This window comes from Primulina eburnea, chromosome 5 (assembly GCF_022965805.1).
Source record: "Primulina eburnea isolate SZY01 chromosome 5, ASM2296580v1, whole genome shotgun sequence".
In the NCBI taxonomy this organism is placed as follows: Eukaryota; Viridiplantae; Streptophyta; class Magnoliopsida; order Lamiales; family Gesneriaceae; genus Primulina; species Primulina eburnea.
The window spans coordinates 27,073,070-27,142,088 of record NC_133105.1 but is presented as its reverse complement, the minus strand read 5'-3'; the positions used below and the strand labels follow the sequence as shown (position 1 = coordinate 27,142,088).

Here is a 69,019-nt window from a genome sequence, read left to right as displayed (position 1 = left end):
CAGTTGGCTTATCAGTTAGTAGAGTTTCATCAAAAACAACATGGATTGATTCCTCAACATTTAAAGTATTTTTGTTGAAGATTCTATAAGCTTTACTCACTGAAGAATAACCAAGAAATATTCCTTCTGCAGATTTAGCATCAAAAGCTTTTAAATGAGTTTTACCATTGACAAGTATAAAACATCTGCAGCCGAATATTTTAAAATATGAAACTACACTTTTTCTTCCATGCCAGATCTCATAAGGTGTTTTCATATGATTCTTATTAATCATTGATCTGTTTTGAGTGTAACATGCAGTGTTCACTGCCTCTGCCCAAAACCTTTGAGAGATACTAGAATCAGCAAGCATTGTTCTAGAAGCCTCTTTGAGGGTCCGATTTCTCCTTTCAGCTACACCATTTTGCTGAGGAGTTCTAGCTGCTGAGAGCTCATGCTTGATTCCGGTATTCTCTAAATAATTTGAAAGAATTTGATTGATAAATTCAGTTCCTCGATCGGATCTGATTCTGTCAATTCCAACTGATTTTTCATTTAATAATCTTTTGAAAAGCTTAATCAGTTGAGTAGCAGTTTGGTCTTTGGACTTGAGAAATATAACCCAAGAGAATCTTGAAAAGTCATCTACAACCATCAAGGTGTATTTTCATTCCCCCTAAGCTCATGACTGGTATTGGACCAAATAGATCCATATGTAACAGCTCTAAGCATCGCGAAGAAGATTTACGACCCTTATTCTTAAACGAAGATTTGATTTGTTTACCAAACTGACATGCTGAGCAAATTTTATTTTTGGTAAAATCCATTTTGGGCAATCCAGTAACAAGATCGTGGTTACTCAAATATGCAATAGACTTGAAGTTCAGGTGGTTTAATCTCTTATGCCACAACCAGTTTTTAGAGGATTTTGAAGCAATAAAACATACTGGTGCATAAGGTTGATAATTCCAGCTGACTTTGTAAGTGTTTCCACACCTTTTGCCAGTTAGGATGATCTCTTCAGTTGAGCTTTTGACTGAACAAGAATGTTTGTCAAACTGAACTGAGAATCCATTATCGCATAATTGACTGATACTGATCAGATTATACTTGAGATTCTCAACTAATAAAACGTCATTAATGATGAAGTTACCATGGATAAGCTTACCCTTACCCACAGTTTTACCTTTAGAATTATCACCAAAACTGATGTTTGGTCCAGTGTACTTAACCAGTTGAGATAATAAGTCTGAATCTCCTCTCATGTGGCGTGAACATCCATTATCCAAGTACCATATAGATTCAATGCTTTTACCTGTTACCTGCAATCACACACAAGATAAGATTCTGGTACCCTTTTCTATTTGGGTCCAAAGTTGATTAGTCCTTTAAGAATCCAGACTTGGATCAGTCTAACTGACCGTCCAGCTGCTGTATTCCAGATGGTCTTTCCTGATCTGTGTGTGCTTGGTGTATGGTGTGCAGAAGATACAACATGTGATTTGCCCTTTTTCAACTGATTGTTCAGCCAGTATCTTTTTTGAACTGGCTTCATGTTATAGTAATTTGAGTAGCCATTTGAGTAATTTTTGCTGAAAATTTTTGGTGGCTGACTTCGCGAGTCAGTCACAACTTTTGGGCTATAACCAATACAACATATTTTGCCCTTGTTCATACTTTCAGTTGGCTGTTCAACCAGTACTTGGCTCAACTTGTTCTTGTACCATAACTGATTTGACAAAATGAATGTATTTCCTTTTATCCATATTCAGTTTTGGTCGAGTATCTTTGGGAGACATTTCATCTTGGTTACTGAACCCTAAACCAGTTTTATCAGTATCTGATTTCTGTGAGTTCTGTATATCAGTCAATGCAACAAATGATTTGTTCCAAGCCTGAATAAGCTCAGTTTGCTTTGAATTTTCAAGCATTAACTTTTGAATCATTAACTGATCCTTGCTTCTTTCAGTATTGAGTTCAGCAATCTCCTTTTTCAGACTCAACATGTCAACTGATTCATCAGTTGTAGTCTTATTATCAATAGGATCATTTTGCTTTGTTCTGGCCTTTTCAAATGATAAGGCAAGTTTATGATACTCACTGACCATATCATGCAATGTTGAAATAAGTTCTTCTCTTGTAAAATCAGTGGAGCTAAAGTCAAATACCTGTTGACTGCTAGACTCCAGTTCTGTGTCACCAGCCATCAGACATTTCACTTCCTCTTCATTATCACTAGAACTGCATGAAGTTTCTGGTTCTGACCCCTCGCTATCAGTGTCTGCCCATTTTGATTTGCTCTCTTCAGCCAAGAGCACTTCATGTTTCTTTCTGGAGAACTTCTTATCATCTTTGGATCTCTTTTTGTGCTCATATGGTTTCTTTCTTCTTTCAGTTGAGCCTTGACTGTCTTTCTTTGGTTTGGTACAGTCAGCAATGAAGTGACCTGGTTTGCCACAGTTGTAGCAAGCGTTTGATTCTTCCTTGGAATTGCTTCTTTGATATTTATTTCGAAAGTTTCCTTGATTTTTCCTTATAAATCTTTTAAACTTTTTGATGAACAATGACATGGCATCATTGCTTAGTTGATCAGCGGCTTTTTCAACTGAACCAGTTGGTTCTGTTCTAACAGCAGCTAAGGCAGTCATGGCTGCTAGAGTAGAAGATTCTCCTTCTCGAGTTTGCAGCTCAAACTTGTAGGCTTTCAAATCAGGAAATAGATCATGAAGCTCAACTTTGTTCAGATCCTTGGATTCCCTCATTTCCATGGTCTTCACGTCCCACTCCTTGGGAAGGCCTCTGATTATCTTCAATGCAACTTCTTTGTTTGTGTATACTTTTCCAAGTGCATTTAATTCATTGATGATGCAGCTGGTTCTTTCATCATAATCATGCATCGTTTCACCAACTCTCATTTTGATATTGTCAAACTTCTGAACAACAACAGAAAGTTTGTTTTTTTTTTGTTTGTTCGTTCCCTTCGCAAAGCTGGATCAGCTTCTCCCAAATCTCTTTGGTTGTCTTGCACATTTTGATTTTGCTGAAAGTTACTTTATCCAACGTCTTGTATAGTATGTCCTTTGCCACATTATCCAAGTTGGCTTTTCTTTTATCCTCTGTGGTCCATTCTTCTCTGGGCTTTTCTATACGATGAGGTGCCCCATCATTAATGGCAACATCTGTGTTGGATTTCAAAATCTTCATGGGTCCGTCAGTTATAACATACCACATATCATCATCTTGTGCAGCTAGGTGAGCCTGCATCCTGATCTTCCAATCATCAAAGTCTTCTATAGAGAACATATGAATCTTGTTGAATGAAGACATAATGAACAATTTGAGTATAGATATTCTGAGACGAGATACAACTGCTCTGATACCACTTGAAAGGATCGGTTAAACAAATAAAGAGTGTTTAGAAGGGGGGGGGGAGGTTGAATAAACACTCCTCAAATTTAAATATTCTTCGACAATATGAGTTCAGTTTTGTTACAAACTGATACTAGGTATCCCGTTGGTCAATGACAATCAGTTAACTGAATGAAATAATTGCGGAAAAATAAACTGACCGAAAGATAGAGTATCTAACTGAAAAGTAATGACTGAAGTAAAGATAACACAATTTGTTTCTGGATGTTCGTAGACTTGAATATCACGAAGGTGCATCTTCTTTTCGGTAGCTCATCACATAAGAACTCCAAAGTTAAGCGTGCTTGACTTGGGCAAATTTTGGGATGGGTGACCTCCTGGGAAGTTTTCCAGGGTGCGTGTGAGTGAGGACATAAGCACGCTGGAAAGACTCGTCTTGATACAGTGAGGACAGTCGTCGAATCTGGGGCGTTACAGGATATCCACTAAAGGACTTTGATCAAATACAAGATACTGTACTGACCCACTTCAGTTTGGACTTATCACTTTGCCACAACTGAAACTCTTAGTATTTAACACTTTTACAGATGGTAACTGATCTTAGCACAACTTAGAAAAACTATCAAAGATTACAAAGTGCTATTTAAGCTCGAGAATGTAGCCTTGAATGCTACTGATATAACTAGTAAATGTGAGCTTTTTGCTTCTGAATGTGAGTAGATATTTTAGCAGCGTAACATAAAGTAGAATGTAATAGCTGAAATCAGTCGTGTTATCTTCGGCTGCTACCTTCGATCATTTATAGGCTTCTCTCTCAATGGTAACATTGAAGGATATTTGAATATTCTAACCGTTGATTTCCATGTCGATATACTCTGAAAGTCGTACACTGCTCATTGTGAAATGCGGCGTTCCACTACTAGTTGCAGGTAGTTGTACTATTTGTCGGTTGTCGTTTTCAAATGATGACGTGTACAGCTGAGAGATCAGCTGGTAAAGAGTCAGTTGACGAGAATGACTGAAGAGATGTTCAGCTGAAAGAGCAGCTTGCAGTTATATTTCAGTTGCGACGATCAGTTAGCTGGATTCAGTTGCTTAGTTCAGTTGGTTTATCTTTTTTCAAACACCGGAATTAAGTTTCCAACATATTGCCTATCAGTTGATCCTTCAGCTGTACACATCAAGAAAGGACGTTCAACCGACAATAGTACAAAAGCAGACTGCAACAGATAGTGGGAACGCCGCAATTCAGTTGCAGTGTACGAATGTCAGTAGAATGTTGACATGGCAATCCAACGGATAAAAAGATTCAAATATTAAATGTTATCGTTGAAGAAAAGTCTATATAGAGCAGAGAAGAGCAGCTGAGAAACTAGAGATAACACATCAAAATTTTGAACATCTAAATTCATCTATTCTCTGAAAATACGCTGTTACTCTGCTGAAATAAAGCTCACGCTTATCACATATATTCGAAGCAATCAAGGCTACACTTTCGAGATTTCAAGCACATTGTTATCATTGTAAAACTCGATCTTGTAAGAGATCAATTGTGCTAAATTCAGTTGTATAATGTGAAGCAATTTGTAAACTAAGAATTTCAGTTTTGGCAGTGTTAAGTCCAAACTGAAGTGGGTATGTACAAACCTTTGTATCGATCAAAGTCTTTTAGTGAATATCCTATTCTTGTGATAGAAGGGGTGATATAGGAGTGTTTGAAATCTCCAAACATCCGTAAAATCTCATGTTCTTATTTTAGTTTTTATTCTATTTATTAGTCAGTTTTATTCCGCACTTAATTGTTAACTGATTGATATTGACTGACAAGATTCCGAGTATGAGTTTATCACTAAACTGAACTCAAATTTCGAAAAACTTATATAAGTGGTGAGTATTTATTCAACTACCCCTTCTTAACACTTCTTTAACATAATATTAGATCCTATCAAGTGGTATCAGAGCAAGTTAATTCTTGTCCCAGAATATTCTTATCCTCAAAACTGATAAACATGTCTTCTTTCAATAAAATCCCAATGTTTTCTAGAGAATATTTTGATGACTGGAAAATCAGAATGCAGGCTCATCTAGCTGCACAGGACGATGATATGTGGTACGTCATTACTGATGGACCCATAAAGATTTAAAAGCCAAAACAGGTGTAGCCATAACTGATGGGGCACCACATCGTATAGAAAAGCCCAGAGAAGAATGGACAGCTGAAGACAAGAAGAAAGCCAACATTGACAATGTGGCGAAGGATATCTTATACAAAACAATGGATAAATTCACTTTCAACAAAATCAAAATGTGCAAAACCGCTAAGGAAATTTGGGAGAAACTGATCCAGCTATGTGAAGGAAACGAGCAAACCAAATAGAACAAGCTATCAGTTGCTGTTCAGAAATTTGACAACATCAAAATGAAGGTTTGTGAATTCATGCATGAATATGATGAAAGAGTCTGTGGCATTATCAATGAGCTAAATGCACTTGGAAAAGTGTAGAGCTCAAATTCAGTACACGTATAATCCATGCATTTATTTAATTGTTAAATTATTTATTCAAATTTAAATGGATTTTTAGCAATACCTGATTTATCCAAATGCATTATTTTAAATTAATTATGCTTTGTGATGCACGTTAAAATATTTCTCAAGTTTCATGTTTCAGGCGATTATTCGATGCGGGATCGAGGAAAAGAGACCGGTGACGATGTTGGCAATTTTTAAATGTGGTATTTTATTTTTAAGTTAAGGATGAGGTATTTTAAATAATTTATTAAGTCTTAGCATTTTAAAACCTAAATTATTTATTAGTTATTTTATAATTTATAAACTTTTAAAGTTATGACACTTGTGCGAGTTATTTTAAATTTAGAGATCTTATTTTTAATTAAGGGAGGGTTAGTATTTTTAATTAGCTGTTATTTATTAATTAAGCAAAATTTATTCCCCCTAATTAAACCTAGACTCATTCACACACACTTCTACACACAGACATCTACACGTAAAACACACACACAATTTCTACACTCTATTTCAAATTTTGAGAGAAAAATATTAGGGTTCTTAGAGCAAGATAGCATCCTCCCCTTCCTCTGATTTTCAGCAAGGTTTCGGTGAGTTTCCTTCAAATAAAATCGTGCCACGTTCGTCTCGGATCAACCCTCGCTTCCTTCCCGCATCGGTGTCGTCGTTTCGGTAACGTTAAAGATTTAAAGCATGTATAATCTGTTATTCCTGCGTCGATCTAGTCATATTATGTGTTGTGATATTTTTGATGCGTAAAATCTCATGTGTGATGTACAAAGTTTGAGCAGGAAATTGTTTGATCAATCTATGCAATGTTTTTAGATCTCAGAATTTCGTTTTTACTGTATTTTGAATTACTGCGATTTTTCGGTCGAGATTTTGGGAAAACTTTCAACATATGACACGTAGAATTTTTTGATACCTTCGATTTTATATTAAATTAAAAATATTTGGACAAAATTTGAGTGAGTTACGACAGTTTTCGTGGGACTGCTCAAACTGCGTTTTTCTGAAAAATATGTTATTGATGAATTCTTGAAGTGTTTGAGTTTCAGGCTTCGTTGGACATCGCTAGGCCATCACTACTGCATTTAGACATGATGTGGGAGGTGTTCAGGTACCGTTTTAGGTTTCGTTTTGAGTCAGGGATGGCTTGGGAAGTAATAGAAACCTTAAGAAGAATAATGGTGTCGAAATCTCGGATTTTGTGTCGTTGTGTTGTTGCATTCGATATTGGGGTTGTTTGGATTGTTGGTACGGGTTGGAGTCAATACCGTAGCGTCCTAGGATGGGTATCGTGGTATCGATTCATAGTCTAGTCGGTTTAATTGGTATAAATAGGTAGTGCAAGAATTTTCACGAAGGTTTGTTCTTTCGAGGCTACACGGACCCTGGCACGGGGTCCGTGCCTCTATTTCTTCCGAAGTGTCATTTTCCAGTGCCTACACGGACTCTTAGACAGACCCTAGCACGGGATTCGTGCCCCTTCTTTTCCTCGAGTGAATTTTTACAGAACCTACACTGACCTAGAGCCGGACCTGGGCACGGGGTCCATGTACCTCCTGTTGGGAATAGTTTAGGCTTCACTTTGGGATTTGTTTTGGGGTTCTATGCCATGGTTTAATATGATGATTAAACGAAGTCAAGTCCCGAGTGATTTAGAATGTCATAAGCTATTTATTTAATTCGGTGGTGAGCACGTTTACCTACTTCTAAGCTATGAAAGATAAGTGTTTGACCTCATGTTAGTATGTGCAGTAGTGGCCCCAAGCGAGATCCAACGAATCCCTCAATGCCAAGTAAGTATGTTTGACGTGCAAAAGAAAATACTTTTAAGTTTTTGAGGTATGCTAAATGTCTTTTGACCAAATTATGAATGTGTTTGGAAGTCGGTGAACGTGGCCGAGGACCTCTCCACCCCGTTAAAGTATGAACGGGTTTAGATCAGGATTGGAAAGCGGTAAAGTATGACCAGGGATCAATCCACCCGTTAAAGAATGAACGGGGATCTCATGTATGTGGTAGTGGACTTTCCCTGCCAGCTCAGTACTGTGGTTCAGTCTGATCAGGAACTTTATGTATGGGTCACTTGCTTTGAAACATATCTCTACGCAAAATGATGAAGTTTATGTATGTACAAGTATGCAAACATGTTTAAGAAATACTTTACTTGATGGCATGTCTATGTTAGGTATGTATGTTCAAGCTTTTAATAATGCAAGTTCAAGTTTCAAGTATGTACACTCTATTTTAAAGTTGCATGTGGTTTTATTACGTATTACTTGTTACTTCCAGTTTATACATGTTGAGTTTTTAGATTCACTAGACTTGATCGATGCTGGTGGGGATGAATTTGAGGAGATGAGGGGTGAGGACCAGTGAGCTGGCTTGGACTGAGCGGGAGGCTAAACCAGAGGACCACCTTTTTTTAAGTTTTTATGAAATGTTCAAAATACTTTGATTTCACGTTTTTGTTTACGAGGTTTAAACAAGTATTTTTCTTTAGCAACTTTACTTGACATCTTTTGTTGCAAGTACTTTGGAGGAATAGTATATTTTCATTGAAATTTGAAGGTTGATTACTCATTTAAGAAATTTTTATTTTCCCGCAAATTTTAAGTAGTTTAAAAGTACGGTACATTACAGTTGGTATCGGAGCGGTGTTCTTGTAAAGGGTTATGCCTACTGCCATTTGCGAGAAGCTCACGAAGCCACACCTCAAGTCTGTAAGTTTTAAAGTTTTGAATTATGTTATGTATTAAGAAATAAGTCATGATTTCAGCATGTCCATGTTGTTAGTTCAAATTACGTGCACCTTATGCTATTGATACTATGTTCATGCATGTTGGGTTTACATTTTAGGTAAATTGTTGGAACAATATGCCTCCTAGACGTATGATTAACCGAGAAGCAAGGGATGATGACAGAGAGGCTCGAGTTGAGGGAGGAAACGCTCCTCCTCCTCCACCACCAGATTTGCAGGCACAGATGCTTGCAGGTATGACTTAGCTCTTCGCACAGTTTGCGGGGAACCATGGTGCAGTGGACACAGGGGCGAGGCCCAAACCAGAGGTTGTGTACGAAAGGTTTAGGAGGATGGATCCTAAGGCGTTCTCGGGGACTACTGACCCGATGATAGCTGAAGGATGGATTAAATCCACCGAGGTGATTTTCGCTTTCATGGAGCTGCAGGATGCAGACAGAGTTAGATGTGCCACCTTTTGGTTGACAAGTTATGGTGGGAGAGCGCGTTCGTGTCGGTGAATCTGCAGACTCTGTCATGGGATGGCTTTAAGGAGGTCTTTTACTCCAAGTACTTCATTGAGGAAGTACGATCCAGACTAACCAAGGAGTTCATGTCGCTGCGACAGGGAGTCAGCAGTATGGCAGACTTCGTCATGAAGTTTGAGAAGGGGTGTCACTTTGTACCCCTGATTGCAAATGATGCCCGGGAGAAGCTGATGCATTTGATGGATGGGTTGCGGCCGATCTTGCGTCGTGATGTGAGATTTTCTAGTCCTACTACCTATGCCGTTGTCGTATCTAGAGCCTTGGCGGTAGAGCAGGACCAAAAGGATATCGAGAGTGATAGGCAGAGCAAGAGGCCCTATCATGCACCTCAGCAGCAGTAGCAGCGAACCCAGTTTAAGAGGTCTTTCCAGGGGCAGCAGGGGAAGAGGCCATTCAGGGACCGCCGAAAGGCAAGGGTCCTATTCCTCAATAAAAGGATCCTCAGAGACCCGTTGAGTACCCAGTGTGCCCGAAGTGCAACCGCCAGCATCTGGGACAATGTTTATATGGATCGAGAAAGTGCTTTAAATGCAGAGCCATCGATCATATGTTGAAGGAATACCCACAGTGGAGGCAGCCGACCCAGGGTAGAGTGTTCACCATGCAGGGAGAGGAGGCGAACCCAGGTTCGACCCTGTTGACTGGTAACTAATTTAATTTAGCACCGCATTATTCTTCCTATGCATGTTTTGAATTTTATTTGGGTTTATTAGTGGGCTAGTTAATATTTTGGGTGACTTGGGATATAAATTTCTACTATATTTGAGGTTAAGGTTAGATTTTTGGGATATAAGTTTTGTGTGTTGTGCTAACGTCTCTCAGGAAATATTTTCATAAAGACAGTAGCCACGAAGGCCTTGATAGACTCAGAGGCCACTCACTCTTTCATTTCGGATAAATTCGCTAATCATCTACACGTCAAGTCCATTGGACTTGACGTGAGCTATTCAGTGACAGTTCCATCAGGGGAAGAGTTATTAGCTACTAGCGTGGTCAGAGACATTGACCTTGAACTACAGAGCCACCTAGTGTATGCCGATCTGATTATTTTGCCCATGCCAGAATTTGATATTATCTTGGGAATGGACTGGCTGAAGAAGAACAAAGTTCTTATTGACTTTCAGAAAAGGTCAGTGTTAGTAAGACCTTTGGGCATGGGGCAGTTTTTGTAGAGCCCAAATTCGTACACGTAAAACCCATGCATTATTTATTTGTTAAATCAGTTATTTAATTTAAAATGATTTTCTTAACCATGCATAATTTATTTAAATGTATTATTTTAAATTAGTCATGTTTATTGTGATGCACGTTAAAATGTTTTCTCGAGTTTCATGTTCCAGACGATTATTCGAAGCGAGATCGAAGATTAGAGACCTGCGACGATTTTGGAGATTTTAATGCGGTATTTTATTTTAAGCAAAGGATGGGGCATTTCAAATAATTTATTTAGTTTAGTAATTTTAAAGCCTAATTTATTTATTTAGTGATTTTAGAATTTTAAAACCTTTAAAGATATGACACTTGTGTATTTTATTTTAAATTAGGAGATTTATTAAAAGTAATAGTATGTTAGTATTTTATTAGCATTTTGATTAACATTTTATGTGGCATTTATTTAGCCTTTGATTTACCTTGCTAATTATGTAATTAAGCTAAATTATTCCCCTAATTACCCCCAAAACTCACGCACACACACATTTACACACACCCCACTACACGTTTAACACACACACACTCTTCACTTCATATCATTTTTCAAAAGTTTTTCTTTAAGAAAATTCTAGTGTTCCTAGAACTAGAAGCTGCCGCCCCTCCTCTCCATTCTCCCAACAATTTTCGTGAGTTTTATTGCAAGAAAGTAGTGCCACGATCGTCCCGGATCAAGCCTCGCACCGTTTCCGCTTTGATATCGCCGGTTCGGTAACGTTAAAGATATAAAAGCACGTATAATCTCTCTTTTCAGCGTCGATCATGTCATAGTATGTGTTGCATTGTTTTTATGCGTAAAATCCATGGGTGATGTGTAGTAGTTTGAGCAGCAAATTCATCAATGCGTCTTGCAATAGTTTTTAGATCTAAAATCCTGTTTTTCACTGTATTTTGGATTACTGCGATTTTTAAGTCGAGAATCTAAGAAAACTTTCAACGTGAAAAATGTAGAAATTTTCGATACCTTCGATTTGATATAAAATTCGAGTGATTTGGATAACAATTGATTGAGTTACGGTGTTTTTCGTGGTACAGCTCAAACTGCATTTTCAGTAAATTATGATATTGATGCGTTCTTGGAGTTTATTTATTGCAGGCTTTGTTGGGGATTGACGGGTGATCGTTGCTGAATCTAAGTATGTTTAGCGTGGCGTTGGAATGATTTTTGGGTTGTCGTTTCGTGTTTGTAGGCACTTCTATGCATTAAAAGTTCTATGATGGGTTTGTTCGTCAATTGTCGTGTTTACGGTTTGTTGCATCGTTTTGGATGCGTAGTCGTATTGGAGTATTTTTAAAGGTTTGATTCGGTGCTATAGTGTCCTATGAGGTGTCTCGGGGTGTCGATTCTTAGTCCATTTGGGTTGGTTGGAAGAAAGAAATGTCATGTTAAGTTTTCACGCAGGTTTCGTCATACAGTGGCTAGCCGGACCCCTACACGGACCCTGATACGGGGTCCGTGCCATTGTTTCCTCCTTAGTGCCAAGAAACCGAGTGTACACGGACCCGGACCCGGACCCGGGGTTCGTGCCCTTCCTTTTCTTCACGACACATTTTACAGTATGTATACGGACCTGTACACGGACCCAGGCACGGGGTCCGTGTACTGCTTATTTTGGGAAATATATTGATGTATGCTTTGAGGTTTGATGTCTTGGTTTATTGCACTGATTTACATGGTCGAGCCATGGGAATTTTAGCATGTCCTAAGTAAGCGATTGAGCTTAGGTATAGGCATGATGATTACGTCTAAGTCACGCAAGTTAAACTTGTGAGCTCATGTTAGCATGTTGCAGCAACGGCTCCAAACGAGATCCAACGAATCCCTCAGCGCCAAGTAAGTATGATGACGTGCAAAAGAAAACATTTTAAAGTTTTGAGGTATGCTGATTGCTTTGTGACCAAATGTATGAATGGGTTTGGAAGTCGGTGAACGTGGCCGAGGACCTCTCCGTCCCGTTAAACTTATGATCGGGTTCAGATCGGGATTGAAAAGCGTTAAACTTATGAACAGGGACCAATCCACCTGTTAAACTTATGAACATGGATCTTATGTATGTGGCAGTGGATACGTCCCTGTCAGCCCAGTATTGTGGTGTGTCTGATCAGGCCTTATTATGTTATGGATCACTTACTTTGAAACATGCCTCTACGCAAAATTATGCTTTATACGCTCAAGTTTATGTTAGGAGAATGTTTAAGAAAAGCTCATGTTGATGGCGCGTCTAAGCTAAGCTCACGATGTTCAAGTTTCAGGTATGTTAAATTCAAGTTCAAGTATGTATGAATAATTTTTAAAGTTGCATGCGGTTTTATTATGTAGTACTCGCTATCTCCCAGTTTATGCGTGTTGAGTCTTTAGGCTCACTAGACTTGATCGATGCAGGTGAGTATGTTGATGAGGAGACAGGAGGTGGCGACCAAGGAGCAGGCTTGGACTGAGCGGGAGGTTAACCCAAGGACCGCAATGTTTATGTTTTTATGCAAATGTTAATTTACTCTGATTTAATGTTTTGAGGGAAACACATTGAGCATACCTTTTGTGAGCAAATTTTATTGAAGTCATTTTGAGCAACCATGTCTTATGGGGGACTTGGTTGAGATATTTTATGGCAAACTTTGAAGGTTATGTTATGCTTAAGAAAATTTTAAATTTTTCCGCAAATTTTGAACGGTAAAAGTACGGTACGTTACAGTTGGTATTAGAGCGGTGTTCTTGTAAAGGGTTACGCCTACCGCCAGCCGCAAGAAGCTCACAAAGTCACACCTCAAGTCTGTAAGTTTTAAAATTTCAAAAATTTATGCTATGTAGTATGCATTAAGCCATGATTTCAGCATGTTCATGTTTAAGTTCAAATTTCGTGCACCATATGTCATTTATATCCTATTCATGCATGTTGGGTTTACGTGTTGGATAATTCATTGGAACAGTATGCCTCCTAGACGTATGATTAACCGAGAAGCTAGGGAGGAGGACAGAGAGCCTCGAGATGAGGGAAGAGCCAATCCTCGACCACCACCTCCAGATATGCAGGCGCAAATGCTTGCTGGTATTACGCAATTCTTCGCACAGTTTGCGAGGAACCAGGCTGCTATAGGCCCCGAGGAGAGGCCTAGACCAGAGGCAGTATATGAGAGGTTCAGGAGGATGAGTCCAAAGGGGGTGTTACTTCGTACCCTTCATTGCGAATGATGCCCAAGCAAAGCCGAGGCATTTCATGGATGGACTGCGGCCGATCTTGCGCCTTGATGTGAGGGTAGCTGGCCTTACTACTTATGCACTCGCCGTATCTAGAGCACTGGCGACAGAGCAAGACCAGCGAGATATTGAGGCTGACAGGCAGGGCAAGAGGCCCTATCAGGCTCCGCAGTACCAGCAGCATCAGCATCAGCGACCCCAGCATAGGAGGCCTCCCCAGGGGCCGCCAGGGAAGAAGCAGTATCATGGACCGCCGCAGGGCAAGGGTCCAATCCAGCAGCAGGGAGTTCCTCAGAAGCCAGAATACCCCGTGTGCCCAAAGTGTAATCGTCAGCATAGGGGCCAGTATTTGTACGGATCAGGAAAATGCTTCAAATGCGGATCCAGTGACCACATTGTGAAGGAGTGCCCGCAGTGGAAGCAGCCAACCCAGGACAGGGTATTCGCCATGCACGCACAGGAGGCGGATCCAGACACCACTTTACTGACTGGTAAACTTTTCTACCTAAACTCAGTATTATTTTGCCAGGCACGTGGAAATTTTGCTTGTGATTGTTAGTGTGCTAGTAATATTTTGGGTGACTTGGTTATTGAGTTCTATTATGCTTTAGGTTACTGTTTGTATGTTGAGGATATAAGTTTTGTGTTGTGCTAACGCATCTCAAGAAACATTTTTTATTAAGAGATTATCCACAACTGCACTGATAGACTCAGGAGCCACTCACTCTTTCATATCGGAGACTTTTGCTAATCATTTGGAACTCAAGTCCATTGGCCTAGACGTGAACTTTTCAGTGACAGTCCCATCAGGGGAAGAGCTGTTAGCTACCAGTGTGGTAAGAGATATCGATCTAGAACTGCATGGCCACCTAGTATATGCAGATTTAATCCTACTGCCGATGCCAAAATTCGACATCATATTGGGAATGGACTGGCTGACTAAGAACAGAGTTCTTATCGACTTTCAGAAGAGATCAGTGTTAGTCAGACCATTGGGCATGGAGCAGTTTCTTTTTGAGCCAGCCAGATGGAGGAGTTTCTCGCGCGTGATCTCTAGCATGCAGGCACGGAGACTTATTTCGAAGGGGTGTCAGGCCTTCTTGGCCAGCATTGTCTCAGCACCGGACGTGCCCAATTCTTCTATATCAGGGGTGCCATTAGTCAGAGATTTCCCAGACGTCTTTCCAGACGACGTTGCAGGCCTTCCACCAGATAGAGAGGTGGAGTTTGCAATCGATCTCATGCCAGGCACGGTGCCAATCTCTAAGGCACCGTACAGATTAGCTCCAGCAGAGATGTTAGAACTTAAGCAGCAGATTCAGGAGCTCTTAGACAAGGAGTTTATCCGCTCGAGTTTCTCACCGTGGGGCGCACCAGTGCTCTTTGTGAAAAAGAAAGACGGAAGCATGAGATTGTGCATCGATTACCGTGAGCTGAACAAGGTAACGATCAAGAATAAATACCCGTTGCCTAGAATCGAAGACTTGTTTGATCAGTTGCAGGGAGCTACCGTGTTCTCCAAGATAGATCTTCGATCAGGGTATCATCAGCTGAAAGTGAAGGATGCAGATGTCCACAAGACAGCTTTCAGGACCAGATATGAGTATTACGAGTTCTTGGTGATGCCATTTGGATTGACAAATGCTCCAGCAATTTTCATGGATCTCATGAACCGAGTATTTCAGCCGTTCCTCGATCAATTCGTCATAGTATTCATCGACGACATCCTTATATACTCGAAGAGCCATGAGGAGCACGGCCAGCACTTGAGGACAATTTTACAGATTTTGCAGAGTCGCAAGTTACTTGCGAAGTTCAGTAAGTGCGAGTTTTGGTTGCAGAGAGTAGCGTTTTTGGGGCATATAGTATCTAGCAGTGGAATCGAGGTGGATCCAGCGAAAGTAGCAGCTATCAAGGAATGGGTTGTGCCAAAGAATGCATCTGAAATCGCAGCTTTTTGGGTTTAGCGGGTTACTACCGAAAGTTTATTCAGGGGTTTTCGTCCATAGCAGTGCCGCTCACTTCACTAACCAAGAAAAATGCCAAATTTGTGTGGAGTGATGAATGTCAGAAGAGCTTCGATACGTTGAAGCAAGCTCTTATTTCTGCGTCGGTGCTAGCCATGCCATCAGGGCAAGGAGACTTTGTGTTATATACCGATGCATCTAAGCTCGGGTTAGGCGCGGTATTGATGCAGCAGGGTCGGGTCATATCTTATGCTTCCAGGCAGTTGAAAGTGCACGAGAAGAACTTCCCGACGCATGATCTTGAGTTAGCCGCCGTTGTCTTCGCACTGAAAATTTGGAGACACTACTTATACGGCGAGAAATGTCAGATTTTCACCGATCATAAGAGACTCAAATATTTCTTCACGTAGAAAGAGCTGAATATGAGACAGAGACGGTGGTTAGAGCTGGTGAAGGATTACGACTACGAAATTAGCTACCATCCGGGAAAGGCTAATTTTGTCGTAGACGCATTGAGCAGGAAGGTGGCAGTTATAGCGCAGTTGTCAGTGCAGAGACCTCTTCAGTCTGAGATTCAGAAGTTTGGTCTAGTGATTTATCGTGAGGGCAGAGCTCCTAGGCTGTCTAATCTGACAGTCAAATCTGATTTGCTAGATCGTATCCGGGCAGGACAGTCTTCAGATGAGCAGCTACAGAAATGGAGACTGAAGGATGAGGCCAAGGGCAGTGTTCTTTATACAGTGTCAGATGGGATTGTGAGATACAGTGGTAGAATGTGGGTGCCTAGTGGTGAATCGATCAGACAGGATATTTTGACAGAGGCACGCGCATCTCCGTATTCTATCCATCAAGGAGGTACCAAGATGTATAAGGTGAAAGGGGATCGATTAAGGTGCCCGAATACGCAACGGAAGTTTCAAAATTTATTTTAAAGAAGAAAAACGAGCACCTCAATATACTAGTGTGTAGCAAATACAAAAACACCAAAATGTCATACATAGGGTGTTTATAGAAATGTGCCTATCAATCTTAAAAGATTGATGATGGCTCCAACTAAGGTGTAAACACCTTAGCTCTTGAATGGCAAGACAATCTTCAAGCTTCCCTTTGAGCCCACCTTGCTCAAATATTAAGCCCACCACCAACTAACTAGAACCACTCTAATTTTGCACTAGAAAAATTAGAGCATTTTTCATTGAGAAGTGTAGGCTTTCCTCAACAATTGAAGAAGCAAAAATGGAGAGAAAATTGCTCAAAATTTCGTCCATCATCGTTGTAAGAGAGAGGGAGGAGTGTTTTTCTTGGTTGTAGAAAAAGTTTAGTCAAAAAGGTGCATGCCAAGCCTTGGTTATACAAAAAGTTGTCTCCCAACCTTTCACCTCCCATGCATGCATTTCTATTTGGGCTTGTAATAATTACAAGGCCCATGGAATTTTATTTAAATGTCTCAAACACATTTGAGTCCATTTAAAGTTTACTTGATTTTACTAAAGTCCACTAGTTTAATAATTATTTCTAATTGGGCTCTACAAGACCCAATGTTGTTTAATTAATCCAACACTTGAATTAATTTAATTATTTGGACTCTACTAGTTACACTAGTGTTTAATTAATTCAACACTTGAATTGATTTAATTTTTAATCCATAATAATGTATATGAAAATCACAATTTTCAAATACATTACTCGTTTGGCCAACTTTTAATTTAGGAACACTTCCTCAAATTAAAAGTTATATTCTTCTTATAGAAGTCATACTTCTATTTTTATTTACGCTTATAAACTCCTTTATAAGCCGTTCAACACATTGAACTATTTTAACTTCTCAACGGGATCTAGAAAGCTAGTACTTGTGTGGTCCTCAATGGTTCATTGATACAACTAGCCGTGGGTTCAAATCTCCTTGTGATTCGGACTAAACATGTCCTTATATGAGCATACCCCAATTGCTCCATTCTTACTTATCAACTCCTTGATAACAAGAACGTCAGAACTCAAGTCTGATAGTACCCAACCAATCATGTTAAACGCCTAGCAGCATCGCTTACATGATTCCTTAGGTATCAAATGATAGTGCCTGCAAGAACCATTCAATTATGGTTAGCGTACAGTACGGTCCCTTCAACTCATATATCCCGACCGATTCGACAACCATTGGTATATCGAGAGTTGTCAACGAATCGATACTATGTGTCATGTTGTAGTTGCATCGCTCTACCAGGAGCACCTATCTGCATGTTCGGACATCACAACGTCCCCTACCAATGAAACATGGGACTCACATAGCAGATACTAGTCCCGAACTCGAGCGGCCTATATCCTTCTTAGCGGCGGCTGAATCGACTAGGAACTGTTTAGAATATACAGTATTCCAAATATGAGTTTCATGATACTCATCATATGAGCATCTCATATTCTTTCTACTATTTGTATATTCAAGGGCTTTATCTATGCAACTAGCATAGGTATACAGATAAAGATGTGCCAAAACAATAATTTCAAATATCATTAAAATAAAGATTGCTTATACATAGAGTTTCATTGTGAAAACTTGGCCAACACTTGGCTCGACGGGCACCTATTCTAACAATCTCCCACTTGCACTAGAGCCAACTACCCAAATGCTTCAAACCCATTGATTCACGATGCATCTCGAATAATGGTCTAGGTAAAGGCTTAGCTAGTGGATCAACAACATAATCTGCGGAGCCGACTTTGTCAATCGACACTTCTCTTCTTTCCACAATCTCTCAGAGGATGTGGTACTTTCTCAATACGTGTTTGGATTTCTGATGAGACCTTGGCTCCTTTGCTTGAGCTATAGCTTCCGTGTTGTCATACAACAACGGGTCAGGAGCAACTCCATTATGAATGACGCACAACTTTTGGACGAAATTCCTTATCCAAACAGCATCCTCTGCTGCATCTGATGCAGCAATGTATTCGGCCTCTGTGCTGGAATCTGCAGTACTGTTTTGCTTGGAACTCTTTCAAGAGACATCAGCACCATTGAGCATGAATACAAATCCAGAGGTTGACTTCGAGTCCTCGATATCGCTTTGGAAGTTAGAGTCGGTATAGCGTTCCAATTTCAGTTCTCCACCCCCATGGACCAAGAACAACTTATTGGTCCTTCTCAAATACTTGAGGATGTCTTTAACAGCTTTCAATGTGGAAGACCAGGGTTCGATTGATATCTACTCACTACACTTAGTGCAAAAGCTACGTCAGGACGTGTAGATATCATCCCATACATGATGCTACCAATCGTAGATGCATATGGAATGCTTGTCATCGCCGCTATCTTTGCATCAGTCTTGGGAGACAGACTTGGATAGGACACGCCATGACACATTGGTAGATGTCTTCTATTGGACTCATCCATCGAGAACGGCTTCACGATGGTATCAATGTATGTGGACTGGGTGAGACCAAGCAATCTTCTCGATCCATCTCTATAGATCTGTATTCCCAATACAAAAGATGCTTCACCCAAGTCCTGCATCGAGAACTTACTCGCTAACCATATCTTAGTTGATTGCAACATTCCTACATCATTCCCAATGAGTAGAATGTCATCAACATACAACACCAGGAATGTCACAAGACTCCCAATGACCTTCTTATACACACAGGGTTCCTCAGGATTCTTAGCAAAACCAAACTCTTTGATTGTACTATCGAATCTAAGGTTCCAACTCCTAGATGCCTTCTTTAGACCATAAATAAATCTCTGAAGTTTGCATACCATATGCACACTTTTGACAGATGTAAACTCTTCAGGTTGAGACATGTAAATCTCTTCCTTAATATCCCCATTAAGAAAGGCTGTCTTGATATACATCTGCCATATCTCATAGTCATACCATGCAGCTATGGCTAGCAATATCCTTATAGACTTGAACATTACAACTGGTGAAAAGGTTTCCTCAAAGTCAACTCCTTGTCTTTGAGTATATCCTTTTGCCACCAATCGCGCCTTGAAGGTCAATACCTTCCCATCCGCCCCAAGTTTCCTCTTGTAAATCCATTTACACCCTATGGGAACAATTCCCTCAGGTGGATCCACGAGATTCCACACTTGGTTCGAATGCATGGAATTCATCTCAGATTCCATCGCTTCAAGCCACTTGGATGAATCGGCATCAGATAACGCTTCCTTGAAGGTCCTTGGATCACATCCATGGTTAGGCTCATCATGTCCCTCTTCAAGAAGCAGACCATACTTCATAGGTGGTCTCGAGACTCTCTCGGATCTTCTAGGAGCTTGTATCTTCTCTCTTGGCTCTTCGGGTGTGGGTTCTATAATTGTGGGTGTCTCTCGAACCTCTTCGAGTTCTATCATCTCTCCTTTTCTATCCAATAGAAATTCCTTTTCCAAAAAGGTTGCATTCCTAGAAACAAACACCTTTGTTTCTTGGGGATGATAGAAGTAGTATCCAACCGAATTCTTTGGATATCCAACAAAGTAACATAAAATGGATCGACTATCCAATTTATCTCCCACTACCTGCTTCACATAAGCAGGGCACCCCCATATTCTAAGATAAGAATATTTGAGTGGCTTACCCATCCATATCACATATGGTGTCTTGTCAACTGCCTTTGAATGGACATTGTTCAACAACAGTGCCGCTGTCTCAAGCGCATATCCCCAAAAGGATGGCGGCAACTCCGTGAACCCCATCATAGACCGAACCATGTCCATCAAAGTCCGGTTACGATGCTCCGAAACACCATTCAACTGTGGTGTAGCAGGCGGAGTCCACTGCGAGAGAATCCCATTCTCCCTAAGATACTCTTGGAACTCAACACTCAAGTACTCACCACCTCGATCCAATCGAAGTGTCTTGATGCTTCGTCCCAACTGTTTCTCTACTTCACTTCTGAATTCTTTGAACCTTTCAAAGGCTCCAGACTTGTATTTCATCAAATACACATACCCATACCTCGAAAAGTCGTCGATAAAGGTGATGAAGTTGGCATGTCCATGCTTAGTAGTGATGCTAAGCGGACCGCACACATTGGTATGGATCAAATCCAATAACCCTTTGGCTCGCTCCACATGGCCCTTAAAGGGAATTTTGGTCATCTTTCCTTTTAGACGGGATTCACAAGTCGTGAGAGCATTAATATCAGACATATCAAACATGCCCACTCCCACTAGCTGGTTCATCCTTCTTAGGGAAATATGTCCTAATCGAGCATGCAACAATTGTGCCGAATTTTGAGTATCTTGTTTTCGCTTGTTTGTTGTTGTTATAGCTTGGACATTGTTTAGTGGAATATCTTTCAATTTTAAGTTATAGAGATCGTTTTCAAGTTCTCCAGTACCAATTAAGCATTCATTCTTGTTAATGTTGCAAACACTTTTGCTAAATAAACAAGAATATCCATTTTTATCAAGCATAGAAATGGAAACAATGTTTTTCATCAAATCAGGTACAAACAAAACATCTCTTAAAATCAACTTAAAATCATTGTTCAAAATAAGTAAACATCTCCTACGGCCTTGGCAGCAACTCTTGCGCCATTGCCCATCCTCAATAAGGTCTCACCTCCCTAAGCCTCCTACTTTTTCCCATCCCCTGTAACTCATTACCGAGATGTGAGTCACAACCGGTATCCAATACCCAAGAAGAAGAGTTAATTGAAATGTTTACTTCAATATAGAACATACCGTTTCCAGAACTCTTCTGGCAAGATATTCCCTGCAATTACGCCTCCAATGTCCGGGCTTCTTGCAGTGATGACAAATATCAACAGTCTTGTCAGCCTTCACGGGTATGGCTGACACAACGGGACTCGGAGATTGCTTCTTCAAGGGCACGTTCTTCTTGGGACGCTGGAAAGAACGTTTCTTTCCCTTTCCAGGTGGACCAGTATTTGTACCAGATGAAGAATCCACATAAAGAACCGACTTCTCATCATTCATAGAAGCCTACATATAACACTTGGCTTTCAAGTCATGGTCACACCATTCCTTGTAAGTCTGCAATTCCTCATGAGTGCAGTAAGTCGGAGCCTCAACATGGGGCGACTCAGTAAGTGTATATGCTATCCTTTCCGAATTCAAGACGATTTTCAGGTTTCGTAGCCAAGTAAGGTAATTAGGTCCAGTTAATATGTGTTTTTTCGAGTATTGCAAATAGCGGATTGCGAATCGAAGACATTGTCAATTTGTACTGAAAAGTAAGAACAAATAAATGTTGATAACTATTTTAAAATATTTAGTAAGATATGAAGTTTGGACTTTTACTTCATAAATATTTGCTCCCACTGTTTTGACACCTTTCACTACCCTCTAGTGAAAACGGGAAACTCCTTTCCTCAGTAGGTACGCAAGGCCCAATTAGCGAATTATGATCCCGAATAATCTCAGCCAATCACAATTCCTAAAAGGTAGTTTCCAATTGCATCACAATACAACCCTATACGTAAACTTTTGTCTCACGTTTGATTAGGACCCAATAATATGACGTCGTTCATCTTTACGTGTCAAGCCTTACCCATCGATGTTGAACCTTAATGGACGGTCGCCATGAGTTCCCCCAATAATATGAGCCGAAATCATGGGAGTTCCATGTAGTTCACATCACCATGTCAATGGATGTCACATCTTTCCGGCACCCAGGGCCCCCCAATAATATGAGCCGAGCCCCGAGCACGGGTAGCGTTCATCATGCACCCATTGTCGATGGAAGACATGGAAATTATAAACAGATTTATAATTCTCCTTTTCGGGCTTGATATTAATTTTGAATCTTATTCAAAATGAGGGTTTTTAATTTTGAAAGGTCTCATCATTAATTTTATTTAAAAGCTCGCCATGTTTGATCGTATGTTTGCCGGATTCATGCAAATTTGTTTTTATCATAATAATAACGCACATACTAATTATTTATAACATATCATGCATATATTATAAACAGTAAACAAAACAAGGATGATCAATCGCCCCAAAACTAATGGCCCGTGTGAGCTAAACACGGGCCTAGGTCCAATCTTAGGGAAATGCATGGGATGAAAATGCAACTATTACATTAGCTTCCAATATTTACATGTCTTCAATCTTCATAATCATCATGGCCACCATCTTCCAATCTTGATCTTCCACTATACTAATATTTACAAATAAATATCCATGGCAAATAGAGATACATCTCATGGGGTGGGAACGGGCCATAAACCAAGCCCACTTTAAATTTGATAATTATTACAATCATTCAACACAAAATATCCTAGCATACACCTAGAAAATTGGGCTTGGGCTTTTGATCATCCTTCATGCATAATATCACATATCATACACAATCAATTAATTATCACAATAATTAATTGATCCAATATTATATATCTTGATCCAATCACTAACCGCCACGATTATAAACTAAATTAACAAAGTATACAAACACCTTTGTCTACTTTCTAATTAATTTTTTTATAACCGAATTTCTTGTAAATCACCATTTACTATAAATAATTAAAGTCCAACTTCAATTATTTATTTCATGAGAAAATATTTGCAACTTTTATAAATTTAAACTTAAGGGCCCAAAAAAAAATCATTTTTCACCAAAAACATTTTGGCCCATTTAAATTTCACAAATATGTTCGCCATCCAATGACCCAACAACTCAAGGCCCATGACACTTTAATATTTCAAAACAACTTGTGAAAACCCTAGTCGTCATTGCCGTCGCCGGAGCTCCGTCGCCGGATTCTGGCCAACATGCAAAATTTATTTATTTTTATTTTCGAAGAGGGGCTGTTCGGGCAGCCCCTTGGGCTGCCTTGCTGCCCAAAATCCTCTCCATTTCGGCCTTGAATTCGTTGCAACAAATCATCTCATGCGGTTAGAAATCGACCTCAATATAATATTATGTATAAGCTACACAAAATAGTATCCTTAGCTCATGATATCACTTGAAAGGGGATCGATTAAGGTGCCCGAATACGCAATGGAAGTTTCAAAATTTATTTTAAAGAAGAAAAACGAGCACCTCAATATACTAGTGTGTAGCAAATACAAAAACACCAAAATGTCATACATAGGGTGTTTATAGAAATGTACCTATCAATCTTAAAAGATTGATGATGGCTCCAACTAAGCTGTAAACACCTTAGCTCTTGAATGGCAAGACAATCTTCAAGCTTCCCTTTGAGCCCACCTTGCTCAAATATTAAGCCCACCACCAACTAGCTAGAACCACTCTAATTTTGCACTAGAAAAATTAGAGCATTTTTCATTGAGAAGTGTAGGCTTTCCTCAACAATTGAAGAAGCAAAAATGGAGAGAAAATTGCTCAAAATTTCGTCCATCATCGTTGTAGGAGAGAGGGAGGAGTGTTTTTCTTGGTTGTAGAAAAAGTTTAGTCAAAAAGGTGCATGCCAAGCCTTGGTTATACAAAAAGTTGTCTCCCAACCTTTCACCTCCCATGCATGCATTTCTATTTGGGCTTGTAAAAATTACAAGGCCCATGGACTTTTATTTAAATGTCTCAAACACATTTGAGTCCATTTAAAGTTTACTTGATTTTACTAAAGTCCACTAGTTTAATAATTATTTCTAATTGGGCTCTACAAGACCCAATGTTGTTTAATTAATCCAACACTTGAATTAATTTAATTATTTGGACTCTACTAGTTACACTAGTGTTTAATTAATTCAACACTTGAATTGATTTAATTTTTAGTCCATAATAATGTATATGAAAATCACAATTTTCAAATACATTACTCGTTTGGCCAACTTTTAATTTAGGAACACTTCCTCAAATTAAAAGTTATATTCTTCTTATAGAAGTCATACTTCTATTTTTATTTACGCTTATAAACTCCTTTATAAGCCGTTCAACACATTGAACTATTTTAACTTCTCAACGGGATCTAGAAAGCTAGTACTTGTGTGGCCCTCAATGGTTCATTGATACAACTAGCCGTGGGTTCAAATCTCCTTGTGATTCGGACTAAACATGTCCTTATATGAGCATACCCCAATTGCTCCATTCTTACTTATCAACTCCTTGATAACAAGAACGTCAGAACTCAAGTCTGATAGTACCCAACCAATCATGTTAAACGCCTAGCAGCATCGCTTACATGATTCCTTAGGTATCAAATGATAATGCCTGCAAGAACCATTCAATTATGGTTAGCGTACAGTACGGTTCCTTCAACTCATATATCCCGACCGATTCGACAACCATTGGTATATCGAGAGTTGTCAATGAATCGATACTATGTTTCATGTTGTAGTTGCATCGCTGGTGTAATCTATGAAACCCTTTTCATAATTACCACCATACTCTGATCAGAGATTTCAACCTACATACACATGAGAACACATAGGATATCCATACCCGAAGGTAAGCGATGAATCCCTGACTACAATGCATCGACTCCTATATGTTTCGACAGAACACCCAACCTTGCCACCTGATGACCCCATGAGAGTCGGTAAACAAGTCAAAGTGTAATTCTAGCACATAGAGTCTCAATGTTGTCCCGGGTCATAAGGACTAATGGTATACAACCATAAACTAGGACTTTTCCACTCGATAAGTGAGAACCACTTGGAAATTCCTTTATAGAGGGTTGTTCAGTGCACTCTACCAGGAGCACCTATCTGCATGTTCGGACATCACAACGTCCCCTACCAATGAAACATGGTACTCACATCGCAGATACTAGTCTCGAACTCGAGCGGCCTATATCCTTCTTAGCGGCGGCTGAATCGACTAGGAACTGTTTAGAATATATAGTATTCCAAATATGAGTTTCATGATACTCATCATATGAGCATCTCATATTCTTTCTACTATTTGTATATTCAAGGGCTTTATCTATGCAACTAGCATGGGTATACAGATAAAGATGTGCCAAAACATTAATTTCAAATATCAATAAAATAAAGATTGCTTATACATAGAGTTTCATTGTGAAAACTCGGCCAACACTTGGCTCGACGGGCACCTACTCTAACATAAGGATCTCCAGATTTTGTATTGGTGGCTAGGGATGAAGAGAGACATCCGATTTGTGTCAGAATGCCTCACTTGTCAGCAGGTGAAGGCAGAGCATCATAGGCCAGTCGGGATGCTTAAGCCACTCTTGATCCCAGAGTGGAAATGGGAGATAGTCCGTCTGCATCAGGGAGATAGTCCGTCTGCATGGATTCCCAGTTTCAATTGTGTCCGACAGGGACCCGAGATTCACATCATCCTTCTGGAAGAGCTTACATGCAGCCATGGGGACAAAGCTGCTTTTCAGTACAGCTTTTCACCCGCAGACAGATGGCCAGTCTGAGCGAGTGATTCAGATTTTAGAGGACTTGTTGCGAGCGTGTATGATTGATTTTCAAGGAACTTGAGAGTCTAGACTACCTCTAGTGGAGTTCACATACAACAACAGCTTCCAATCATCAATAGGTATGGCTCCTTACGAGGCCTTATATGGAAGAAAGTGCAGATCACCAGTTCATTGGGACGAGGTCGGAGAAAGAGCGGAACTTGGACCAGAAATAGTTCAGCAGACAGCAGACGTGGTGGTCAAGATTCGTGATAGAATGAAGACCGCCCAGAGTCGTCAGAAGAGTTATGCTGATAAGAGGAGGAGAGATCTCGAATTTACCGTTGCTGATCACATTTTTGTCAAGATAGCACCTATGAAGGGGGTGATGAGATTCGGGAAAAGAGGCAAGTTGAGTCCGAGGTTCATTGGACCGTTTGAAATTTTGGACAGAGTTGGGACACTAGCCTATCGTGTTGCCCTTCTGCCAAATCTGGCCGGGGTACACAATGTGTTCCATGTCTCGATGCTGAGGAAATATCTGGCTAATCCTTCGCACATTCTGAGTTATGAGCCGTTGCAGCTGGCTCCAGACTTGTCTTATGAGGAAAAACCAGTCCAAATCCTAGACACGCAAGAGCGTAGGCTCCGGAAAAAAGTGACTAAGCTAGTCAAAGTTCGGTGGCTAAACCAATCAGTGGAAGAGGCCACTTGGGAGTCAGAGGCAGATATGAGACTTCGCTACCCGGAGTTGTTCGGTAAGACTTGATTTCGAGGACGAAATTTTTATTAGTGGGGGAGGAACTGTAGAGCCCAAATTCGTACACGTAAAACCCATACATTATTTATTTGTTAAATCAGTTATTTAATTTAAAATGATTTTCTTAACCATGCATAATTTATTTAAATGTATTATCTTAAATTAGTCATGTTTATTGTGATGCACGTTAAAATGTTTTCTCGAGTTTCATGTTCCAGACGATTATTCTAAGCGGGATCGAAGATTAGAGACCAGCGACGATTTTGGAGATTTTAATGCGGTATTTTTTTTAAGCTAAGGATGGGGCATTTCAAATAATTTATTTAGTTTAGTAATTTTAAATCCTAATTTATTTATTTAGTGATTTTAGAATTCTAAAACCTTTAAAGATATGACACTTGTGTATTTTATTTTAAATTTGGAGATTTTATTAAAAGTAATAGTATGTTAGTATTTTATTAGCATTTTGATTAACATTTTATGTGGCATTTATTTAGCCTTTGATTTACCTTGCTAATTATGTAATTAAGCTAAATTATTCCCCTAATTACCCCCAAAACTCACGCACACACACATTTACACACACCCCACTACACGTTTAACACACACACACTCTTCACTTCATATCATTTTTCAAAAGTTTTTCTTTAAGCAAATTCTAGGGTTCCTAGAACTAGAAGTTGCCGCCCCTCCTCTCCATTCTCCCAACAATTTTCGTGAGTTTTATTGCAAGAAATTAGTGCCACGATTGTCCCGGATCAAGCCTCGCACCGTTTCCGCTTCGATATCGCCGGTTCGGTAACGTTAAAGATTTAAAGGCACGTATAATCTCTCTTTTCAGCGTCGATCATGTCATAGTATGTGTTGCGTTGTTTTTATGCGTAAAATCCATGGGTGATGTGTAGTAGTTTGAGCAGGAAATTCATCGATGCGTCTTGCAATAGTTTTTAGATCTAAAATCCAGTTTTTCACTGTATTTTGGATTACTGCGATTTTTAAGTCGAGAATCTGAGAAAATTTCCACATGAAAAATGTATAACTTTTCGATACCTTCGATTTGATATAAAATTTGTGTGATTTGGATAAAAATTAAGTGAGTTACAGTGTTTTTCGTGGGATTGCTCAAACTGCGTTTTCAGTAAATTATGATATTGATGCGTTCTTGGAGTTTATTTGTTGCAGGCTTCATTGGGGACCGACGGGTGATCGTTGCTGCATCTAAGTATGTTTAGCGTGGCGTTGGAATGATTTTTGGGTTGTTGTTTCGTGTTGGTAGGCACTTCTATGCATTAAAAGTTCTATGATGGGTTTGTTCGTCAATTGTCGTGTTCACGGTTTGTTGCATCATTTGGGATGCGTAGTCGTATTGGAGAATTTTTAAAGGTTTGATTTGGTGCTATAGTGTCCTAGGAGGTGTCTCGGGGTGTCGATTCTTAGTCCATTTGGGTTGGTTGGAAGAAAGAAATGTCATGTTACGTTTTCACGCAGGTTTCGTCATACAGTGGCTAGCCTGACCCCTACACGGACCCTGATACGGGGTCCGTGCCTTTGTTTCCTCCTTAGTGCCAAGAAACCGAGTGTACATGGACCTTGACACGGACCCGGACCCGGGGTCCGTGCCCTTCCTTTTCTTCACGACACATTTTACAGTATGTATACGGACCCGTACACGGACCCAGGCACGGGGTCCGTGTACTGCTTATTTTGGGAAAAATATTGATGTATGCTTTGAGGTTTGAAGTCTTGGTTTAGTGCACTGATTTACATGGTCGAGTCATGGGAATTTTAGCATGTCCTAAGTAAGCGATTGAGCTTAGGTATAGGCATGATGATTATGTCTAAGTCACGCAAGTTAAACTTGTGAGCTCATGTTAGCATGTTGCAGCAATGGCTCCAAACGAGATCCAACGAATCCCTCAGCGCCAAGTAAGTATGATGACGTGCAAAAGAAAACATTTTAAAGTTTTGAGGTATACTAATTGCTTTGTGACCAAATGTATGAATGGGTTTGGAAGTCGGTGAACGTGGCCGAGGACCTCTCCGCCCCGTTAAACTTATGAACGGGTTCAGATCGGGATTGGAAAGCGTCAAACTTATGAACAGGGACCAATCCACCCGTTAAACTTATGAACGGGGATCTTATGTATGTGGCAGTGGATACGTCCCTGTCAGCCCTAGTATTGTTGTGTGTCTGATGAGGCCTTATTATGTTATGGGTCACTTACTTTGAAACATGCCTCTACGCAAAATTATTCTTTATACGCTCAAGTTTATGTTACGAGAATGTTTAAGAAAAGCTCATGTTGATGGCACGTCTAAGCTAAGCTCACGATGTTCAAGTTTCAAGTATGTTAAATTCAAGTTCAAGTATGTATGTTCTATTTTTAAGTTGCATGCGGTTTTATTATGTAGTACTCGCTATTTCCAAGTTTATGCGTGTTGAGTCTTTAGATTCACTAGACTTGATCGATGCAGGTTAATATGTTGATGAGGAGACAGGAGGTGGCCACCAAGGAGCAGGCTTGGACTGAGCAGGAGGTTAACCCGAGGACCGCAATGTTTATGTTTTTATGCAAATGTTAATTTACTGTGATTTCATGTTTTGAGGGAAACACGTTGAGCATACCTTTTGTGAGCAAATTTTATTGAAGTCATTGTGAGCAACCATGTCTTATGGAGGACTTTGTTGAGATATTTTATGGCAAACTTTGAAGGTTATGTTATGTTTAAGAAAATTTTAAATTTTTCCGCAAATTTGGAACGGTAAAAGTACGGTACGTTACAGTTTCTCTTTGAGCCAGATAGATGGAGGAATTTTCTTGCATGATCTCTTGCATCCAGGTGCGGAGACTTATTTACAAGGGTTGTCAGGCTTTCTTGGCCAGCATTATTTCTGCACCTGACGTACCCACTCTGTCATTATCTGATGTACCAGTAGTCAGATATTTTCTAGACGTCTTTCCAGATGACGTCACAGGCCTTCCACTAGAGAGAGATGTGGACTTTTCCATTGATCTTATGCCAGGCACTGTGCCAATCTCTAAGGCACCGTACCGGTTAGCTCCCGCTGAGATGTTAGAGCTCAAACAAAAAATTTAGGAGCTTCTTGAAAAAGAATTCATTCGCCCTAGTTTCTCACCATCGGGCGCACCAGTACTCTTCGTAAAGAAGAAGGATGGAAGCATGAGGTTGTGTATCGATTACCGAGAGTTGAACAAGGTAGTGATCAAGAATAAATACCCACTACAAAGGATCGAGGACTTGTTCGATCAGTTGCAGGGAGCTACAGTGTTCTCTAAGATAGATCTTCGATCAGAGTATCATCAGCTGATGGTAAAGGATGCAGATGTTCATAAGACAACCTTCAGAACCAGATATGGGCATTACGAGTTTTTAATGATGCCGTTTTGACTGACGAATGCTCTAGCGATATTTATGGACCTCATGAACCGAGTGTTTCAGCCCTACCTAGATCAGTTCGTCATAGTGTTCATCGATGACATTCTTATAAACTCGAAGAACCATGAAGAGCACAGTCGGCATCTGAGTACAGTTTTGCAGAGTCGCAAGCTGTTTGCGAAATTCAGTAAGTGTAAATTCTAGTTGAAGAAGGTAGAGTTTTTGGGTCATATAATATCTAACAGTTGTATCGAGGTGGATCCAGCTAAGGTAGCAGCAGTTAAGGAATGGGTTGAGCCGAAGAATGCTCAGAGATTCGCAGTTTTCTAGGCCTAGTAGGCTACTACAGGAAATTTATTCAAGGGTTTTCTTCGATAGCAGTGCCACTCACTTCACTGACAAAGAAGAATTCTAAATTCGTGTGGAGTGATGAATGCCAGAAGAGCTTTGATACCTTGAAGCAAGCTCTTATTTCAGCACCAGTGTTAGCCATGCCAACGGGACAAGGCGATTTTGTGCTATACACCGATGCCTCTAAGCTCGGTTTAGGCGCAGTTTTGAAGCAGCATGGTCGGGTGATAGCTTATGCTTCCAGGCAGTTGAAGGTTCATGAGAATAACTACCAGACTCATGATCTTGAGTTAGCCGCTGTCGTCTTTGCGTTGAAGATATGAAGACATTATTTGTACGGCGAGAGATGCCAGATATTCACTGATCACAAGAGTCTCAATTATTTCTTCACTGCAGAAAGAGTTGAATATGAGACAGAAACGGTGGTTAGAGTTAGTGAAAGACTACGATTTTGAAATTAGCTAGCATCCGAGGAAAGCTAATGTTGTAGCAGATGTTTTGAGCAGAAAGGTTGCAGTCGTAGCACATTTATCAGTACAAAGATCCCTTCAGTCAGAGATTCAGAGATTCGGGTTAGAGGTTTATCGTAAGGCAGAGCTCCTAAACTATCTAATCTGACAGTCCAATCTTCTTTGCTAGACCAAATCCGTGCAGGTCAGTCTTCAGATGAGCAATTATAGAAATGGAGACTGAAGGATGAGGCCAAGAGCAGTGTACTCTACACAGTGTCTGATGGTATTATGAGATACATAGGTAGAATGTGGGTGACTAGTGTTGATTCGATCAAAGAGGATATTCTGATAGAGGCACATGCATCTCCATATTCCATTCATCCAAGAGGTACCAAGATGTACAAGGATTTGCAGATTCGGTATTGGTGGCCAGGCATGAAGAGAGACATCCGCCGATTTGTGTCTGAATGTCTCACCTGTCAGCAGGTAAAGGCAGAGCATCAGAGGCCACCAGGGATGCTTAAGCCACTCCCTATCCCCGAGTGGAAATGGGAGAATATCACCATGGACTTCGTTGTTGGTTTGCCGATGTCAGTCAGAGGATTCAATGCCATTTGGGTTATAGTGGATCGACTTACCAAGTCGTCATATTTCTTGTTACTGAAGACGACTTTCTCCATGACGCAGTATGTGGAGCTCTATATCGGAGAGATAGTTCGGTTGCACGGGATCTGTAACGTACCGTATTTTGAACTACTTGAAATTTGCGGAAAAATAAAATTTTCTTAAATATAAAATAAACTTTCAAATTGTGATCATAAATAAACTGTCCAACCAAAATTATTTGCAATAAGATAGATCACATATAAAGTTTGCTCGAGAAAAATACTTGTTTAAACATAATAAACCAAAACGTAAAATCAGAGTAGTTGAAGCATTGCATAAAAACTTAAAAACATGGGCGGTCCTTGGGTCTAGCCTCCCGCTCAGTCCAAGCCAGCTCACTGGTCCTCACCTCTCGTCTCCTCAAATTCATTCTCACCTGCATCGATCAAGTCTAGTGAGTCTAAAGACTCAACACGCATAAATTGAAGATAACAAGTAATACATAATAAAACCACATGCACCTTTAAAATAAGACGAACATACTTGAAACTTGAACGTAATAACATAAACGTACTTGAAACATAAACGTAGTAGCATAAACGTAGACGTGCCATCATCAAAATAATTTTCTTAAACTTACTTGCATCATATATACTTGGGCATACATAACATCATTTTGCGTAGAAATATGTTTCAAAGAAAGTGACCCATACATAAATGCACCTGATCAGACTAAACCACAGTATTGGGCTAACAGGGATGATCTACTGCCACATACATGAGATCCCCGTTCATAATTTAACGGGTGGATTGGTCACTGGTCATACTTTACCGTTTTCCAATCTTGATCTAAACCCGTTCATAATTTAACGGGGTGGATTGGTCCCTGTTCATACTTTACCGCTTTCCAATCCATACATAATTTGGTCACAAGACATTTAGCATACCTCAAAAACTTAAAAGTATTTTCTTCGCATGTCGAACATACTTACTTGGCTTTTAGGGCTTCGTTGGATCTCGCTTGGGGCCACTGCTGCATATACTAACATGAATTCAAACACTTATCTTGCATAACTTAGAAGTATAGTATTGCTCACACCCAAAAATGACAATTTTCCTTATGACAAACTAAATCTCTCGTGACTCGACCTCGTTTAATCATCGTTATAAATCATAACATCAAACCCCAAAACAATCACTAAAAGAAAGAATTTTTTTAATTTTTTTTAAAAAAAGGTATTCAGACCCTGTGTAGGGGTCTGGGTAGGCACTAGAATTTCGAATTTTCAAAGTAAAAAGGGCACGGACTTCGTGTCGGGGTCTGGGTAACCTCTGTAATTGGAAATTCACGAAAATTCACTAACTTATTGATTCATCCTTCCAATCCAAGCCTAAAGACCATGAACGAACACGTCAAGACTCATTCTAAGAAGTTATTACATTGATTCAAACCCGTACAAACAACCCAAACGTCCCTAAGCATCGACAAGCAACTTTAATACAATAATAACCCGTAATTCAACATCGTTTCGCTTCCTACGACTTCTATTACATTCCAAGCCAATCCCGACTCAAACGAACCACCAAATAACTCCTAAATATATCCCATAACATATCTAAATGCAGTAACACAAGCCCGGCGATGCCCAACGAAGCCTGAAACAAATAACTTCAAGAACATGTCAAGAACACATTTTCATAAAAGTCGCAGTTTGAGCAGTCCCACGAAAACGATCATAACTCACTCAATTATATCCAAATATTTCGAATTTTATATCAAATCGAAGGTATTGAAAAGTTCTACGTTTCATACGTTGAAAGTTTTTCTAGAAAGCAACCGAAAAATCTCAGTATTTAAAAGACCAGCAAAAACGACTTTTTGAGATCCCCAAAATGGTTTCAAAAGTGATCCCAACATAATTGCTCAAACTTCTACACATCACATATGGATTTTCTTGCATAAAAACATCGGAACACATAATATGACTCGTTGGAAATATTCAGAGAGGGGCGGCTGCACTCTTGCTCTAAGAACCCTAATATTTTCATCTCAAAATCTGAAATATAGTGTAAGGAATTGTGTGTGTATGTGTAATTAACGTGAATGTGTGTGTGTAAAAAGAGTGTGTGCGTGAGTTTTGTGTAGGTAATTAGGGGAAATTTTGTGCTTAATTGATAATTAACAACTAATTAAAATACTAACCTCTCTCTAACTTTAAATAACATCTCTTAATTTAAAATAAAATGTACAAATGACAAATCTTTAAGAACTTTAAAGTTATAAAATAACCTAATAATTAAATAAACCTTTTAAAATACTTAGAACTAAATAAATCATTTAAAATACCCCAATACTAACTTTAAATAAAATACCTCATTTTAAAATTGCCAAAATCGTCGCCAGTCTCTTTTTCTAGATCCCACATGGAATAATCGCCTAAAACATGAAACTCAAAAAAATATTTAATGTGCATCACATAAACATAAATAATTTAAAATGATATGTTTAAATAAATCGTGCATCTTTAAAATCATTTTAAACTTAATTAAATATTTAAACAATTTAAATAAATACATGAGTTTTACGTGTACTGATTTTGGGCTCTACAGTTTCTCCCGCACTTATATAAATTTCGTCCTCCAATCAAGTCTTACCAAACAACTCCGGGTAGCGATTTCTCATATCAGTCTCGGTCTCCCAAGTGGCCTCTTCCAATGATTGATTCAGCCACCAGACTTTGACCAGTTTAGTCGCAGTTACACGATAGTATAAAATGTCCCGTAATAGAAATGATTAAACCAATTCTAAATAAAGTAAGCATCTTATTAGGAGACACATTATAACATTTATTGACATTGTTTTGGAATATAAATAGTAAATTTTAATAAAATACTTTTATGATTTATACTTAATTTATTTATAATTGCATATTTCATTTTTCTTTAGAAATAATAGGTTGTTGTGTATATTAATAAGAGATTTTGTACATAAAATAACAACTCATTTGGATAAAGATATTGATGAAACAATTATTGTTATCATTCAGATGTGTCAAACACGTGTCATGTCACAAAATTGTTTGTGAATGTGGATTTAGATGAAATTATTGAATTTTAAAAAAAGTATTTCTCATTAATAGATTTACATTTTTTTATATCACATGTTAAAAAATAATAATATATAACTTCTAAAAAATATGTATTAAGGTTGGTGGTCGACATCAATACACTAAACATGATAAGCACCATCTCATTGTCATAAGCTAATACAATCTAAAATGTTGATATATGATACTTATTATTAGTCAAAAAAATTAATAGATGTGTGTTGTATTTAAGAAAGTTTTTTAAAATTAGCGAAAAAATATTTTTTATAATTATATTATTTTTTTCACTTTAAATGTCTATTAATTTTTCTCTGATTTGTAATAATATCATTCTGTGCATCGCACGGGTTAAATACTAGTTTAAATAAATACACGAGTTTTACGTGTACTGATTTTGGGCTCTACAGTTCCTCCCGCACTTATATAAATTTTGTCCTCCAAATCAAGTCTTACCAAACAACTCCGGGTAGCGATTTATCATATCTGTCTCGGTCTCCCAAGTGGCCTCTTCCACTGATTGATTCAGCCACTGGACTTTGACAAGTTTAGTCACCTCGTTCCGAAGTGTCCGTTCCTCTCTGCCTAGGATTTGTACGGGTCTTTCCTCATATGACAGATATGGAGTCAATTGCAACGGCTCGAAGCTCAAAACATGCGAAGGATTAGCTAGGTACTTCCTCAGAATCGAGACATGGAACACATTGTGTACCCCGGCCAGATTCGGTGGAAGGGCAACACGATAGGCTAGTGTCCCAACTCTGTCCAGAATCTCGAACGGTCCAATAAACCTCGGACTAAGCTTGCCTCTCTTCTCAAATCTCATAACACCCTTCATGGGTGCTATCTTTATGAAAACGTGATCACCTACGGTAAACTCTAGATCTTTTCTCCTCTTATCAGCATAGCTATTTTGACGACTCTATGCGGTCTTCATCATGTCTCGGATCTTGACCACCACATCTGCAGTCTGCTGAACTATCTCTGGACCAAGTTCTGCCCTCTCACCAAACTCATCCCAATGAATTGGTGATCTACACTTCCTTCCATATAATGCCACGTAGGGGGCCATACCTATAGATGCTTGAAAACTGTTGTTGTAGGTAAACTCCACTAGAGGTAGCTTTGATTACTAAGTCCCATGGAAGTCTATTATACAGGCTCGCAATAAATCCTCCAGAATCTGAATCACTCGCTCAGACTGGCCATCTGTCTGAGGGTGAAAAGCCGTACTGAATAGCAACTTCGTCCCCATGGTTGCGTGCAAACTCTTCCAAAAGGACGATATAAACCTCGGGTCCCTGTCATACACAATAGAAACCGGGATTCCATGCAATCGTATCTCCCTGATATAGAGCTCCGCATACTGCGTCATGGAGAAAGTCGTCTTCACTGGTAAGAAGTGTGCCGACTTGGTGAGTCGATCCACTATAACCCAAATAGCATTGGATCCTCTGACCGACCTCGGCAAGCCAACTACAAAGTCCATGGTGATATTCTCCCATTTCCACTCGGGGATAGGGAGTGGCTTAAGCATCCCTGCTGGCCTCTGATGTCTCTCTTTCACCAATTCTAACCACTGTCTCTGTCTCATATTCAGTTCTTTCTACGTGAATAAATACTTGAGACTCTTGTGATCAGTAAATATCTGGCATTTCTCGCCGTACAGGTAATGTCTCCATATCTTCAAAGCAAAGACAACGACGGCTAACTCAAGATCATGAGTCAGGTAGTTCTTCTCATGCACCTTCAATTGTCTGGAAGCATAAGCTATAACCCGATTATGCTGCATCAACGTTGCGCCTAACCCGAGCTTAGATGCATCGGTGTACAACACGAAATTGCCTTGACCTGCTGGCATGGCTAACATTGGCGCTGTGATAATGGCTTGCTTCAAAGTGTCAAAGCTCTTCTGACATTCGTCACTCCACATGAATTTAGCATTCTTCTTTGTCGGTGAACTGAGTGGCACTGCTATTGAGGAAAATCCCTGAATGAATTTTCTGTAGTAGCCTGCTAAGCCTAGAAAACTGTGGATCTTTTACGTATTCTTCAGCTCAACCCATTCCTTAACTGCTGCTATCTTAGCTGGATCCACATCTACACCACTACTAGATATTATATGACCCAAAAAAAGATTGTTGCGAATCTTAAATTTCGAATAACATTAATCCATAAAACCCCAAACTATACAATATCGATATTCTGCTTAGATAATAAAACCTTCCTTGCATCAAACACATGCTTAAACTATTTCCTTCCCAATTACATTATAGTTGAGGCCTAAGACACTTAAACCTTCCTCATTAGAACAAACGTCACACTTTGACGTATCCTCAATACTTAATTCATTCTAACATATAAAGCTTAATAAGTTTCCCCTGTTAATGATAATTCTAATAAATCAACTTCACTTATAACCCACAGAATTCTAGAATCCTCATAAAAAGATTTTAGATTTCTTACTCAATAAAAATCTTAATATTCGACCATTGGTAACCTATGTTGAATACAACTACTTTTTTTTTATTTCACCCAATATCCCCGTATGATCACCTACTTCATAAACTTGAAATTAAAACTACACAACCCAAGTAGTCTTAGATAAACTAATTCCAGTACTCATATCCACTTAATCTTAAGTTTCTTAATGACTTACAAAGATTCCTCAAAACAAGGTGATTGATAGGGCCTCTTGCCAAGACTATCGACATCAATGTCCATCTGGTCCTGCCCTGCCGCCAAAGCTCTCGACACGGCAACTGTATAAGTTGTAGGACCAGCAACCCTGACACCACGGCGCAAGATCGACCGCAAAGAATCCATTAATGCCTCGGATTCTCCCGGGAATCATTTGCCATCAGAGGCACAAAGTGACACCCCTCTCAAACTCCCTGACGAAGTCTGCCACGCTGCTGTCTCCCTGTCTCAGCGACAAGAACTCCCTGGCCAGGCGAGAGCGTACTTCTTCAGTGAATTACTCGGAGTAGAAAATCTCCTTGAACCCATTCCACGTCAGTGTTTGTGACACTGACACGCTTTCCCACCAAAGCCTTGCGTCTCCAGTCAACAAGAAGGTGGAACATTTAACTCTGTCAGCATCATGCAGCTCCATAAATGCAAAGATTACCTCGATGGACTTAATCCATATTTCCGCTATCATCGGGTCAGTATTTCCCGAGAACTCCTTCGGATCCATCCTCTTAAACCTCTCATAGACTGCCTCCAGTTTGGGCTTTGCCCCTGTGTCTACTGCAGTCTGGTTCCCCACAAACTGCACGAAGAACTAGGTCATCCCTACAAGCATCCGAGCCTGCATATCTGGGGGTGGACGAGGAGGAGTGACCCTCTCCCCATCCTGAGCTTTCCTATTCTCATCCCCTGCTTCACGCAAAATCCTACGTCTGGGAGGCATACTGTTCTAACATTTACCCAATACGTAAATCCAACATGCATGAACATAATACTAATATCATAAGATGCACGTAGTTTGAACTTAAAACATGCACATGCTGAAATCATGACTTGATGCTTACTACATGAAATAATTTAAAACCTTATAACTTACAGACTTGAGGTGGGACTTCGTGAGCTTCTCGCAACTGGCAGTAGGCATAACCCTTTACTAGAACATCGATCTGATACCAACTGTAACGTACCGTATTTTGAACTACTTGAAATTTTCGGAAAAATAAAATTTTTCTGAAATATAAAATAAACTTTCAAATTGTGATCATAAGTAAACTGTCCAACCAAAAGAATTTGCAATAAGATAGATCACATATAAAGTTTGCTAGAGAAAAATACTTGTTTAAACATCATAAACGAAAACGTAAAATCAGAGTAGTTGAAGCATTTCATAAAACCTTAAAAACATGGGCGGTCCTTGGGTTTAGCCTCCCGCTCAGTCCAAGCCAGCTCACTGGTCCTCACCTCTCGTCTCCTCAAATTCATTATCACCTGCATCGATCAAGTCTAGTGAGTGTAAAGACTCAACATGCATAAACTGGAAATAACAAGTAATACATAATAAAACCACATGCACCTTTAAAATAAGACGTACATACTTGAAAGTTGAGCGTAATAGCATAAACGTACTTGAAACATGAACGTAGTAGCATAAACGTAGACGTACCATCATCATAAGAATTTTCTTAAACTTACTTGCATCATACATACTTGGGCATACATAACATCATTTTGTGTTGAGATATGTTTCAAATCAAGTGACCCATACATAAATGCGCCTGATCAAACTAAACCACAGTATTGGGCTGACATGGATGATCCACTGCCACATACATGAGATCCCCGTTCATAATTTAACGGGTGGATTGGTCCCTGATAATACTTTACCGCTTTCCAATCCTGATCTATACCCGTTCATAATTTAACGAGGTGGATTGGTCCCTGGTCATACTTTACCGCTTTTCAATCCCATACATAATTTGGTCACAAGACATTTAGTATACCTCAAAAACTTAAAAGTATTTTCTTTGCACGTCGAACATACTTACTTGGTGTTGAGGGATTCGTTGAATCTCGCTTGGGGCCACTGCTGCACATATTTACATGAATTCAAACACTTATGTTGCATAACTTAGACGTATAGTCATGCTCACACCCAAAAATGACAATTTTCCTTATGACAAACTAAATCTCTCGTGACTCGACTTCGTTTAATCATCGTACTAAATCATAACATCAAACCCCAAAACAATCACTAAAAGAAAGAATTTTTTTTAAATTTTTTTTAAAAGAGGTACACGGACCCCGTGTAGGGGTCCGGGTAGGCACTGGAATTTCGAATTTTCAAAGAAAAAAGGACACGGACTCCGTGTCGGGGTCTAGGTAGCCTTTGTAATTGGAAATTCACGAAAATTCACTAACTTATTGATCCATCCTTCCAATCCAAGCCTAAAGACCATGAACCAACACCTCAAGACTCATCCTAAGATGTTATTACATTGATTCAAACCCGTACAAACACCCCAAACGTCCCTAAGCATCGACAAGCAACTTTAATACAATAATAACCCGTAATTCAACATCGTTTCGCTTCCTACGACTTCTATTACATCCCAAGCCAATCTCGACCCAAACTATTGAGGACCGGGTTGAGTTTAGAAGGGGGGTTGAATAAACTCAACGGCAAACTTAATCGATTTTTCCGAATGATGTGCTAAAATCCTGTTAGAGATACTAACAGATTCTTGTTCAAGTTTAAAGACCAGTATATCACAAGATAATGTGCGGAAACGTCTGTTGGTTAGTGGGTGAAAAATAGTGAAACAAAAAAGCCGTAGATGGCACAGGGTTTGTTTCTGGAAGTTCGAAGATGAATCTTCTACGTCTCCCCTTCTTCTGTTTCCAAAATGTATCACTAAAAGACTTTGGTGAATACAGTACAACAGTTGTACACACCCACTTCAACAGGACTTACCATTCGCCTACTGAAACTCTTAGTTTTACAACTCAACTACTTGAAAGATCTTAAGTTCTGGAAAGAACTCTTTTCCAGTTACAAAGTCTTCTATTTATGAAGTGAATAGCTTAAGAGAGATAAAGAAAATAGCTAGCACAAAATGATCTCAAATGATCAAGTGTATGCAATGAAGCGTGTGCTGCTTTTTCAGTGTTGAGCTTTTTAGATGACTGAAGTTTCTAGCGATGCTCGAATGATATTCTTTCACTTAGATTCGTTCACTTCACTCTTTTTCTTGAAAAGTGCTTCGTCTCCATATATAAGCTTTTTCCAACGTTAAGATCTGAACGGCTCTTTTGACTTTTCAGTGGTTCAGCTTTATTGCTGAAAATGGACCCTGCAGAATACATTAAAGCAATCAGTCTCAGTTCATACTAAAAATGGTAAACCGTCTTAAATGTTCTCGTACAACATTTAATGGCATTTAATGAAGCAATAAATGCTAGTATCACGTTAATAGATCAACGGTAATATTTAAAGACTTTGAGATACGCAAAATTCTGTTAGTGTATATTTCGAGTTTTGTATCCCTTCTAGTTCTGGTTTTAGCTAAGAAGTCAATTGTTTAAACAGTACTTGATAAGTGCTGCTACTAGTTTTAGCTCGATACAAAAGCTTCTGGCTTTCTGCTATTTTACATCTACTGGTTTTGTACTAAGCCAGCATCTACTGGTTTTTACTAGCATCTCCACAACAAATTTGAGTCTAACAATTTCCCCCTTTGTGGTGATGCCAAAGCCTAGATGTTCCTTAAATGTTAGTAGAATTTTAGAAAACCAATATATAAGCAGATAAAGACAATTAGTATCCAGAAAATCACGTAAAGCACAAATTAGTTAAATAAGACAAGCAAATAAAACTAATTTGTTCCAATTTCTCTGAAAGTAGCTTCATCTGAATTTTGATCCCTTTCAGAAGAATGCGGTCTGCTGCTACTCGCTCCAGTTCTATCTCCAGTTCTATCTTCTTCCCCCTTTTTGGCATCATCGGCAATGACCCTAGCAATTAAGTAATCCATGCGCCCAGATAAGTTGTGAATGCCATTAGTCAACATCTCCAGATATGGAGCCTAATTAGAAACTCGATCATTTAGAGCGGTTGGAGATTGAGATTGAGAATCGATCTTGGCATCCATTAGGTCCATGGTGGTGGAGATGGAGCGAAAAAGGCCATCATGCTCGGTGAGATATGTAAGTATGTAAAATTGAGCAAGCGTGAGCTTACTGGAACTTCTGGATATAGCTTGTCGAGAAACAATGATTTCAGCATACATTTTATGCAGAGATTCCGCCGTTTTATGTATTTCCTTGGACATACGGTCTCGGAAGAACTGCGCACCACTGATTTCTGCGGAATTTTCACGAGATAGCTGCTTGACTATATCAGAAAGATTCTGTAGCTCCTTTTGTACATTATCAATCTGAAACTCTAAATCAAATGGTTCCAAAACTGGTGAAGGAGTTGATATGTGTCGTTTTTACGTGTTTTACTGCATTAGTCTGTGTGTGTTTTGCATTGTGCATCGTTTATTTCAATCACATTCTTTTCATTTTAGAGTAAATATTTGCATTTTATCCTATCTCACTCGGGCATCGTTCTTCGCAGATTTCGTCGCGTCTCGTATTTCTAGTTTATTTTCCTTTATTTAAATATTGTTTTGCTTATTTTAATTATGAATTCTAGTAGCTAACTTCATATTTGTTGGGATTAAAGGGGATCCTACCCCGAATGTTGAATCGAATTAATTTATATTTTGATTGTGCGTTATTCTTTATTTTACTACTGTTTTATCGTGTCATTAAAGAATAGCTAACTTTAACGACGTTTTTATATCAAGAGTGAGTTCGAGAGAATAACGAGTGATAGGATCGAGTAGTAGAATTCGCGGATCTACAATTTACATAGATATATGAAATTGGATACGTGCCGATAGTCATAGTCCTTAGGGTCGAAAACTAGGGGATTTCATCAATCGAAATGCGATTCATTCTTGATAAATAATTAAAGATATTTAATTACTTCATTGAGTGGAATTAGTTTGGCATAGCTCGAGAGAGTGAGTTCAATAGATTAGGAAATCCTGTCGGAAGCGTAGATCACGATCGAACGAATTAATTGATTAACGAGGGGTAGGTGAACCGAGATTCCCAACAAATCCATTTCTCATTGAGTTTAATTCAATCATTTTAGATATAAATTCTCATTCATCACTTGTTGAGTCATTTTAATTGCATATTTAATTGAGTATAGTAGGAATAATCACACAAATCAATTTTCGTTGCTAAATGTTAAATAACTGAAAATAATAATTGTTAAACACAGTCTTCAGCGGAACGATACTCGTACTCACGTACACTATATTATAACTTGACATCGTGCACTTGCGATCAATTTTTGAGCATACAAAATAATAATTTATTGGGGATTTCACTGTGCAAGTTTTGCTCGATCAAGTTTTTGGCGCCGTTGCCGGGGACTGTTAATCTACAATTTTATTTTTAGTTATTTCCTTTAGCTTTATTTCATTTCTCTTGAGATAACACTTCACATTTTCTTACAGATATCCCTTCGAGTGCATGCCAAAGTCACTTGACGTGGAGCTTGAATTCGATCCTGAAATTGAAAGAACCTTCCGCAGGAGGAGACAACAGCAGAGGCTTAAAGAACTTATGGAGAGACACGAGCCAGAACGTGAGGAGGAACAGCGTGAGGAGAGACATATCGAGATGCCACGCCGCATACCAATGCTGGAGTATGCCCAACCTTCTTTGGAGGGTGCACACCCTAGCATTGTGAGACCTACCGTGCGGGCAAATCACTTCGAAATCAAACCAGCCATCATCCAGATGATTCAGAACACCGTCCAATTTGGAGGAACTGCTGTGGACGATCCAAACACACACATCACGGATTTTCTTGAGATTTGCGATACTTTTAAATTTAATGGAGTTTCTGATGATGCTGTTAGACTGTTTTTTTCCTTTCTCTTTGCGCGATAAAGCTAAAGCTTGGTTGAATTGTTTACCTGTAGGTTCGATCGCTACATGGGAGGACATGGCGAAGGCGTTTCTCATCAAATACTTTCCTCCATCGAAGACCATGAAGCTGCGGGCAGACATCACAACATTTGCTCAGTTCGATCAAGAGTCACTATATGAGGCATGGGTGCGTTTCAAAGATCTATTACGAAGATGCCCACATCACGAGTTGCCACTTGGGTTAGTCGTTCAAACCTTCTATTATGGCTTAGTTACTCCTAATCGTACTATGATAGATGCTGCTGCTTGTGGAAATCTATTGAGAAAAACTGCTGAGGAAGGATATGAGCTACTGGAGGAGATGGCTGCTAGCAGTTATCACCCTAAATCTGACAGGAACAACCAGCGGAGAAGTGCCGGAGTTCACCAGGTAACTGATTTTTCTGTTATTACTGCACAACTTGACGCTCTAAACAGGAAAATAGATGGCTTGAATGTGGGTGGCACGGCTATGCGTCTTCAAGAGATATTCTGTGAAAAGTGTGGAGGAGAGCACTATGTGAAAGACTGTCAAGATGGAAATCCCTTCTATGTGCAAAATGAGGCACCGGTGAATCAAGTGGGAGTCCAAAACCGCCCAAGGAATGACCCTTATTCGAACACATACAATCCTGGGTGGAGGCAACATCCTAACTTCTCATGGGGCGGTCAAAACAGTCAAACTAGACCGCAAGGAGGACAACAATATGGCAAACAACCGATGTATAGATCCGATCCTCCTAGAGAAGAAAAGTCCAACTTGGAACAAATGATGTCTAAGTTTATTTCATCCACTGAAACTCGACTCCAAAACCAAGATGCATCAATAAAGGGACTCGAGAATCAAATTGGACAGTTGGCCAAGATGATACCAAGTAGAGAGCAAGGCACCTTGCCAAGTAACACAGAGACGAATCCAAAAGAGCAAGTGAAGGCTATTGAGTTGAAAAGTGGGAAAGTTTTGGAGTCAAGGGAAAAAGAGAAAACTCAAACAGTGGATGAGCAACCCGCGACATCTAAAGGTAAGTCTTCTAACTCCACACTAGCACCCACTGCACAACCAAAAATCGTTATACCTCCTCCTTTCCCTGCAGCACTTAAAAAAGCAAAACTAGATGCACAATTCGGTAAGTTTACAGGCATACAAGAATCTGAAGGAGCGCTTGGTGACGGCTCCTGTCTTGGTAGCACCGGATTGGGATCTACCTTTCGAGATCATGTGCGACGCCAGTGACACTGCAGTGGGGGCCGTACTTGGACAGCGGCGAAACAATGTATTTCACACAATTTACTATGCAAGTAAGACCTTAGATGAGGCTCAATTGAATTATGAAACAACTGAAAAGGAATTACTTGCAGTAGTATTCGCACTTGACAAATTTCATTCATACCTTGTTTTGTCTAAAGTAATTGTATTCACTGATCATTCTGCCCTTAAATACTTACTTGCTAAAAAAGATGCAAAGCCACGCTTACTTCGGTGGATCTTACTGTTACAAGAGTTTGATTTGGAAATAAAAGATAAGAAAGGTGTTGAGAATGTGGTGGCGGATCATTTATCTAGACTAGAGCTTGTTAGTAATGACTGTGTAGATCAAGCTATTAATGATTGGTTTCCTGACGAGCAACTGTTTGAGATGAAACATTGTCCATGGTATGCAAATTTCGCTAACTTTCTTGTCACAGGCACACCTCCACCAAACCTATCGTTTCACCAACGAAAGAAATTCTTTCCTGACGTGAAATACTATTTTTGGGAGGAACCGTTTTTGTTTAAAATTTGTGCAGATTCCATGATAAGACGGTGTGTTGCGGAGGAAGAGTTTGATCAAATTCTCAACCATTGCCATGACCGTGAGGTATGTGGTCATTTCGGACCAACAAGGACGGCATCCAAGGTACTTGAATGTGGCTTTTATTGGCCAACTCTCTTTAAAGATGCTCGTTCTTATGTGCTACATTGTGATAAATGCCAGCGGACAGGTAACATCTCTAACCGTCACGAAATGCCTTTAAATAATATCATTGAGTGTGAGGTTTTTGATGTGTGGGGGATAGACTTTATGGGACCGTTTCCTAGTTCTTTCACGAAAAAATACATCTTGGTTGCGGTGGATTATGTGTCTAAGTGGGTAGAGGCGGAAGCGTATGCCACTAATGATGCTCAAGTGGTCCTAAAATTTTTAAAGAAAAATATTTTTAACCGATTTGGAACACCACGAGCAATCATTAGTGATGGTGGCACGCATTTTTGCAACAAACTATTTGAAAAACTTTTGAGCAAATATGGTGTCACACATAAGATATCTACCCCCTATCACCCCCAGACGAGTGGTCAAGTGGAAGTGTCGAACCGAGAGATAAAGCGAATTTTGGAGAAAGTGGTAGGTGTCAATAGGAAAGATTGGTCGGTGAGGTTAGACGATGCTCTGTGGGCATATAGGACTGCTTTTAAAACACCTATAGGCACTACACCGTATAGGCTTTTGTTTGGTAAAGCATGTCATCTACCTGTAGAGTTAGAGCATCGGGCATATTGGGCAACAAAAGCACTAAACTTTAACTTTATTGATGCAGGTGAACGACGTTTGCTTCAACTAGATCAGTTGGAGGAATTCCGGAATCTGGCCTATGATCTAGCACTGTCATACAAAGAAAAGACAAAGAAGGCTCATGATAGGCGGATCATCGAAAGAGAATTCAAAAAAGGTGAAAACGTCCTGCTCTACAACTCCCGGTTGCGACTATTTCCCGGAAAACTGAAGTCACGATGGTCCGGTCCATTCGTGATTTCGAAAGTATACCCATCGGGAGCGGTAGAGTTGAAAGATGGGAAGGATGAGACATTTACGGTCAATGCCCAGCGCCTTAAGCACTACATGGGTGGCACAATTGAGCCACAACGTGGAATCACCCGGTTCCAAGACATGCCGAACTGAGACGACCGACAGTCAAGCTCTCGACTATAAATTGAGAACTACTTTTCTTCCCCTTCTCTTGCATTTGATTTAATTTTTCTTTCGTGTCGATTTGCTTGTTTTCTCTTGCTTTTGTTTTGTTTTATTTTTTTAAAAAAAAAAAATATTTTGGTGTGCACAACCGTGAAGCTTCCGCCCGGGCGGGAATTTATATCCGCCCGGGCGCGCCCTTTTCAAAAAAATTTCGAGGACCATCCGCCCGGGCACGCCTTTTTCAAAAAAATTCGAGGAACATCCGCCCGGGTGGAAACTTATGTCCGCCCGGGCGGATCGCGCAGATTTAAAATCTGCTACACTTTTTTTCTCCTCTCCCCACTCGAAACCCTCGCCCCCCTTTCCGAATTTTACGCCCCCACTCTCTCAATCTCACTCAATTCATCTCTTCTCACCAAATTTCAGGTACAATCGTGCACCCTCACCTTCACCGAGTGTCAAGACGCGATTTTTCCGGTCAAGAACTCAACTCTCCGACGAACCCAAGCGATTTCCGGCCACCGCCGCCTCTTTTCCGGCCGCCTATTCCGTTCCCGACCGCCACCAAGTTCTGGAAAACATCCCCCTACTACGGGCTACTTGTGCTCTTCCACAATGGCACCTAAAAAGGCTCGGGTAAGTCACGGTGCTTCTTCTTCGTCATCTCATAATGCTCAATTATTTGTGAATCCTGCGGCTAGGGAACGATATGAGCATGCAAAAATAAATAGAGCTCCGCTTCGTGAACGAGGTTTCCAATTTGAGCAATATATAGATATCAACAATCAAATTGAGAAAAGAAGTTGGGGTAAATTTTGCCGTCAACCGCAAGCCGCGGTGGTGCCAGTGGTGAGGGAATACTATGCCAATGCTGCTGAGAGGAGTGACAGTAAAGCTTTTGTGAGAGGGAGGTTGGTTGATTTTAGTTCAGCGGAGCTTAATAGGGTGCTTGAGACACCGGCGGTAGACGACTCAGTTTATGTGGCATGGGCGGCCGAACCGGATTTGGACTTGATGATGCAGTGAATATGTTATCCGGGGTCTCCGTGGAAGACACCGGGCTCACACACCTATTTTGCCAAAAAATATCTGCTGATCCCGGCTTCGTTGTGGTATGCATTCCTGGCCACACGTTTGATGCCAGTCGGGCACACGAGCGAAGTCCAGAGGGAGCGAGGGCTACTGCTTTATGCTTTGATCACTCAATTGCCACTCAATATGGGCAGGATAATCCATTCGCAGATCCAGCTGAGCATTCATAATCCGAATGTGGCATTGTTCTTCCCCCACATTATAACAGAGCTATGTGCGAGTGCTGGAGTCATTTTTCAGGATGCCGATGAGTGGCTACCACCGACCAAGGCCGATGCCAGCTGGTTACAGAAATTAGCAGTGCGGCGGAAGGCTTTACCGCAGTTTGGCCCCATCTGGGACGGCTACACTTTTGATCCCGTGCCACAGCAGCCCCCACCACCGGCCCCGCGACCTTGCCGTCGCCTACTGCAGGACCGGATGGACGAATTCGCTGCCTTTGCAGACCATCAGCTACAGTGGCAGGCCGTGAGTCAGACGTACCAGACGGCTACTGATGCCATGCTTCGCCTCTCGCTGAGTCACAGTGGTGTCGACCCAGCCCTTCTCCCACCACCCATGCCCGCGTTCCCGCCACCATTCCAGTTCCAATTTGCCGATGTCCCAGAGCCGGAGGCTGGTGTCATTCCCCTCGAGGCACACGAGGAGGATGATCTTTGAGAGGGGAGTTACTTCTGTCCCCTCCTTTTCTTTCGCGCATTCCATTTCGATCATTTTGTATATTTCTATTTTTGTTGCATGTTTCAGTCTTATTGCATCGGTTTTGTTATGCACTATCTGTCGCTGTTCTATCGTCTGTTGCATTGGGGACAATGCTTGACTTTAGTATTGGGGGGTGGATGGGTGTTGTGTCGTTTTTGTCGTTTTGTGCTGTGTTTGTATTGTTCGTTGGCATGTAGTTTTAGTTGTTTTGCATATTTTTGTGTGTCAGCCGAGAGTATTCGATATAGTACTTGTTAGTCAAGGATGATTAAGAAGTAATGAGACATGCCCTGTTGATCGTCTACTCGCATTTCTTTAGCACTTACTGTGGTAGAGACATGAAGTTTTATTTCGAGTATTGAACTTTCTTTACACGAATGTTAGAACTAAACGCATGCATGATAAGAGGGTGAAAATTTTGGACTAAAGTAGGGAACAAAGATTTTTGAAGGTGTGAATTGAGTTTGACTATATTCTCTAGATTAGAGGTATCTATCAACAATCAAAAAAAAAAAAAAGAGCAAGTTGGAGATGTAAGGTGAGGGGGAGCCGAATAAAGGAATGAAATCCTAGTCCTGGCTAAAGTTGGAGATGTAAGGTGTTGTGTAGCCGAATAAAGGAATGAAATCCTATTCCTGGCTAAAAATGAAAAAAAAATAAATAAATAAACTCATGAATGTGAAGCTGAAATGAAAAGTTCTAATATAGTCCTTTCATTGCTGTATTCCAATTCAGAAAAATAGAAAGATAGTTGCCGATGGATACCGATTGCAGAGGAATATAGGAGAGTAAGATTTACACTAACAGGCTGATTTAATTCTCTTACGATAGTTGGAAATGGATCTCTCTGTCATGTGCGCTGCTAGGACTAACAAAACACACACACACGTTCATGCTTTATTTGAAACCATGTCTAGACCTAAGGAAGTGCGAAGATTTTATGTTTGTGTTGATCGACGAGGGAATATGTTGAGTTTCGCTGAAGCTAGTTGATGATTCTGAGTTCACTGTCGGGTTACTATGTGTCACGTTCAAGTTCTGTCTTCTCACCTGTTTTGTTCGAGGGCGAGCAAAAGGTTAGTATTGGGGGGTTGATAGAGGTGGATTTTACTTGTTTTTCATATCGTGTTTTGTTGCATTGTGTAGCATTTATCACTGAGATTTCGTGCATTTTGTGTTGTTTTAGCATTATATATATCTTTGTGTCGCTCATGTGTTTAGTGGCGAAAATGCAGGAGAATTGCGAAGAAACTGAAAAAAGAGCAAGAAAGTCGAGAGACCTCCGCCCGGGCGCACATTTGCATCCGCTCGGGCGCGTTCAAGCTTGGAGAAAGAATTTTAATCGAGAGACATCCGCCCGGGCGGAAACTTATATCCGCCCGGGCGCACAAAAATCTGGAAAAAGATGCTTGTTGCGAAACACATCCGCCCGGGCGGAAACTCTTGTCCGCCCGGGCGCGATTGTATTTTTGGAAAATATCATGCTCGATTCCATTCCTTAATTTCTGAAGGAGAATGATATGGTAAGGTCTATGGACGACTTCAGAGGGATGGAGACTTGATTTTGCAGCCGCCACAAGTTTTTAAAGAGGACTTTGCGCTTGGATTAAAGATTTGAAGTTTTCCGAGCATCGTTCTTCGCAGATTTCGTCTCGCCTAGTATTTCTAATTTAGTTTTCATCGTTTAAATTTTGTTTGGTTTATTTTGATCATGAATTCTAGTAGCTAAACTTGAATATTTGTTGGGATTAAAGGGGATCCTACCCCGAACGTTAATTTGAATTAATTTATATTTCGATTGTGCGTTATTCTTGATTTTACTACTGTTTTTTCGTGTCATTAAAGCGTATCTAACTTTAACGACGTTTTCATATCACGAGTGAGTTCGAGAGAATAACGAGTGATAGGATAGAGTAGTATAATCCACGGATCTACAATTTACATAGATATATGAAATTGGATACGTGCCGATAGTCATAGTCCTTAGGGTCGAAAACTAGGGGATTTCATAGATCGAAATGCGATTTGCTCTTGATAAATAATTAAAGACATTTAACTACTTCATTGAGTAGAATTAGTTTGGCATAGCTCGAGAGAGTAGGTTCAATAGATTAGGAAATCTTGTCGGAAGCGTAGATCACGATCGAACGAATTGATTAATAAACGAGGGGTAGGTGAACCGAGATTCCCAACAAATCCATTTCTTATTGAATTTTAACTCAACATTTTAGATTAAATTCTCATTCATTACTTATTGAATCATTTTAATTGCATATTTATTTGAGTATAGTAGGAATAATCACACAACTCAATTTTCGTTGCTAAATGTTAAATAACTGAAAATAATAATTGTTAAACACAGTCTTCAGTGGAACGATACTCGTACTCTTGTACACTATATTACTACTTGACATCGTGCACTTGCGATTAATTTTTGAGCATACAAAATCATATTTTTATTGGGGATTTTACTGTGCAAGTTTTGCTCGATCAAGTTTTTGGCGCCGTTGCCGGGGACTGTTAATCTACAATTTTATTTTTATTTTTTGGTTATTTTCTTTAGCATTATTTTATTTCTCTTGAGATAACACTTCATATTTTATTACAGATATCCCTTCTAGTGCATGCCAAAGTCACTTGACGTGGAACTTGAGTTCGATCCTGAAATTGAAAGAACTTTCCGAAGGCGAAGACAACAACAAAGACTTAAAGAACTGATGGAAAGACACGAGCAAGAACGTGGAGAGGAACAGCGTGACAATAGACAAGTTGAGATACCGCGTCGCATACCAATGCTGGAGTATGCCAAGCCTTCTTTGGAGGGTGCACGCCCTAGCATTGTGAGGCCTATCGTGCGGGCGAATCACTTCGAAATCAAGCCATCCATAATCCAGATGATTCAGAACACGGTCCAATTTGGAGGAACTGCAATGGAAGACCCAAACACGCACATCGCGGATTTTCTTGAAATTTGCGATACTTTTAAATTCAATGGAGTTTCTGATGATGATGTTAGGTTGCGTTTATTTCTTTTCTCCTTACGTGATAAAGCTAAAGCATGGTTAAATTGTTTGCATGTAGGTTCGATCGCTACGTGGGACGACATGGCGAAAGCCTTTCTCATCAAATACTTCCCTCCCTCCAAGACCATGAAGCTGCGGGCAGACATTACAACATTTGCTCAATTCGATCAGGAATCTCTATATGAGTCATGGGAACGCTTCAAGGATCTACTACGAAGATGCCCACATCACGAGTTACCACTTGGGTTAGTCGTTCAAACATTTTATTATGGTTTACTTACTCCTAACCGTACTATGATAGATGCGGCTGCATGTGGAAACCTGTTGAGAAAGACCGCGGAGGAAGGATATGAATTGTTAGAGGAGATGGCTGCTAGCAGCTATCATCCTCAATCTGAAAGAAACAACCAGCGGAAGAGTGCAGGAGTTCACCAGGTAACTGATTTTTCTGCTATTACTGCACAACTTGATGCTTTAAACAGGAAAATAGACGGCTTGAATGTGGGTGGCACGGCGATGCGTCTTCAAGAGATATTCTGTGAAAAGTGTGGAGGGGAACACTATGCGAAGGACTGTCAAGATGACAATCCATTCTATGTGCAAAATGAGGCACCAGTGAACCAAGTGGGAGTCCAAAACTGCCCAAGGCATGACCCTTATTCGAACACATACAATCCTGGGTGGAGGCAACATCCCAACTTCTCATGGGGCGGTCAAAACAGTCAAAATAGACCGCAAAGAGGAAAACAATATGGGAAACAACCGATGTACAGATCCGATCCTCCTAGAGAAGAAAAGTCCAACTTGGAGCAAATGATGTCTAAGTTTATTTCATCCACTGAAACTAGACTTCAAAACCAAGACGCATCGATAAAAGGGCTCGAGAATCAAATTGGACAGTTGGCCAAGATGATAGCAAGTAGAGAGCCGGGCACCTTGCCAAGTAATACCGAGACTAATCCAAAAGAGCAAGTGAAGGCCATTGATTTGAAGAGTGGGAAAATTTTGGAGTCGAAGGGAAAGGAAAAAATTCAAATACTGGATGAACCGACTGAGACATCAAAAGGTAAGTCTTCTAACTCTACACTAGCACCCACTACAAAACATAAAATTGTTATTCCTCCACCTTTCCCTGCAGCATTGAAAAAAGCAAAACTAGATGCACAATTCGGTAAGTTTCTCGAGGTGTTTAAAAAGTTGCATATCAATATTCCCTTCGCCGATGCTTTAATGCAAATGCCTAGTTATGCTAAATTTTTGAAGGATATTTTAGCAAATAAGAGGAAGTTGGAGGATCACATGACAGTTAACTTGACTGAAAATTGCTCGGCTTTGGTGCAAAACAAAATCCCACCGAAACTCAAAGACCCAGGGAGTTTTTTTATTCCTTGCATGATTGGTGATGTTGTTTTTCACAAAGCTTTGTGTGATCTTGGTGCAAGTATTAATCTTATGCCTTTATCTGTGTTTAGGAAACTTGGGTTGGGAGAGCCTAAGCCGATGAGGATGTCCTTGCAACTGGCTGACAGATCTGTCAAGTACCCCCGCGGAGTGGTTGAGGATGTGCTAGTGAAGGTGGACAAATTCATTTTTCCTGCCGATTTCGTTGTGCTTGACATGGAGGAGGATACCGAGATGCCTCTCATTTTGGGGAGACCATTCCTTGCGACTGGCAAGGCACTTATTGATGTGCAAGAGGGAAAGTTGAGATTGAGAGTGGGCGAAGAAGAGATTACATTTGATGTTTTTAATGCACTTAAGCACACACTGCATTCTGATAGTTGTTTTAGAATTGATGCTTTTGACTCTCTTGTATCCAACTATGTGCAGGATGCTCTTAGGGACCCTTTGGAGGCCACTATCAATACTGAATTGGGAGAAGAGGAGTTAGACGAAGAAAGAGCTGAAATTGTGCACACTTTAATGCCAACCAACCATGGAGAAGGCCAATGAGGATGCGACTGGAGGATCTAGGAGAACGAAGAGATTTGACCCCTCAAAGGTCAAGCATCGAGGATCCACCAACGCTTGAGCTAAAGCCGTTGCCTCCACACCTCAAGTACGTATACTTAGGTGAGAATAACACTTTACCTGTCATTATTTCTGCTGCTTTGACAGATGTGATGGAGGACGAGCTGTTGGAAGTTTTGAAAGCGCACAAGGGTGCATTTGCGTGGAAGGTGGCAGATATCAAAGGAATAAATCCATCCGTCTGCATGCACAAGATCTTGATGGAAGAGAAGTACTCACCTCTTGTGCAACCTCAAAGACGATTAAATCCAAAGATGCAAGAGGTAGTAAAGGCTGAAACAATTAAGCTTCTCGACGCAGGTATTATCTATCCTATATCTGATAGTGCATGGGTAAGTCCTGTTCAGTGTGTGCCAAAGAAAGGTGGGATTACTGTTATCACAAATGAAAATAATGAATTAATACCCACTAGGACTGTTACGGGATGGCGTGTGTGCATTGATTATAGGAAATTGAATGATGCTACCCGTAAAGACCACTTTCCCCTTCTTTTTATTGATCAAATGCTTGAGAGGTTAGCGGGTCATGAGTTCTATTGTTTTTTAGATGGGTATTCTGGGTATAACCAAATCATGATTGCGCCCGAGGACCAAGAGAAAACCACTTTCACTTGTCCTTATGGCACTTTTGCTTTTAGACGGATGCCATTTGGTTTGTGTAATGCCCCTGCCACTTTTCAGCGATGCATGACTGCTATATTCCATGATATGATTGAAACTTTTCTTGAGATATTTATGGATGACTTCTCGATTATTGGCTCGTCTTTTAATAATTGTTTGCAGAACTTGCAGGTAGTGTTGAGGAGATGTGAGGAGACAAACTTGGTGCTTAATTGTGAAAAATGCCACTTTATGGTACAAGAGGGAATTGTCCTAGGGCACAAGGTTTCGGGGCACGAAATAGAGGTGGATAAGACTGAAAGTTGAAGTTATCAAGAACTTACCACCTCCGGCGTCCATAAAGGGAGTTAGAAGTTTTCTAGGCCACGCCGGTTTTTACCGACGTTTCATCAAAGATTTTTCTAAAATTGCAAAACCTTTATCTTCTTTACTCATGAAAGATGTGCCTTTTGATTTCAATTCTGATTGTTTGCAGGCATACGAGAAGTTGAAAGAGCGCTTAGTGACGGCTCCTGTCTTGGTGGCACCGGATTGGGATCTACCCTTCGAGATCATGTGCGATGCTAGCGATACTGCGGTAGGTGCTGTCCTCGGACAAAGACAAAACAAGGTATTTCACACCATATACTATGCAAGTAGGACTCTAGATGAAGCACAATTGAATTATGTCACCACCGAAAAAGAGTTACTTGCAGTAGTGTTTGCACTTGACAAGTTTCATGCTTATCTTGTTTTGTCGAAAGTAATTGTGTTTACTGATTACTCTGCCCTTAAATATTTACTTGCAAAGAAAGATGCAAAGCCACGCTTACTTCGGTGGATTTTATTATTGCAAGAATTTGATGTGGAAATAAAAGAGAAGAAGGGTGTTGAGAATGTGGTTGCAGATCATTTGTCTAGATTAGAATTTATCAGTAATGATTGTGTGACTGATGCAATTAATGATTGGTTTCCGGATGAGCAGTTGTTTGAGGTAAAAAATTGTCCATGGTATGCAAATCTTGCGAATTTTCTTGTTACAGGCTCACCTCCTCCAAATCTAACATTTCACCAAAGAAAGAAATTCTTTTCGGACGTGAAATATTATTTTTGGGAGGAACCTTTCTTGTTCAAGATTTGTGCAGATTCTATGATTCGGAGATGTGTGGCGGAGGAAGAGATGGGATCAATTCTTAATCACTGCCATGACCGTGAGGTAGGTGGTCACTTTGGACCAACGAGGACGGCATCTAAGGTACTCGAATGTGGCTTTTATTGGCCAACCCTCTTTAAAGATGCTCGTTCTTATGTGCTAGCATGTGATAAATGCCAACGGACAGGTAACATCTCTAACCGTCACGAAATGCCTTTAAATAATATCATTGAGTGTGAGGTTTTTGATGTGTGGGGAATAGATTTCATGGGACCGTTTCCCAGTTCTTTCACGAAAAAACACATTTTGGTGGCGGTGGATTATGTGTCTAAGTGGGTAGAGCAGGAAGCATACGCCGCTAATGATGCTCAAGTGGTTCTAAAATTTTTGAAGAAAAACATTTTTAACCGCTTTGGAACACCACGAGCAATCATTAGTGATGGTGGCACTCATTTTTGCAACAAACTATTTGAAAAACTTTTAAGCAAATATGGTGTCACACATAAGATCTCTACCCCTTATCACCCCCAGACGAGTGGTCAAGTGGAAGTGTCGAACCGAGAGATAAAGAGAATTCTGGAGAAAGTGGTAGGCGTCAGTAGGAAAGACTGGTCGGTGAAGTTAGATGATGCTCTATGGGCATATAGGACTGCTTTCAAAACACCAATAGGCACGACACCGTACAGATTATTGTTTGGTAAAGCATGTCACTTACCTGTAGAGTTAGAGCATCGCGCATATTGGGCAACCAAAGCACTAAACTTTAACTTTACTGATGCAGGTGAACGACGGTTGCTTCAACTAGATCAATTAGAGGAGTTCCGAAATCTGGCTTATGATCTTGCATTGTCATACAAAGAGAAAATAAAGAAGGCTCATGATAAGAGGATAATCGAGAGAGAATTCAAAGAAGGCGAAAGTGTCCTACTCTACAACTCCCGGTTGCGACTATTTCCCGGGAAATTGAAGTCACGATGGTCCGGTCCATTCGTGATCTCGAAAGTTTATCCATCGGGAGCTGTAGAATTGAAAGATGGGAAGGATGGGGCATTTACGGTCAATGCCCAGCGACTGAAGCACTACATGGGTGGCACAATTGAGCCGCAACTTGGAATCACCCGGTTCCAAGACACGTCGAACTGAGACAGACCGACAGTCTAGCTCTCGACGATAAATTGAGAACTTACTTCTTTTCCCTTCTCTTGCATTTAATTTAATTTTCTTTTTCTTTCGTGACAGCATATTTTATTTTCCAGTTGTGTTAATTTCTTTTTAAAAAAAAAAGAGGTGAAATGTGAATTTTTCCCGAGAGCTCGGCGCTCGGGAGGCAATTTATTACCGCTCGAGCGCGAAGCAGATGCACGATTTCCAGAGAGCTTTGCGCTCGCGCAGGTAATTTTTTACCGCTCGAGCGCGAACATTTGCCTCTAACTTTTTTTCCCGAGGACCCGGCGCTCGAGCGGTACTTTTCTACCGCTCGAGCGCGACGTCTTTTTAAAACGCGAATCCCCTTCCCCTCTCCCTCATTCTGCACGAATTTTCCCAATTTTTCTCCCCAAATCCCTAACCCTCTCCCACTCTCTTCTCAATTTTTGCAGGACATCTCTCCACCCATCAAGGCTCAAGCATCGTAGGCACACTCCATTTTAGGAATCAAGAGACGTCATCACTCCGGTCTTCTTCTCCGGCACCATCTTCATCTTCAACTCTTCCAACACAATGGCCCCCAAAAAGCAAAGAGGTAATCCTAGCTCCTCCTCTTCCTCCTCATTTGATAGAGCACGTTTTGTTAGTATGGAGGCTCGTGCTCGATATGACCATGCGAAAATTCAACGAAACCCCATTACCGAGAGGGGATTTCGTCGTACGTTTGAGGATCGATATATGCCACCTCTTGTGGACTTGGAACGAAGGGGATGGGATAAATTTGGCGAGCAACCTAAGGCGGCTGTGGTGTCGGTGGTTAGGGAATTCTACGCCAACGCCGTTGAACGAACTGATGATAGGGCCTTTGTCAGGGGAAAACTTGTGCCGTTCGATTCGGCCACGATTAACGCCCTTTTGGAAACGGCCGAGGTAGATGACTCTATTTTCCAGGCATTGATGGTTAATCCTGACTACAACCTGATCATCGAGACTCTGTGCCACCCGGGCACGATGTGGAAGCCATTGGGTGGCTCGCCGAGCTGTTTTGATGAGAAGTACTTGAGAGCTGATATTGCCTTGTGGTATCTGTTTGTGGCCCAACGGATGATGCCAGTCTCGCACAAAAGCGAGGTGCAAAAGGAGCGTGCGGTGTTACTTTTTGCGTTGCACCGAGGTTACGCCATCGATGTGGGCAAACTTATCAACTCGCAAATCACACTGAGCACCCACAACAGCCACATAGGTCTCTTCTTCCCGAGCATCATTTCCGAATTGTGTGCACGGGCCGGGGAGCATTTCAGGGACGACGAGGAGTGGCTTCAACCGATGAAGCCAATTTGTCGGGAGGATGAATAGCGCAAAAGGGCAAAACGACGAGCGGACTTTCTCCCTCGGGCGGAGGATGCCGGTGGATCCAGCACTGCCGTTCCACAACGCCTCCCACCACAACCCCGCAGGCGAACGCAGAATGACAAAATGGATGAAAATCTCGCCTTCCAAGCACATCAGAGTCAGTTTAACTCGTATGTCACGGACCACCTATCTCACATTGACTCTATGATGCGATCTTTGCTTGTGCACGGGGGTGTTGACCCGTCGACCATTCCACCAACTCCGCTACCTCCTCCCCCATTCCAGTTCCAGTATGATTACTCTCAGCAGGGGGCAGCCGCAGGAGCGCCACCGCCGGAGTATGATGAGGATGACGCTTGATCAGGCGAGTTTACTGTTTCCCCTACTTCGCACTTTTATTTCTTTGCCGCTTTTCTGTTTTTCTTTCTTATCGTTGTTTCAGTCTACCATGTTTATTCGCTTTCATATTTTTAGTCTGCATTTGTGTTTGCATTTTTAGTGTCTGTTTCGTTTTGTGCAATGAGGGCATTGCACAACTCTAGTATGAGGGGGGTAGACTGTTATGTTTGTTGAGTTAATTTGTTTTAGTCCGCTATAGCATTTCTTTTGTTTGGTGTCGTTTATGGTGAGAAGACATAGTTTATGAGCCAATGATGATGTTGAATTGATAATATACAAAAATATTGATTGGGTCACTTCATGAATGATACTCTTGATTGTTGAAGCATGAAGTTTGGTACAAAGTTTGAACTTTTTGAGCACATATGTGTGGGGACTAGAATTTTGTAGGAATAATGGTGAAATTTGAAAGTTTTGTGTGGTTAACTTGAAAGGCACCATTTATGAGTTGATTTAGCATGTAAACCCGTGAAAATAAGTCGCTAATTGGGACCTTGAATGAGAAAATTTGATTTGCCTTGAACTTTACATTTACCTCCTTTCCAATGCACTGAATTAAAATGTCATACTCATAACCAGCTGTAATCCAAAGTATATATTCTTAGCCTAGGGAGTACATATTGAAAATTGTGCATTTTTAAAAAAAAAGAGAAAAACAGAAGAAAGAAGGAGATGTAAGGTGAGGGGGAGCCGAAATAAAAGGAATGAAATTCTATTCCTAGGCTAAAAGTTGGAGATGTAAGGAGACGAGGAAAGTCAGACGAAAAGTCTTGACGATTGCACAATGAAAATGATCGGTGTACTCCCAACTTTTAGCCACTTGAGCTTATGTTCCTTCTTTTCGACACCCTTATCTGCACTTAAAAGTTCAATAAAGTTCAATTTATGGCTAGTGATAAATGGACACGGGGATGCATGCTAGTGAGACTTGTATTGAAGTGTTAATTGAGTGACTCACATGATTTGATAATGGATCTATTTGAAGTACGAATGACTAGACCCATCATGACACACACACATGTTCAAATTAGTGTCGAGATTTATGTGTAGATGAGAATGAGTATTCGTTTGTGATTTGACTTAGCATGATTTGTATGTGAGAAAGTTCACTGAGGCATGAGCATAAAAGTTTTTAACTCACCATTGACATTTACTTGTGTTAGTTATTTCTTGTTTGAGTAATTTTGTGGTTGTTGAGTTTGTTTAGTATCTCGTGCTTTAACTTATTTTACTCGAGGGCGAGAAAAAGGTTAGTATGAGGGGGTTGATATGTGTCGTTTTTACGTGTTTTATTGCATTAGTCTGTGTGTGTTTTGCGTTGTGCATCGTTTATTTCAATCACATTCTGTTCATTTTAGAGTAAATATTTTCATTTTATCCTATCTCACTCGGGCATGATGAATTTGTAGGAAAAGTGCCGGAAAACCAAAAGTTGGAGCCAAGTGCCAAGTCAAGAAACTGAAGGGCAGCAAGGTCGGCGCTCGAGCGGTAGTTTTCTACCGCCCGAGCGCGAAAGATGAATAGCTGAAGGAGATTTACAGAAGATTCGGCGCTCGAGCAGTAGTTTTCTACCGCCCGAGCGCGAATGTCACTTATCCCAAGAGCCTCGACAGAAAGTTCGGCGCTCGAGCGGTAGTTTTCTACCGCCCGAGCGCGAATGCTGCATGTGCCAAGGAGAATTACAGAGGGTGTGGCGCTCGAGCGGTACTTTTCTACCGCCCGAGCGCCACCTATTTTTGGCAAGATTTTTTCAGCCGATTCTTTTCCTTATTTTCCAAACAAGGCTGATATGGAAGGCTGGTGGGTCGATTTTGGGAGGATTCAGACATAATTTTGCAGCCGTCATCAAGTTTGGAAGAGCTTTTGCACTTGGATTGAAGATTCGACGGTTTCCGGGCATCGTTCTTCGCAGATTTCGTCACGTCTCGTATTTCTAGTTTATTTTCCTTTATTTAAATATTGTTTTGCTTATTTTAATTATGAATTCTAGTAGCTAACATCATATTTGTTGGGATTAAAGGGAATCCTACCCCGAAAGTTGAATCGAATTAATTTATATTTTGATTGTGCGTTATTCTTGATTTTACTACTGTTTTATCGTGTCATTAAAGAATAGCTAACTTTAACGACGTTTTTATATCACGAGTGAGTTCGAGAGAATAACGAGTGATAGAAATCAATCGTGATAGGATCGAGTAGTAGAATTCACGGATCTACAATTTACATAGATATATGAAATTGGATACGTGCCGATAGTCATAGTCCTTAGGGTCGAAAACTAGGGGATTTCATCAATCGAAATGCGATTCATTCTTGATAAATAATTAAAGATATTTAATTACTTCATTGAGTGGAATTAGTTTGGCATAGCTCGAGAGAGTGTGTTCAATAGATTAGGAAATCCTGTCGGAAGCGTAGATCACGATCGAACGAATTAATTGATTAACGAGGGGTAGGTGAACCGAGATTCCCAACAAATCCATTTCTCATTGAGTTTAATTCAATCATTTTAGATATAAATTCTCATTCATCACTTGTTGAGTCATTTTAATTGCATATTTAATTGAGTATAGTAGGAATAATCACACAAATCAATTTTCGTTGCTAAATGTTAAATAACTGAAAATAATAATTGTTAAACACAGTCTTCAGCGGAACGATACTCGTACTCACGTACACTATATTATAACTTGACATCGTGCACTTGCGATCAATTTTTGAGCATACAAAATAATATTTTATTGGGGATTTCACTGTGCAAGTTTTGCTCGATCAGGAGTTCTTGCAAGCAATCGTTGTTTAATATCTTCCATTCTGGCGATGCGCTCAGGAGACTGTAGAGAAGGAATAATAAGAGCAGTAGAGTGTGCAACTTCTGCTTGAGTCATAAGAGCTGGTTCTGGTTCAGCAAAAGAACCTTCTGAAGCAGTGGATTGATATGTTGGCCTTTCTTCTGGTTGCTGCAAATCAACAGCAGGTTCAAGTACGGCTTGTGGCTCAATAGCAGAAGGTGAAGTATGCAAAAAAGTTGTCATTTCAGCTTGATGAGCTTCTGAAAAATGCTCAAGCTCTGGAAGAGATGAGGAAGCAGTAGCCGTAACAGTAGCAGTGGCAGTAGCAGTTGCAGATTTTGGAATGGATTGGACTGAAGGATTATCAGCATAGGTAGAAATAACGGGCAGAGTGTCATCCTGTGCTACTTGAGTCTGCACAATCGATTCGATCACTTCATCAACCGATGCCAGATCATGAACAGAGATGAGTGATGAAGATTGGGTAGGAGCTTCTTGAGGTGCTGGAGTACTGGAGACCTTGACTTTAGAAGAAGCTTTGGCCGATTCCTCAAATGACTGAGTCTTCAAAATGGTGGGGACAGTGGTGACACTGAATTTTGAAGGCTGAGAAAAAGCCTTTTCCTTAGTAACAATTTGCTCAGATAGAATTGTCAGCTGCTCCGACAAAATTTGAATGACATTCTGATCATGAAAAGCAGTAGGACCAGTATAGTCAAAATTTGACTTCAACGTTTTCAGAATAGTGTCCATCTTCTGCTATTTGATTTTATCCAGAATGTAGTTTCGGCGATTGATGGCTTCTATCACATTTTGTGTATTGGCAGCAGCAAAAACCTTTTTCTCATTTTCCACAGTTTGAGTATAAACACCAGTAGTTTTCAAAAAAGTGATTGGATGGTAGACTCTTACCTTGAGCCAATCGTCAAAGAATTTCATGTCTTCTCTGGTTGAATTATCAATTTCTTCCAGATGAAGATCAATTGCTGATTGAATGGTTGATGTTGCCACCGGTGACTGAGACAACTCGGTAATCTTTTCTTTCCCTTTTCCAGAAGTAGCAGGGACTACTGATTTAAAAGCAGAAGAACCAGTAGCAGATTCTCTAATGACCACACCAGAATTTGGTCTAAAAACTTGAGCAGTAGACGGTACTGATTCAATGGCTTTTGCTTTGGTGGATGGGACAGCTGGTGGAAAAACTTGTCGAAGAGGAACATTCTCTAATTCAGCAAGAGCTGCTGTTTTCTTGATGCGGATGGTGGTGCGAGGCTTCTTCTTGGATGGGGCGGGAGGCAGTGAAGCTTGTTGAGTGGGTGCTGCTGATTCTTCAGATTCCGTTTTGTCAGAATCAGTCAAAACTACACCTCTTTTTCTTTTGATTTTCTTCTGCCCCTCAGCCTGAGATTCCCCAATCTCATTCTTTATGGCCACAAATTCACCAACTGTTGGCTTTGGCCTTAAGGCAAGCACACTATCAGCATCAGTCATGGTGACCGAAGAGCCATCCTCTTCTGTTGTTCCAGGAAAGCCAGCATCTTTCAACATTTTAATGATTTGCACAGCAAATCCAGAACCTTTCCTTTGAATCATTTCCTTCATAATTCGAAACAAAAAGCGACTCCAATTCACTTTCTATTCTGAAGTGATGGCCACCATCACTTGAACCTTCTCTTTGGTCAGTTTGTCGAATGGTCCAGCCTTAACCAACAAGGCTTTTGCCACGATATCAACGAGTACCTGGTACTCAATTTTCAGTAGCTTCTTGAAGCAGGAAGGTGAGAGCTCTTCACCAGTAGCTGAAAAGATTGTTAAAGCAGTAGACATCTCTTCTTTTGTGATATCCGAAAGCTCGAAAGGTCCAGAAATCGGTAGGAAGAAGTTGGAACCGAGAAATGTAGCATCAATGGAGATTGATGCATCTCCCTGTGTATAGTTAATCTTTCCTTCGACAACTTCTGTTTTGGCATAGAAATCTAGAAGAGCAGACTTGTAGATAATAGCAGGTGATTCCAAGAATTTTCGAAGTCCTGATTTTTCAAGGGCTTGGAACATTTTGACAAGGTTCTCATCTTTGATATTGAGAACTGAAGCAAAGTTGACTTGATAGGCATTAAGAGTATATGCTCCGGCCATTTTTGTAAGTAGAAATGAATCAGATAGATTTTGCAGTAGAGAGGAAATGTTTAAAAGAAAGCAGTAGCTGAGTAGTAAAGATTTTTGGAACGTTAACAGTGATGAGTAAGAAACTTGATATTTTAAAAACAAATGTACAGCCGTCAAGTAAACACAAGGACACGTGTCAGTATGTTTACGGTTGAGTATTTGAAAAGATATCCAGATCGTGTCAGACTAGACTAATGATTTTGGAAATTTGAATCTTGGTGAAAAGAGCAGGCTGTCCAAGCGGTTACTAATAAAAATCAGAAGAGAGTTTGTCGTTTTATGATAACGTCTACTGCTAAAACCAGTAGACTTGTTGTTTTATCAAAAAGACAAACATTCTATCTGTTTTCAAAAGAAATAAGAAAATCTTAGTCTGACTCAGATATTGTTCCCCCTCGATAAATGCACATAATAAATGCAGGGATATGATATCTGAGAACAGGATGGATGAATCTTGGAATACGTGCAGTCAAATCGTCGTCTCTTTAGTTTCCTCGAAACTCTATATAAATGCCTGCACATTCACAAACTAAGTCATTCATTGACTAAATTAATTCAAATGATAGGTGTAGATGATCTCTCGGAGTCTTCTCCAGAGTCAGAATCAGCAGAGGAATTCCAAAGACAACTTGAAGTCTTTTGTAGGCAGTTGTTTGAAGACATCCTTTTCCATACATTAGTGCTGGCAAGACCCAAGCTTGCTGGATTCTTTTTGAAGAAGATCATCCTTTTCCATGTTATGAGGATTAGGAAGAAAATCCTCAGTTTAGAATTCCTTAAAATATTTAAATAGGTTTCTGCTGAAGTACTTTGCAACAAGAAAAGTACTTCAAGCTGCTGATATCCACAAATGTATTAGATAAACTCAATGTAATGCTTCTGGTTTTATGAAAGAATGTTCTTGTTTTTGACATATTTTGTTTATCTACTGCTTTTAATGAATGTTAGACAATAATAATGAGAATAATAAAGGATAAGAATAACTCAGTCTGTTTAAATCAGAAGACGTTTCGATCGAAGTTGAAGTACTTGGTGCTCCTTTATTCCTTTCTGCAAATAACTCAATGTTAACTGAATAAAATAAATAACTGATAGATAATGAAATAAATTCAGAAGGAAGTTGGTCGTCTTATGATAGCTTCTACTGGAAGATAAAGAATGCCTTGTTTTGTTAAAGAAACAAATCACCTTCTGCATCTGACAAAAAATCACATATAATCAGAATAAAGTTCCCCCTAAATTAATGTAATTATTAAGTGTCACATCTTGGTAAGTGAATCGTCGATGGCTTGATTCAGAACGCTTCGCATTTCACGCTGAAGTTATGATTACCTCGATCTCTGGAACCTGGTTTATCATCTATAAATACAGGCATAGAGGTTAGCCATATAGTCGTCTTTAAACAAAATGGCAAGAGAAAATAGTCCTGATTTGGCCGAGGAGTTCATGAAAGAGGTGACCGCTGAAAGGAAACAAGTGATTGAAGACAAGGTGCTGGAAAAAACACTTGCCACCTAGACTAAGGTTCAGGAGCTTCAGTCCGCCTTTGAAGATGGGTTGTTGGCTACTACCAAACAGCTGGTAGCAATGGAGAAGTATTATCGACGTCTTCATAGTGCTGAAAGCGCAGACGTCTTCTCTGATGATGGCGTCTACCTCCTCATGCTCTTAAGGGAGCAGAGGACTCTGAAAAAGATTGCTTTTTCAGAAGAGTTTTTGCGTATCTCCACCGAAGAGCTGACCACTTGGTTGGCATTCTGGAGAGTACGTTAAGAAAGAAGTAAAGAGTGTACGCCCCCGCCTTTATCATTAATGAAATTTTATATTTTGTCTACTGATTGTCTCTTTCGCTCAGCTTTTATTTTCTACAAACTAAAACTGAACAACCACAAAAGAGAATTAAGCCACAATATATAAATGATATGAAAATAACAAATAATTAAGTTAAGTCTATCAATCCAAGTGTATTTCGAAAATAAGAAAACTTATTCTCAGGCAGAGGTTTCGTAAATATGTCTGCTGCTTGCTGATCAGTAGGAACCCGAATGTTCTTCTTTTGCACATGATCTCTAATGAAATGATGTCTGATATCAATGTACTTACTTCTGGAATGGAGTACTGGATTATGCGATATAGCAATTGCACTGGTATTGTCATAAAATATAGGTGATTCAGAGGCTTGAACTCCATAGTCTTTAAGTTGTTGTTGTATCCAAAGTATTTGAGAAAAACAGCTTCCAGCAGCAAGATATTCTGCTTCTGGAGTAGACGTGGCTATGGAAGTCTGCCTTTTGCTAAACCAGGATATCAACCTATCACCTAGAAATTGACAAAAACCACTTGTGCTTTTTCTATCCAGTTTATATCCTGCATAATCAGCATCTGAGTATCCAATAAGATTAAACGACGAGTCCTTGGGATACCAGAGGCCCACATTTTGAGTACCCTTAAGATATTTTAAAATCCTTTTACCAGCAATGAAATGAGTTTGTTTAGGATTTGATTGAAATCAAGCACAAATGCAAACAACAAACATAATATCGGGTCTACTGGCGGTAAGATATAACAATGAGCCAATAAGAACACGATATTGAGTTACCTCTACTGGAGTTCCCCCTTCATCCTTATCAAGTTTGGTAGACGAACTCATAGGAGTGGAAGCAGCAGAACATGCTTCCATCCCAAACTTTTTCAGTAGTTCCTTTGTATACTTAGCTTGATTTATGAAGATTCCAGTATCAAGTTTCTTGATTTGAAGTCCTTAGAAAAATGTTAATTCTCCCATCATGCTCATCTGGAACTGTTCCTGCATTAACTTAGCAAACTTTGCACATAATTTGGGGTTAGTTGACCCAAATATGATATCATCAACATAAATCTGAACTAATAATATGTGCTTGTTTTTGACTAGGGTAAACAAAGTCTTATCTACGGTACCAACAGTGAAATCATTATTAACAAGAAATTGTGAAAGTGTGTCGCACCAAGCCCTAGGTGCTTGTTTCAGACCATACAATGCTTTGTGTAATTTAAAAACATGATTCGGTAATAGATGATCAGAAAAATCTGGAGGCTGTTCAACATAGACTTCCTCTTGTAGTAAACCATTGAGGAACACACTCTTCACATCCATCTGATATACTTTGAAATTTTTGAAAGCAGCAAAGGCTAAAAATATTCTGATAGCTTCGAGCCTAGCTACTGGTTCAAAGGTTTCATCATAGTCTATTCATTCTTCTTGTCTGAATCCTTGTGCAACCAGTCTTGCTTTGTTTCTGACAACTGTTCCTTCTTCATTTAGTTTGTTTCTGAATACCCACCGGGTTCCAATGACAGCTTGGTGAGATGTTCTAGGTACTAAAAACCAAACTTTATTCCTCTCAAATTGATTTAGCTCTTCTTGCATAGCTTCTATCCAATTGGGATCCAGAAGAGCTTCTTCAATCTTCTTTGGCTCATCTTGAGAAATAAATGCAGCATGCATGTATTCATTTATCATCTGCCTTCTGGTCCTTAGCGGAGCTGCTGGATTTCCAATCACCAAAGATGGATGATGAGATTTTCTCCAGACAAAAGGATTTAGATTATCTTTAACTAGAGCAGTAGATTGTTTTGGAATATCAGCTTCTGGTTCTGGAAAGTCAGCTGCTGGTTCTGGAGTGTCAGCTGCTGGTTCTAGAGTGCCAGCTGCTGGTTCTGCTATATGAATGTCTGGTTCTGGATTTTGAATATCCTTAACACTTGCTTCTGCATCATCTTCACTGTCTAGTTCCAGATGAACCCTGTCTAACCTGTTACTTAGATTAGATATGTTACTAATCTCGGGAGCACTGCTTTCTTCATCAAAGACCACATGAATAGATTCTTCAACATTGAGTGTTTTATTATTGAAAATTCTAAATGCCTTACTAACTGCTGAATATCCAAGAAATAATCCATATCAGATTTTGAATCAAATGCAGCTAAATGACTTTTATCATTGTTATGCACAAAGCATCTACAACCAAAAACATGAAAGTAAGATACATTCGGTTTACTTCCTTTCCATATTTCGTAAGGAGTCTGATTATTCCTCTTGTTGATCATTTTTCTGTTTTGTGTGTAGCAAGCAGTATTAATAGCTTCTGCCCAGAAGCGCTGAGAGATGTCTGCATCTGCTAGCATTGTTCTAGCAGCTTCTTTAAGTGTTCTGTTTCTCCTTTCAGCTACTCCATTTTGTTGAGGCGTCCTGGCAGCTGAATATTCATGATGAATTCCCTGTTCATCTAGATATATCTCAAGAGTCTTGTTAGTAAATTCAGTACCTCGATCACTTCTGATTCTAACGACAGAAACTGATTTCTCATTTTGAATCTTTTTCAGAAGTTTGATCAGGAGGCTACTGGTTTGATCTTTTCCAGCAAGAAAGATTACCCAAGTAAAGCTAGAGAAATCATCAACAACAACAAGGGTGTATCTCATTCCCCCTAAGCTCATGATAGGAATTGGACCAATAAGTTCATATGCAATAATTCTAAACATCTTGAGGATGATTTGTTGCCTTTATTTTTGAAACTAGATCTTACTTGCTTACCAAGTTGACATGCAGAACATACATGATTCTTAACAAATTTTATGTCTGGCAATCCATCGACTAAGTTCTGCTTTTTGAGATTGTTGATAGACTTGAAATTCAGATGATTCAATCTCTTGTACCACAACCAATGTTTATCACTTAGAGATGCAACTAAACATATAGGAGCAATGATATGATCTATGTTCCATGAAATTTTATAGGTGTTGCCTTTTCTAACTCCGATTAGAACAGTAAAGTCATCAGCATTTTTGACTGTGCAAGTGTGCTTCTGGAATGCTACTGAAAAACCATTATCACATAATTAACTAATACTGATCAAGTTATAACAAATATTTTCAACTAAGAGCACATCCTTAATAGTGATGTTACCATGGATAATCTTACCCTTACCCACGGTTCTACCTTTTGAGTTGTCCCCAAAGATTATTTCTGGACCAGTACAACTCATTATCTCGGAAAGTAGATTTTTCTGTCCAGTCATATGTCTGGAACATCCACTGTCCAGATACCATGTAGAGTTACTGATTACTGTTTTCTTCTCCTGTACCTGCAAACACAAATTTTAGTATCTGGTACCCAATCTATTTGGGTCCAAGCCTTATTAGTCCCTTTGGAACCCTCATTTGTACAATTCTTGTACTTCGGGTATTCATGGAGGTGTGTGCAACAAAGGGTATGTTATTTCTCACATTATGCATCTTAAAAGGTTGTTCTTCCCTTCTGTTTCTATTCTATGTCCTGTATCTCTTTTGAACAGGTCTAGAGTTGTAGTACTGCTAGCTGTTAACCTTCATAGAAGATTTTCTTCCTGAGTTAAATCCTCTACTGGATCCAGAACTCTGGTCAACTCTTTCCTTAGGTTTAACATAACCCAGACCATAATGCATCCTTTTGTTCATCTGATTTACATTCCTTCCAATTGAAGCAGTAGGTACTTCTGGTTTCTGTACCACACTGGATTTCACAAAGTGAATGTACTTCCCTTTGCACATATCCAGTTTTGGCTTAGTATTCGTTTCAGAAGTGCCTTAATTATTACAAAATCCGAGACCACTCTTGTCTCCAGATTGTTTTTGTAACTCTTGCATCTTTTCGAGTGAAATAGAGGACTTGTTCCAAGCATTCACCAGTAGCGATAGCTTCTGCTTTTCTGAAAGCATCGTCTGGTAATCTGCTATTAATCTTTCATTCTCAGTTTTTAATTTACTCATCTCAACTTGTAGATCATTACAGCTGTTTACTTGCAAGCAAGTTAACTTACTGTTCTGATCTCTTAAGTTCTGATTTTCAATTTTAACTTCTTCGAATGATGGAGAAAGTCTAGAATACTCTTCTACCATATCATGTAATGCTTTCACTAATTCATCAGATTCAAAGTCAAATACCTCTCCGGATGTCGAGGTTGATTCCGTATTTGCCATCAGACATTTGATCTCATCTTCATCACTGTCACTTGAATGGCTTTCAGAACCAGAAGATTCAGAACTTGAGTCTGCCCATTTGGACTTACTTTCTTCTGCAGTCATTTCCTTTCTGTCTCTTCTGGTCTTTTTATCATTGCGTTTGACACCCTTCTTCTTCTGGTCATCCTTCTTTGGTTTTGGACAATCAGCAATGAAGTGTCCAACTTTTCCACAGTTAAAGCATGCCATAACACTAGATGGTGATTCCTTTTTGAAATTGCGGTTGGGACCTTGAAATGTTCTGTGATTCTTTCTCATGAATCTGGAAAACTTCTTAACAAATAATGACATTGCGTCATTGCTTATCTGTTCAGCACTTCTCTCAGAAGTATTTTCTATAGCAGCAGCAGAAGATGAACTTGGGGCAACTGCAGCAGTAGAGTTAGCCATAGCTGCGAGAGCTTTGGTTGGTGGAATTGCTAAGGGCTCTTCTCCACTTCGAACTTCAAGTTCAAACTCATATGCCTTCAGATCTGAGAACAAGTCATGCAGTTCCAACTTGTTTAGATCCCTGGAATCTCTCATTGCCATCGTTTTGACGTCCCATTCTCTGGGTAGGGCTCTCATT

The 69,019-nt window shown here is 40.0% G+C and overlaps 2 non-coding genes across 2 annotated transcripts; both read right to left on the bottom strand.

Annotated features, from left to right (window-relative positions):
* Window positions 1-43,091: 43,091 nt before the first annotated feature.
* LOC140833205 (small nucleolar RNA R71) lies at window positions 43,092-43,197 on the bottom strand. The gene has a single exon (XR_012118338.1). It is a non-coding gene; the product is annotated as a small nucleolar RNA R71 (small nucleolar RNA).
* Window positions 43,198-50,903: 7,706 nt separating this feature from the next.
* On the bottom strand, window positions 50,904-51,009 carry LOC140833207 (small nucleolar RNA R71). Its single transcript, XR_012118339.1, has one exon. It is a non-coding gene; the product is annotated as a small nucleolar RNA R71 (small nucleolar RNA).
* Between the last annotated feature and the right edge of the window lie 18,010 nt (window positions 51,010-69,019).